The 72089-nt window shown below is 35.1% G+C and overlaps 3 protein-coding genes across 5 annotated transcripts in view; 1 reads left to right on the top strand and 2 right to left on the bottom strand.

The window, feature by feature from the left end:
- Positions 1–4301: 4301 nt before the first annotated feature.
- Positions 4302–29144, bottom strand: LOC120115347 (protein prenyltransferase alpha subunit repeat-containing protein 1-like). Its single transcript, XM_039136075.1, has 12 exons — positions 28867–29144; positions 28633–28756; positions 27829–28191; positions 27123–27324; positions 26766–26834; positions 26461–26538; positions 26274–26360; positions 26096–26146; positions 25734–25967; positions 25470–25596; positions 7877–7879; positions 4302–4312 (listed from the first exon to the last, which is right to left on the bottom strand). Exons 2-10 carry the CDS (start codon positions 28680–28682, stop codon positions 25474–25476), a joined length of 1257 nt encoding a protein of 418 aa, XP_038992006.1. The 5' UTR covers positions 28683–28756; positions 28867–29144; the 3' UTR covers positions 4302–4312; positions 7877–7879; positions 25470–25473.
- LOC120115346 (light-inducible protein CPRF2-like) lies at positions 13809–16622 on the top strand. 2 transcript variants are annotated; one of them, XM_039136074.1, is made up of 6 exons: positions 13809–14159; positions 15072–15168; positions 15274–15463; positions 15635–15710; positions 15787–15912; positions 16038–16622. In XM_039136074.1, the coding sequence occupies exons 1-6, from the start codon at positions 13824–13826 to the stop codon at positions 16428–16430; spliced, it is 1218 nt and encodes a 405-aa protein (XP_038992005.1). In that variant the 5' UTR covers positions 13809–13823; the 3' UTR covers positions 16431–16622. The 2 variants fall into 2 exon arrangements, with proteins under 2 accessions (XP_038992005.1, XP_038992004.1); XM_039136073.1 differs by having other exon boundaries at positions 15072–15463.
- A 39356-nt stretch (positions 29145–68500) lies between the features above and the next one.
- Positions 68501–72089, bottom strand: part of LOC120115348 (flowering locus K homology domain-like) — a 4850-nt gene continuing 1261 nt past the window's right edge. For both annotated transcript variants that reach the window (XM_039136077.1, XM_039136076.1), the window contains exons 3-7: positions 70176–70425; positions 69596–69744; positions 69237–69509; positions 68867–69061; positions 68501–68678 (exon numbers count right to left, since the gene is read on the bottom strand). In XM_039136077.1, the coding sequence (XP_038992008.1) occupies positions 68502–68678; positions 68867–69061; positions 69237–69509; positions 69596–69744; positions 70176–70425 (1044 nt within the window). In that variant the 3' untranslated portion in view covers position 68501. The remainder of the gene's footprint in view (positions 68679–68866; positions 69062–69236; positions 69510–69595; positions 69745–70175; positions 70426–72089) is intronic.

Consider the following 72089-nt stretch of genomic DNA (forward strand, 5'->3'; position numbering starts at 1 on the left):
ATGGCATGCTATAAAAGCTGTTATTATTATCACATGAATTTGTTATCATGTGAGATGGGAGGATACGAGTCTCGTTGATAGGATTAATTACTGATACAAATGATCATTGATATGTTTGACCATATAATAAGAATGATAGTATTAATTCTTAATCAGTCATGATATCTGGTGTGAACGTATTCATTGTAAATTGATAAACTGAACATAGGTATGAGTTCAGAATTGCGGAAAATTGATAACCCCAACGTCATAAAGTAGTACGAGTATGTGCACGTTATGACTGTCATGAGCATGTTACCAATTAATGACATGATGAAGTAGTACGAGTTCCTATCCATGTTAGGTTTCGAGTGCATCGTTTGTCATTGTATTTCATAGGTAAGTTGGAGATGGATTTGTGTTTGGATTCAGATTATGACTTTAGTGGGTTTGATCCTGGCCTAGTAGTTGATAATTAGGTTTCTTTGGATTTGGGTGCTAAGTTTAGTAATGGGCTTTGATTTAGATTTGGATTTGGGTATTAAGAAAAATATGGGTTTGGGCATGGAAAAATTTGGGTCTACATGTAATTTTTACTCTCCATATTTACTTTTCGTGTTTGCATGAAAGGTTGTCTTGTTTTCTTTGACAGGCTCATATATGGGTGTTTGCCTAAGGCACAGTGGCTCACCTTTGCATCATTTGTTTTTATGTTGATGATTGTCTTCTCTTCATTGACCTAGATTGAAGCAACTATGTCTATCAAACCGTCTTGGTGGACTGAGGGTGTGTGATCTTCTTCAACTCTTCTACAAAACATTCCCGTGTAAGAAAGGTTGGCTCCTTCTGCATGATTTATCCTCGTTCCCAACCGAGATGAAAGTAAATTCCCATCTGGATATTTTTTGCACCAACAATCTTTCTTACACAAGGATATGTTACGGGCTGATCATTGACTGCAGGTTGGCGATGGATCTACCGTCCGGACGGATGCGAGATATAAATTTATAATATTTTAAGAGGTAATAAACTTATAAAATTTTAGAGGAAACGAAAACAGATTTTGAACCGAAAATACAAAAAAAAAATCTAAAATATACATAAATTGAAAATTTTAGGGGAACAACTATCCATATGTACCCTTGAATCCATCCCTGCATCCCCTCATTGATGAACACCAAGTACCCTTTGGAGTTGTAGTACGCATGTTCGAGCATATCCCAAATCTGTGGACTAGACAGTTGATCTTTGCGAGTTTGGGTTCACCACCTGCATTGGTTGCACTTTCCTCTTACTGACTTTTCTGTCTATTTGCTTGTTGTTTGTGTTAGAAAAAATGTTTAATCCGAGATAAAAATAATAATAATAATAATATTATTATAATCGAACGAAGCAAAATAAATAAAGAATTAAAATAGAGAAACATGATTTGTTTACTCGTATGTAGACACTGAATAGGATGAGTAGAGTAACATAAACTGAAGAAGAATTTTGTTGAGGCCTGTATGAACAGTTTCCTTAAGACAGATTCGTCCTCTCCTCGGTGCTTTGAGTAACGTTGGACGTCGATCTCCCAGGATACAACAACAAACGATCACAACAGTAAGCACAATCGTAGTGGTCAGTCGAACACAATCTTGCCTTTCTCTATCACCGGAAAGAACGAATTTGAAATGAATTTTCTAAGTGATTTCCTAATTCAACTTTGTGAATTGTGTCTCAAAGTTGACTCTCAAAGTTATATCTAAGATTGTGCCTCAACTAACCTATATAGGGGAGGAAATTAATCAAAAGGTTATGACCTTTTGATGAAGAGATTTATTGAAAAACTAATAGGTATAATTGAATTGATGCAATTTTATACCAAATAATAAGTATGTTCACCAAGTGACATAACTTATTATTAAAAGACATCAATTTTATTCAATTTGTAACATCCCAAAATACGGGTTAGTGACTAAATTGTAAAACTTCAGAATTTGGTGACTAAAGCAGAATAATTGAATAGTATTGTAATTTGGTATAGGATTAATTTGCAAGGAAGAAAGAATAGAATGACAAAATGGTCATTTGCAAGGAAAATAATTATTTGGTTATATTTATGGAGGCCACGTGTATGTGAGGAAGCAAATATACAAGCTTCCAGACAACTCTTCTCCTCCTTTCTTCTTTGTGCGTTTGAGCCAAGGCAAAGGTAAGAATTCTTATTAGTTGTTTATTAGTTGAGATTTAAGTTTGGTTTTGCTCCTGAGATGCTAATTTAGCTTAAGGAAAGCTTAATTTGCTTTAAAACAACAAGATGAAGGATGTAGGAAGAATTAAAGAATAAGAGTTCTTGAATGAAATTTTGAAATAAAGCTCATAATGAGAATTGAGAGTTGAATTTGACTTGCCACCAACTTGATTAATAAATATGAAGTGTTAGAATCAGATTTAGAACATGATGGATTTGAGTGAGATTCTTGAATTTCATGTGGAGGAATGGATTTTTAAGTTTAAGAGGTATTAAATGGATATTAATTAGTTTAAATAGGTGTATAAGAGTTAAAAATATAAAAAGAGGGGAAATATAAAGTGTTGAGAAGATTATGAAGAGATTTTTGTGCTAAAATAACATTTCTGGGCTATATGCATCGATGCACATTCAATGTGTATCGATGCATCAAGGGTAAAACCCAGAAATTGTTCAATGTGCATCGATGCACATGAAGTGTATCGATGTACCCCCTAAAATACAAACATCGAATGAGATTTATGCACCGATGCATAGATAGTGCATCGATGCACCCGTCAAGGGATGCATCGATACATGGGGTAGTGCATCGATGAATGCCTTCATTAAAAGTTGAAAATAGCTTTCTTTTTAGCCTAAGGAGTGGTAGTTTAGAATATATTAATTAGTATACTGATTAGTATCAATGTATTACTATGTATATATAGAACATAATTTCGTTCCAGAACAAACAAAGGATTAGGATCAAGTCAAAACAAGCAAGGCCAAGGTGAGTGCACATACTAGATAGAATTGTATGGAGATAAGACTTGCGATAATTCTATCTCATGATTTCATATTCATGTACATGCATTCACATATATATATATATTGAATCCAAATATTTCATGTATAATTCATTTATGCTTTAATATGATATTATATGAAATAATGAAATTTTCAGAGAATCAATCCAGGTATGTAAAATAATGAAAGTGATCATATGTGCTTATGTGAAAAGTAATGAAAAAGATATGAAAATGAGAAATGTATTCATATTTAAGCCCATGTGAGTTACTATGAGAGCTATAGGTATAATTGGCATGCCAAGAGTCGAGGGATTATCAGTGGTCCTTCGGGACATAGTGGTTCTTCGGAACAATCGGTGGTCCTCCGGGACATAGTGGTCATTCGAGACAAATATTCAGTGCCCCTTGAGGGAATTATACGAGCTGTGGTGACAGTATAGTGCACAACCTCTATGTACTCGCATACCTTTGTTCTCAATAATGTACATGGGCAATCTAAAGATAAATTAAAGTGAAATTAGCATGAGAATGTATGTGTTATGTGTACATGATATCATCATATATATTATAGTGAAATAGAGGCATGCAAATAAAGTTGTCATGATCATATGGAAAGCATGCATATTTATGAACGCATTGTTATATTTATAAGTTTATTTATCGCCTCACTAAGTCTATGACTTAGCGTGTAAGTGATTTACACGTAGGTACCAAGAATTTGGAAGAACAGAAATAGGAGTGGCGAGAACAGCAACACTGCTAGAAGATCAGATCAGAAGTAACGAGTAAAGTATGTCTTTTGTCGTGTATAGTGTTGGCATGTAAGAAAAGTGTCAGTTATGAATGCTCTGATCAATTTTGGTTGTTTTGGTCATTTCATGTAAATAAACCGCTTCTATGTTAATGAAAGTTTTAAATTTTCCTTGAATTTGGTTAAGAGTCAAAGTTTGAAAAGTCAATGTGACACCTCAGACTCGTATTCGGGTCGGATACGGATTGGGGATGTTACACAATTATTTATTAATTTTTCTAATGATCCCCACATGAATGAAATTGATGATTTCAAACACTTACTCGATATGGTGATAGATTCTACGTTCGATATTTGCATAGGATAGGTAGATGTCCCCCTTTGAACCTTCCCTTGTGAAAATATGTTTACCTTACTGGCTGTCCAGTAGACGTGATGTCCTTGAACTGTCTTGCCGTTGGTGTAAGCGATGACATACCTCACACAAATATCTCACTGACAAGAATTTGATTCTCATGGTTATGTCCATATAACCGTGGACATCTCCTGGTTCTAAAAGAGCTTAGAGAACTATGCCCCAATAGTCTATTTGAAGCGGCTCCACTTCACTCTCACATAGGTGACTTATGTTGTTCGGCTCACCAAAACACATAGTGGTCATTAAAAGCATTGCTTAACCTTTTCCACATTTTAGTCACTGTTTTCATCATAGGAATTGACTTGGGGATAAGAACCCCCGCAGTGACCCCACAAGGTCTATGCAAGTAGGTTGTCCCATTGAACTTAGATCTTGGGATCTCCAGTCAACTAAGTTGGGTTTTCCTTCACATAGTGCCTTAAATATTAATGGGTTTTATACACATTCCTTTTGATGTTTATCAACTTGATCTCGATTCAACTCATTGTTTAGCGGATCCACAATGTTATCTTTTGATTTTACAAAATTAATATAGATAAGTCTAGTTGAGATCATTTGTTTAATGATATTATGTCGACGACGTATGTCTCGACTTATCATTATACTTATATAAGGCACCCCACACTTTGATGTAGTTGTAGGAAAATTTTCTACGTTTCCATAACTCATACGGTGTCTCACCTATTTTCTTGTAAGTTACCTTATTTAAAGGTAATTTGCTAATAAAATAGCTTTCTTCACATGTTCTGTGACAACTCAGAACATGGCCAAAAGTCATTCATAATTCTTTAGCGATTTTATGGATACTATACACTTCATATGGTGTATCTGACAATCCATTCAAGATGTAATTCCGACATAGAAACTTAGAATGCTTTCAAACTTTAATGACAATAATGTCCATCTCATCCTCTCTATGAATATGAGGATCATCTTATATTTGACCATATTCAACATGATTAAATATAACATCTTATGTTGCTATGTCTTGAAATTCTATCCATGAATTTCACATGCTTCTCGCTGTGGCTCACAACCACTGACATCATTGAATTTTATTCAAAGTCTGAATGTGAATTAATATTTCAAATCACGGGTTAGGTGAATCAGTGGGGTTACCATTGTTTCGTTTAAAACACATAACCAAAATTTGTAAATATTCCAACAATAAATTGAAAGTTAATTCAATTTATTTTACCATTTGTTTCTGTTAAACAACAAAATTTAATTAGAAATTAAAATTCTAAAATAAATTTTGAAACAATTTTATTACCTCCAAACGATTTCTGTTATCAACAGTAAATTAAATAAATTTTGTTGAACAATAGGATTAGAACCCTGAAACAGAATTATATGCCCGATTTTTGTTCATAGACATATCATAATTCCTCTCGGTACCTTATTTATCGCAATGAATTTTAGCCAAAACTAAAATTCAATAATTAAGTAATTTCTATTAAACGGCGAGAATTTAGTAAAATTAAAATCCTGAAACAGAAATTCACAATCAACAATATTTTTGTTGAATTCATTAAACGTCAAGATTTAGTAAAACTAAAATCCGAAACAAACCAACTTCTGTTGGACAATGAGATTAAAACCCGAAACATAATCAATTTTTGTTGAACGATGAGAATTTAATAAATTAATTCTCGAAACATACTAACTTCTGTTAAACTGTGGAAATTTAATAAAACCCGAAACAGTGATATAATTTTAATTTATAATTATTATAAAAGAAATATTAAATGGTTACACATTCTTTTTCGATTTCTTTGTCCAAATTCACCATTCGTTAAAAAAAATAAGAGTCTTATCAAGTTAATCCAAGGTTTGTCTTTAATTTTGAAACCTGCAAAATGTTTCATAGCGAATTTGAAAAGGTTTTGCAAAAGGTTTCATATGTACCTTATCTTCGATTCACCAAGTATTTAACCCTCAACAGGTGTAATGATTAAAAAACAAATTCTGCATGAGGTGCAAACTCCAAATTACTTTTGGAACTTGCTTTGGCACGGGTTTCTCATTTTGTTGGTTTTCCAATGACGCTTCAGTAGTATATAGTTAGGATTAAACTTAAACTCAAAGAATCGATTTCCTCTCGGATTAAAAAAAATTAAGAAATAATCTATCTTAAGATTATTAGAAAAATGTTTAATCTGAGATAATAATAATAATAATAATAATAATAAAATAAATATTATTATATAATCGAACGAAATAAAATAAATAAAGAATTAAAATAGAGAAACGTGATTTGTTTATTCGTATGTAGACACTGAATATGATGAGTAGAGTAACATAAATCGAAGAAGAATTTTGTTGAGGCATGTATGAACACTTTTCTTAAGACAGATTCGTCATCTCATCGGTGCTTTGAGTAACGTTGGATGTCGGTATACCAGGATACAACAACAAACGATCACAACACTACGTACAACCGTAGTGATCAGTCGAACACAATCTTGTCTTTCTCTATCACCGGAAAAAACGAATTTGAAATGAATTTTCTAAGTGATTTCCTAATTCAACTTTATGAATTGTGTCTCAAAGTTGACTCTCAAAGTTGTATCTAAGCCTCAACTAACCTATATATAGGGGAGATGAAATTAATCAAAAGGTTATGACATTTTGATGAAGAGATTTGTTGAAAAACTAATAGATATAATTGAATTGATGCAATTTTATACCAAATAATAAGTCTGTTCATCAAATAACATAATTAATTATTAAAATACATCAATTTTATTTAATTATTTATTAATTTTTCCAATAGTTTGGACTCGTCTTTATTGTGCTATTTTTTCCTGCCAGTGCAGAACTGATGTGCTTTATTCAAAAGAAGAGAAAAAATTAATCTCTGATTTAAGATCATATGAATTTTTATATCAAACAAATGAACATATGAGTTTTTATCTAAAAACATAAAAAAAATCATTTATTTTAAAAAATAATTAAATTTCCATTTATTTTTTTTAATATTTAAAGGTGTATGATTTTTTAAATAAATGTTGTGTACAGAGACATGTGAAGATGGTATAAAGTTATTAGAAATTTACACGGTGTGTAATTACAAATTTTTAGAATATGTGAAATTAGGTCATAAATAAAAAAATATACCTAAACTATATATAAATTTGAAACTTTTAAAAGGTACAATCACACCTCCAACCCTCTTCGATCTTTCCTAATTACTTAATTGAATTCATAATTCAAATTGAAGTGAATAATTACTTAATTTAATTCATAATTCAAACTAAAGATTCTCTTCATTTTAAGTAGAACTGTAAAGATCTATTTGATATATAAACACTAACCACAAGTTATGAATAAGGTGAGCATAATTATATGAATCAAAATTCTGGTCTTTGAAATATTATAAAAAAAATTAATTGCTGCTCTCTTATGATGTTGACTTCGAGATTAAATTATATATTTTTTATATTAATTCTAATCATATTTAGAAGGGAGTCATAAGAGTGAGCAAAACTTGATTCAATTCGAAAAATTGATTTTTTGACTCGATTCGACTCGAAATTTTTTTAAGTTTAAATTAAATTGTAAAATACAACTCGAAATAACTCACAAGTTTTATAATTAGTGGATTGATTTTCAAGTTTAAGTCGAGTCCCTCAACTCTGTATGATATATGTATATTAAGATAATAATATAGTTTGGTATAATTGCCATTATGATTTAACAAATACGTACTTATCTCTTTCAGTTAGGTTAGAAAAAAATCTCATATTAAGATGATAATACAGGTTTTTTTCTTTGTTCTTCTATATATTTTTTTGTTCTTCTTATTGTTTTATTCTTTCTTATTTTACAACACGTTATCAGCACGACTTGTTCAGAAGCAATAGTTTATTTACGTCGAAGATCAAATTTATCTTCCACGACTCTTCGTTCATGATTTTAGACAATATAGATCGAATTTTCAACCATACCAAAACACCACAATCTTAGATGAGTACATTTCATACTACTTTTGATATGTTAGTATATTTTATTTTTTTTAGATAGTGATAGTATATTTATTTTAATTTGATTATATTTTTATATTTGATTGAAAAATCTTATATTGATCTTTAATAATATTATAATAATAAATGATAGTATATTTTGTTATTTTATGTCAATGGAGTTGTGAAGAGCCGATTCTTAATGCCGTATCCATTTTCATGAATGTAAACTATAAAATAAGTATAGTTTTTTTTCATAATTTCCAAAGATGTGTTTTGTACCAGAAATTTCAAACGCTATATTCCATTTCGTTTGAAGTAGGAATAATAAAATTATGGTAGAAGGATAATTTTTGTTTTTGTAGTAGATTTAATTTATCATTTTTATTTTTATCGTATTTTTACATCAATTTAATTTTTAAAGTTGCTCAATTGCATCAATGTTTAAAATACTTAGGTCCCTAAAATACTATTATACTAAAGCCTAATTTTTGTCCCTTAAGTCGTACAAGTTTTTTTCCACCCAGACGAAAAACGGTGACAATCAGGGGCACTTTGAACTTTGTTAAAGGGATGGTCAAAACTAAACTTAGTAACAAGACTATGAACATAGTGGATGATGTAAATAAAAGATTTTGTGATAGGTGAGAAATTCTGGTATGGGGGCTGCCTTTGTTTTTGTTGGTTGCTTGTTAACTATCATTTGTAGTAGGTTTCTGCTTTTGGATAATAAACACACAATTTATCCAAAAATAAATAAATAAATCAACTTCCAAAACAAGGATAAGTAGTTCAAACACCTAAAGGTGTAATGTATAAATGATTAGTCATAAGATATAAAATACAATTTGAATCACTAAGTTTTTTACTTTGTAGTGGATGTAATTACTTTATTAGTCTGACAAATATGGAAAACTCTATGATGCGTCTAATGATTTGTGGATTCCTATATAGTGATATTTATATGACCAAAATCATTTGAAAATTATTTGAAACTTTGTACGAATTTATTTCATTAAATATTTAAACATAATGAATCAGTCTAGGTATATATGTAAGAGCATACTTGCACATGTGTCTTTATAAAAACATTAATATCAAATTATGATAATTATTGTATACTTTGAATTGGAACTCTTTGACTATTTAAAGACTATATTTGAAATATAAATCTTGAAATCAAGTTTTTTTCTTGATTTGTAGATTGAGCACTTAAATATTCTACTGATCCATTCAATTGGTAATTTGAATATAGGTTCACTGGTGTATTATTTACTTGAACATTTAAAGATTGTATTCAAGATTGAATTATAATACTCAAAGATCTTATATTGTCATTAGGGAGAGTAAATACACAATGCACTCTTTTTCCCTTAACCAAGGTTTTGTCCCGCTGTATTTTCATGGTAAGGTTTTTAATGAGGCAACATGTTATGCGTATTAAAAATATGTGTACTATTTTTCCTTCAATAAGATATTTTTCCCACAGGGTGTTTATCTTAGTAAGGTTTTAACAAAACACATTATCATCATAGACATCCTAGGGGAAGTGTTATGAATATTTATTTATGTGAATGTCTATCTTTATATATAAGATAAGATTTTTGATATGCACTATTATTAGATCCTTTAGATCCATTAGTACTAGAGTTTTTTTTTATATTACATCAACTACTTATAGCTATAAATATAGAGGTTAGCGAAAGCATTGTACACAACTCATATTGAGATAATGATATAGTTCTCAATCATTATTCTTATATTTCTTATTGTTCGTATTCATCTTAATGCTTCGTTCTTTCTTATTTTACAACAAAATGAAAGTTTTATATTTTTTTAACAATGACAATTGGATTTCATTAATAAAAGTAAATGAATGAATTAGAATTACAACATACTCAAGCATTGAAAGAAAGATGGGGACAATAATTACACAAAAAACTCATGCAAAAACAAAATATTAAACCAAAAGATACGAAAAAATGTGAAACATTCCTTGAAAATGATGATAAATATTAAAAGAATTCAATAACCTTTATAAAAACTCATTGTCTCTATTGAACGAAACGCTTTATGAAGTGATAAATGAGTAGTGAACGAACCAAACTATCTAGCAGGCTGCTTCACTACACAATTTTGATTATATAGACAAATAATATTTTACCAAAAAGAGGAGTTGACTTTACTCGACCACTGACAAACCAATCTAAAAACAAATATTGTTTAAGTCTTTGTGAGAGTCCCACAACAATCACAAATATGTGTGAAAAACGTACCAAAAGTCATAAGGATCGGGCCACAAGAGTAGAGAAAACACGTGTGACAAGAACAGAGAAAACACGTGACATAAGAGTAGAGAAAGCGTGTCCTAAGGACATATATTCTTATTTAAAATTGAAAGAAAAAACTCAAGGTAATATAATATATATATATATTATAAAAAAAGTGAACTAATAATCACTGACGATCGAACCAACATTAAAATTGGTATCACCGGAGACTCATTAAAAATCAAAGAAAAAGAGAAATACGACACAATAATGTTAAAAAAAATTCAAGATGACTTCTTGAAAGTTTTATAAATTATACTTATATTAATTGAAACATATATATTATGTTTAATATATGTTTTTATTAGAATATAATATAATTTTTATTTTAATTCGATAATGATCAAAATAATTTTACAAATAAATATTTTTTCTTATTATTTTTAATATATTATACTCTTTCAAAGTAACTTTTATTTTTTCAATTTGTATTTTATGATAACCTATTATAGAATCATGATATTCTAATCGGTGCATTTTCTTGTCCGAGACATTGTATATCCACTCATCAACTTCTTTTACTATCATTTTGCCTACACGGTAGAAGAAACAATTTTATATTTATTGGAACATGTGAATTCTTTTTACAAATATATTATTGTTTAGTATTAATATATTTAATATTTGACCCGTAACTGATCCAGATCCACTGAAAGATTTATGCTGTTTTAGATTGTTGTGTGGATTACTTTCGTCCTTCCGATTTTGATAGGTACATTCATTGTCTATCTCTTTTTATTTTTATCATTTTAGATTTTAATTTCATTTAGTTTAATTTTGTTTAACGGATTTATTATCTTTTAGTTGTAGCAAACACATTTGACCGGTAATTAAACTGTTATTCTTTGATCTCTTACATTTTTTTTAGATTTTTGTTGGGGTGTTCACGATCGGTTTTAATCGATCGAGTTAAATTAGTTCGGTTAATTCGATCGGTCACCGAATTAGTTCAGTCGGAGAATGGTTAATTTTTTTTCAATATTCAATTAACGGTTAATTCGGTTCTAAATCGAATAATTAATCGAATTAACAAAAATTAAATATATTATGTATTAAATCTATATTTTAAACTCAAACCCATTGAGAATTAAAATCCAATATTTTTAACCACACTAAATTCATTAAATTATCAATATTTAATTAAATTTTAACCCAAATAAAGAATATCTCAATTACAATCAAATTAATCTAAGTAAAAATTATAATTTTTTTGGTTAATTCGGTTAACCGACCGAAATAACCAAACTTTGTTCGATTCAGTTAATATTTAAAAAAAAATCAGTTCGATTAACGGTTAAAGAAAAAAGCTCGATTAATTCTGTTAATGATAATTCAATTTGCTCAGTGACCGAATTATCCGTTTGAACACTCCTAGATTTTGAGTTCTAAACCCACTAGGAAGTAGAAACATTCATCTTCTTTCTCATAGTCTCCCATTCTTTTCCACTCTAAATAGAATTTCGATTAGATTTAGAATTTATATAAAAAGAATTATCATTTAGCGGTTGTAAGTCATGTTTCTTACTATTTGTCCTAACATGTTAATTAATTAATTAATTTAACCATTCTTAGTATTTTTACCTATTTATTTATTTTATGCATCATAGTTGATTGCTATTATTTTTTTTTCTATTTTACATTTTAAAAAAATGTTTCACATTTTCAAAGTTTTAAATTATGGATGTTGTAGAGGTGCACTAACCTTTTCACGCACAATCGACCTATGTACCTGATTTTTATGTTAATATTAGACACAAATTAAATTTAAAATTGTTCAACTAAAACAATCGATGATAACTTTATCTCTTCTTGAAGACTTAAAAATATTTCCAAAACACCAAAAAATAGTTTTCACATTATTTATTATCATTTCATTTTTTTTATTATACCAAACACCCACATTTTACATCATCGTGCTCAACCATTTGTCCGATGAGGTTCGCGAGCTCCTCCTCCTGAATCGGAGTAGTTTTAACGACGGCTAGTTTAACTCCTCTATAAATAACGCTTTAATCAAACACAAGATCTATTGCCTCTCTCTTAACGTGAAAAAGAATATTATATTAAATTATAGATATTACAATGAAAAAGGCATGTTTTGAGAGTGGCTTGGGCTTTGGGTGGATAAAATTGGGCCTACCAACTTGTGGGCCCTTCAATATTCACCCATAGAAATAAACGCCGCATCTGACGGACAAAGGACCTCTCCCTTCTGTTTCTGTTCCTTCCAATCCAATTGTAGTAAGGGTAAACTACACATTCAGCAGCTCAACTATCACTTTTGTTCCGTTTTAATCACTTAACTATTCTTTTTTTTTCAAAATCATGCCTAATATTTAATTTTTAATTCATTTTGGTCAGCCATCGATAAAAAACTAACGGTGATATTGATACGTCACTGTAAGATAATGCCACGTTATCATTGAAAAAGAAAAATATCAAATCAACAATTATGTTAATTATAATAGTTAATACACTAAATATATAATTTACCCTAGTAATAAATATCAAATCTATATTTGAATAATAAATACCAAATCATATTCAATACAATCTTTTTTTCACTTGCCTTATAGCTTAATTTTTCCTAAAATTAAATTAATAATATTAAATATTTGATACTTAACTGTTTTCCGTAAACAACTTCAGTTATCATTATTTAATCTTTAAATAAATAATTAGCAACACATAAAAATATCTTAAAACTATTTATACAAAATCCACTACTAATATATCACAAAAATATTCAGTTTAATAATTTAAAACTTATAATTTTACTTACAAGTTACATATTGTTTAGATATATAAAAACTATTTATTTAATAAAATATTTTTTTATAAATTCAGAAAAATAAATTATAAAATTATAACCAGAATAAATAAGATTATGATCCGCATACATATTGTAATTTTTTAATTTTATGAGTGAAAATAGACAACTGAAATTATCTCTTTATTTTATCTAATAAATATTTTTTTTATTTTTTACTATTAATCTCAACGGTCTATTTACATTCATCCAAAGATTTTAATTATGTATAAACCTAAAGATTTCTTGAATTTATTTATAAAAAAACTTTACATTGTGTAGTTAAATTCTATCCCTAATAAATATACTATTACTATTTTTCAAATAAAAATTGGAGATACAATATTCTTATTCTACAAACGGGAGCAACGAATTGTGTAAACCTTATCCATATAAGAAAAATTGAAAGGGCCCACACGACATTCAATGGCAGTAAATAATAAAATAAGTAATCAGAAAAAATATTGTAAATCAAGTCTTTTATGACTCGAATCTGAATCAGCACATCATATAACTAAAAACCCAACTATATCAACTCACACACAACACAATGGATAGAGCTTTCTCCTTCGAAGATCCCTTCTGGTCATCTTCCTCCTCCTCCTCCGCCGCCGCAGAGGACGATGAGACAACCGGTCCTACAATGAACCGTAGTGCTCCCGAGTGGGCTTTTCAGAGGTTTATTACAGAAGAAGTTGATAAGAAACGTGAAGATAAAGAAGAAGGCCAGACTAAGGGAGATCTGGAGAAGAATGGGGCGACGTCTTTTCTCAATGTCTGTTTGGAGATTAACAAGAATAGCAATGTTCCCGTGGATTTAGATGAATACCAAGCTGTTCTTAAGAACAAGCTTAACTTGGCTTGCGCTGCTGTTGCCATGTCAAGGGTAAGTCTTTTTTCTCTTGTTAAATATTGTTATTATTTTGGTCTGTGTGTTTAGATTATGAGAAACGGCGGGGCGAATAATAGGGTAAGGGCGGGAAAGTTTGGATCTCTAATGTTTTTCCTTCTTTTTTAAAATACATTATTTTTTTTCTGGGTTGTGTTTGGTTGTTGAGAAAATTTAAAGTACTTTTTTTGGGGGGGGGGAACTGTGTAGGTTATCCAAAATATTTTTTTAACATAAATATTTATAGACAGGGTTAGTGTAAATAAAATTTTAGAGTGGACAATCAAAAAAATAAATATATACTAAGAGAAAATTTGGATTTTAGGTGGATATAATCGAAAAAATAAATAACTATTAGTAGAATGGTTCGGATGTGCACAAACGTGGCTCCGCCACTGGTTGATTACACTCTTGGTATACCTGTCCATACATATTCGGATATGAATACACCTATAATTTTCTAAAAATACTAAATAAATTGAGCATATTCATGTTCATATGGGAGAGACGCACGTCCAAATCATTGTAACATAAACTAGTTTAAGGAAATCATAAAAAAGCTTATTGGTACTATTAATATCAGTTTTTTTTATCATTATTTGTTTTGGTTTGGTTGGTTGATGTTCATTATTCAGATTCTTTCTCCCTTGAATTTGGAAATAAACTTGGTTTGGATGCTTTCTAATGAGTTGTTATTGTATAAGGAAATATCTTTTTCCCTTAAAAAGAGTAACAATTATTATATCTATGTTACTCAAACTCGTGTGCGAGTTTTGGATTCGAGTACATGCCTATAATATTGATATGTTCAACTTTTTCTTCAAAAAGATTTTCATGTATTTGAAGTCTTTTGAGTACCATATTCCATATCTGTATTCGGGCTTATTATGTTATATACATATCAAATAGGCATCTTTTGTGAAACCCCAAGACTCTGCTGCTAGAGCTGATAGTGGATCACAGGCTTCCAATACTCTGCAAACCGGATCCAAAGCTACTTCTAAAGGTTTAAAATCATCAGTTCGTAACCAAAATTTCTTACATGAAGCTGTTCTTCGTACTGTTTTCTTTGTTGCAGTGTTCATTATATTCGTTTTCACTGTATATATAGGGACTAGTGATAAGGACCTTAATGCTCCGGTGGGATTTCCTTCCTCGCTCAAGGGACAAAAGAAGTCTGGAGTTCAGGTGAGGTCAAGCACGATTGGATCGTCAAGTGAACTGTCGGATGAAGATGAACTCGAAGGAGAGAATGAAACGATGGAGAATATGGATCCTGCTGATGCAAAACGTGTAAGGAGGTAAACGTTGCTTACCCTTTTTCTAGATTGCAGATAGCTTCACATCGAATAATGCTTGTTCATAATCATGCTTTTTATGATGCATATGACATTCAAAAATCTTCCAAGCTTCTTGAAAATTTGTACTCTGTTGAGTTCTATTCTAAGCAATCAATCCATATGGTGGTTTAGGATGCTTTCGAATCGAGAATTGACTAGGCGCTCTAGAAGAAGGAAGCATGCTCACTTGACCGAACTTGAGACCCAGGTGCCTTTGTTAGTTTCCTCTTTGTCTTTCTGCACCACCTTTGAGATATAGAATCCTAATCCGTTATTTAATGTAGGTTGCTCAACTAAGAGTTGAAAATGCCGCCTTATTGAAGCGTCTCTCCGACATTAGCCAAAAGTACAATAATGCAGCTGTCGACAACAGAGTTCTGAAAGCTGATGTTGAAACGTTGAAAGCTAAGGTAAATGACTTATTCGGTACTTTGGTCTTAAAATTGAGTTTCTTGCTGCATAGAGACTAGAGAGCCTGTTTGAATTCTGCAATGCTCAACACTAAGAACATTGATGAACTTTTTTCTTTCTCTAGGTGAAAATGGCTGAAGGATCGGTCAAAAGATTCACCGGTTTGAGCTACGCCTCAGCCGAAATATCAACAATGAGGATGTCATCGTTTGACGGAAGTCCCACCGATACATCAGCGGATGCTGCTGTTCCTGTACAAGATGGCTCAAAGCATCCCATATATCAGGCTGCTGCAAACAAGGCTATATCTACACATGACCTGAGAACCAACAATGCACTCTCGGACATTTCTTCGGTTGAAAACATACAACCTAGTTTGGGAGGATCCGCCGTACCGGAAAAGAAAATCAGACAAACAAATTCTTTGCAGCGAGTGGCTAGCTTGGAGCATCTACAAAAGCGTATCTGCGGGCGTGTGAGCCCCTGTAGGCTCCAGTTTAATGGTGAGAAAAAGTAGCAAGCACACAAAAGCATACCGTGAAACGAGATAAACTGAAGAATGTGTTGTCTTAGAATGATCAAATAGTACTGTAATTTCTGGTTTTAACTGTTGGAAGCAATGTTATTCTTTAGGTTAATTATGCAGTAATGGGCTAATGTCAAGTGCTGAAAAAGATTGATTAATCAATACACTAGTCGATTTTATGCAGTTATGACATTCGGTAGGTATGGAATTGAACGTACATCTAGACATTTGTACCTTTGAAATGTATTTTTTTCTGTTTTGTAGAAAGTGAATCACAGTACACATTGGTGTAACATGGAGACGGATAGCCTCTAAAGAGTTGACGGAGTTCAACTCAATCGGTTCATGTCAGAAAGCAATTTACAGAATTGCATTTAATAACAAAATTATTAATATTATTATGAACAAAAACAAACAAACCCAACCCCAGGTAAAGGGATTTGATGGAACAAATCTGATTTTCCAAAGGACGTGTTAATTAGGTAAGAAACGGTCCAAATGCATATGATTTGTTTTTTTATATCTTCTAAGGAGAAAATACAGAATTCTTAGAAAAACTCGCTGCTTACGTAATTATATCAACACTAATCAAATTTACAGTGAAATCCTAATCAAATCAGCAGAGACAGTTAAAACTTATTCTTGAAATTGCCAAAAAAGTTGGTTTGGATTTTTATCCATCTTTGAGACATCATCATTTGCTCAATCCTTGAAGGCACTAACGAGAGCTCTTTGTACATTGTCTAGCACAGTTCTTAACCCTCCCTGAGTTGCATCCGCTGGTGAAGAACCGCTGACCTCAATCGTCCGAGCCATCCTCTGCTTGCAATTCTCACACTTGTCAAGCCGCCACCAGTACGCCCTTCCTCCATGGCTTCCTTCCATGCCAAGAAACGACACGTTAGGGTTTTCCCCAAAGGAATATTTTAATCTCACCGAGACACAGTAGGGCAGCCATGCAGCACCCCCAGCAGTATTTATATGAGGTATATGGGCAGGATCAAGTACAACCGTCAGAGAAAAATCGACAGAGACATGACGTCGATCGTAGTGGATATTGCTTTTAGTTGCAGATGAACTTTCGGAAGCATCACCGATGTTCACCCTAGTATGATTTTCAAGACATAACTCGATTCGCGGTTTCTGAGCAGGAGCTTCATCTCCACTCTTTGTTAGTGCTAATTCTTCCAAGCTTTTAATTTCAGGAATTCTCGTAAAACTGAAATGGGTAATGTGAGAAGTGTAATGAATGATGCAACACGTGAGGCGTCATAAGGTTCGGATACAACACATCGGCTAAAGTAGTCGCATATCTCACTTATTTCGGACTGAGTTAATTCCTCTTGAGCATCTGCTGATGATGGAAGCGCTTCACGCTAAGAACCTGAACAAGAAGTTGAACTCTGTGGACGCTTACGGCAAACACATAGCCTCTGCAGAAACACATGTGATCAGATAATTATCCAAATCCGAACTACATATAAAATACACAAAATCGGCCTAAGGAGAGGATCATTCAACAGAATTAAACTGATCAGATAATTGAAGCAACCAAATTAATAGCGTACTTTGAAAATAAAATCAGCGAGTTCGTCGAAGACAAAAGGTTTCTTGCATGAAGAGAAGAGAAACATACTGTAACTGTAAATTAATCTAACCCCACAAAGAAACGCAAGGCAGGCTGTTCTTGGTCCAAGTTCAAAAGTGCACCTTCATTTTCCTTCAAGATTGATCCCAGGATCTCCTTCAAAAGTCCAGGTAACTGGCCAAATAACCACTGAACTCCGAGGTATTTAAGAATACCCCTCAAAACCTTCTTAAGAGCAACAAAGTGAACCCATCCACCACCATATCCTCCATCGTCACCAAACCCAATAATGGCAGTATTTAGTTCTGTTGAAAAATGCAAGGCTTCTAGATGGCAGCATTGTTGACAATTGCATAGGCTTCTAGATGGCTTTTGGTGGCTAGATGATTTCAAAGGTGGGCGGCTAAACAAGTGGGGTGGCTAAATGAGTGCTGCTAAATTTTTTATTGAAATAGAAATAGAAATATGGTTAATTATAAGATTAGTCTCTAAGCTTCAACTATAAATACTCTAGCCCATTTAGTTTCAAAATCATCCCAAAATTCTAAATGATTTCTTTCTCCCAATACTAAAGAGTTTTCTTGTGAGTAGTGAGTGTTTTGTAAACACCTGTAAATTTTCTCTTAGTAAAAGATCTGCAGCAGTCCGGAGACGTAGACACAATTGGCTGAACTTCGTTATCAATTTTTCGGGTATTATTTTTCCTCTTTTATTTCGCATTCTCACTAATCTGGTTATAGGAAAATTATTCGTTCTCGGTTTATTTCCCAACAACTGGTATCAGAGCTTTTGGTTGTGAATTTTGTCAATTCTTTGCGAGATAACTATTCATTACTATTCACATGAATAGTGAATTTCGTGAATAGTAAAAATTTTATCGACGATACGAATTTGTCGACGATACGAATTTGTCGACGAAGGTGTTCTTATACACGGCGGTTCGAGGAAATTGTCAAAAGCGATCCAAAGAAGCCAGATTCGAGTGGGAGCGATGGCTGCAGACGAAGAGAATGTGAAAATTGAAAAGTTCGATGGTGCGGACTTTGGCTTTTGGAAGATGCAGATTGAAGATTTTCTGTACCATAAAAATCTATATCAACCTCTCTCAGGAAAACAACCAGAGGGCATGAAAAATGAAGACTGGGCTCTTCTCGACAGACAAACCCTCGGAGTTATCCGACTGACGTTATCTCGCAATGTTGCTTTTAACATAGCAAAAGAAAAGACCACGGCGAGTCTTATGGCGGCTCTCTCCAGTATGTATGAGAAGCCATCGGCCTCAAACAAAGTTCATTTGATGAGACGATTGTTCAATTTACGGATGGCGGAAGGGGCATCAGTGGCTCAACACTTGAATGAACTCAACACAATCACAACCCAGTTGAGTTCCGTGGAAATTGAATTCGATGATGAAGTTCGAGCTTTAATTCTCTTATAATCTCTACCAGACAGTTGGAATGCTACTGTTACAGCAGTCAGCAGCTCGTCAAGAAATAGCAAATTAAAATTCGACGATGTTCGGGATCTAGTATTGAGTGAAGAAATTCGACGAAGAGAATCGGGTGAAGCATCAACCTCCTCAGCCTTGCACATGGAGTCTAGAGGGAGAACATCAGAAAGAAATTTAAATCGTGGCAGATCGAAACCCAGACGGGGAAAATCCAGAACGGGAAAGAAAGATTTTACCTGTTATAATTGCGGCAAGAAGAGTCACTTTAAAAGAGATTGTCGAGCACCGAAGAAAAATATCGGCGCACAGGAATCTGCCAACGTGACAGAGGAGACAGGTGATGCCATGATTCTAAGCGTTAACAGTTCGATTGAATCATGGATCTTGGATTCAGGGGCATCTTTCCACTCCACCCATGCCGAAAAATCATGGAGAACTATGTCAGTGGTGATTTTAAGAAGGTTCATCTAGCTGATGATGAAACCTTGAAGATCGTCGAAAAATGAGACATCTGATTAAAGCTGCCAAACCAGACCACCTGGAAGCTGAAAGGAGTGAGACATATTTTCGGCCTCAAAATAAATTTGATTTCTGTTGGACAGCTTGATGGAGAAGGTTATAGTACAACTTTTTCAGGCTGTGAATGGAAGATTACCAAAGGAGCACTCGTCATTGCTCATGGTAAGAAGACTGATACTCTCTATGTAACCTCAAACTGAGAGAATATCATTGCTGCAAGATGCTGATGAAAAATCAAACTTATGGCACCAAAGGCTTGGCCATATGAGCGAGAAAGGGATGAAGACACTTTTATCAAAAGGGAAGCTGCCGGATCTAAAGAATGTAGATGTCGGACTATGCGAGGATTGCATCTTTGGCAAACAAAAGAAAGTCATTTTTGCAAAGATTGGCAAGACACCCAAGGCAGAAAAGTTAGAGTTGGTTCATACTGATGTATGGGGACCATCTCCAATTCCATCTCTTGCAGGCTCACTATATTATATCACCTTCATCGATGATTCTACAAGGAAGGTGTGAGTTTATTTTCTGAAGAAGAAATCAGAAGTCTTTGATACCTTCAGAAAATGGAGGTCATGGTAGAAAATGAGACTGGTTTGAAAGTCAAGAGGTTGAGGTTTGACAATGGAGGAGAGTACAAAAACAGAAGATTCAGAGATTTCTGCGCAAACAATGGGATCAATATGGAGACAACAGTTCTCATGACACCGCAGCAGAATGACGTAGCAGAGCGCATGAACAGAACTCTGAATGAACGTTCCAGAAGCATGAGGATACATGCTGGATTGCCCAAATTTCTATGGGCTGAAGCTATCAACACTGCAGCTTACCTGATCAACCGTGGGCTCTCAGTTCCTTTGTATGGCAGAATACCAGAGGAAGTTTGGAGCAAGAAAGAAATAAACCTTTCACACTTAAGAGTGTTTGGCTGTATTTCTTATGTACACATAGACTCTGCTGAAAGAAGTAAACTTGATGCTAAGTCCAACAAATGTGCCTTTGTTGGTTATGGCGGTGATGAGTTCGGTTACCGGTTTTGGGACTATGAAAATCGGAAGATCATCAGAAGCAGAGATGTCATTTTCAATGAGAATGTGATGTACAAAGACAGGGGAACTATAGAATCAAGTAGCTCCAATACCAAAGCTGAAACAAATGAATTTGCTGAGTTTGAGGAGATTTTTGGAAATGATGTTCAGATCAATCCTGAAGCAGTTCAAGAAGAACCATGCACACCAGAACTGAGACGCTCCTCCAGAATTCCTAAACCAACCCAGCGTTATTCGCCTTCTTTGCACTACTTGTTGCTGACTGACAATGATGAACCAGAGTGCTATGATGAAGCAATTCAGGTGGAGGATTCAGTAAAGTGGGAGTCTTCCATGAAAGATGAGATGTACTCGCTTATGTCAAATCAGACGTGGGAATTAGCTGAATTATCACAAGGCAAGAAAGCGCTCCATAACAAATGGATCTACAGGATCAAAGAAGAACACGATGGGAGCAAACGCTATAAAGCAAGATTGGTTGTCAAAGGTTTTCAGCAAAAGGAATGTATTGACTACAATGAAATTTTCTCTCTAGTTGTAAAACTGTCTACAATCAGACTGGTGTTGAAAATTGTAGTTGCAGAAAATCTACATCTTGAGCAGTTAGATGTTAAGACAACTTTCCTTCATGGTGATTATATGAGGCAGCCAGAAGGCTTCATAGAGGCATGCAAGAAAAACTTGGTATACAGGTTGAAGAAAAACTTGTATGGTTTAAAACAAGCTCCTAGACAGTGGTACAAGAAGTTCGATATTTTCATGGATAGTAGTGGTTTTACCAAATGCCAAGGAGATCATTGTTGCTACTTCAAGAAGTTCGATAACAACTTCATTATTTTATTGTTGTATGTTGATGACATGCTTGTTTCAGGTTCAGACATGCAAGAGATTATAAAATTGAAGCAAAAATTGTCGAAGCAGTTTGCAATGAAAGATCTGGGCGCTGCAAAGCAGATTCTAGGGATGAGGATCAAAAGAGACACAAAGTCGGGGACTTTGATGTTATCACAGGCTGAGTACATCAACAAAGTACTCTCCAGGTTCAATATGCAAGATGCTAAACCAGTAATTACACCTTTAGGTGTTCATTTTAGACTCTCCAAAGAACAGTCATCAAATACGGAGGAAGAACGTGCACACATGGTGAAGGTGTTGTATGCCTCAGCAATTGGAAGTCTAATGTATGTCATGGTTTGCACTAGACCAGATATTGCTCATGCAGTGGGAGCTGTTAGCAGATATATGAATAATCCAGGCAAGGTAGGGAAGCTGTCAAATGGATCCTCAGATATCTACGGGATACTACAAACAAAACACTTTTTTTCAAAGGTGGAGATACGATACTGACAGGCTATGTAGATGCCGACTTAGCCGGAAACGTCGACATTAGAAGAAGCACTACAGGGTATGTATATACTCTAGGAGGAACTGCAGTGAGTTGAGTTTCTCAACTACAGAAGATAGTTGCTCTCTCCACAACTGAAGCAGAATATGTCGCTGTTACGGAAGCCAGCAAGGAGATGGTCTGGCTCCAAAGTTTCTTGGAAGAGTTAGGCAAGAAACAAGAGATCAATGTTTTGCATTGCGACAATCAAAGTACTATCTATCTAGTGAAGAATCCGTCTTTTCATTCCAGAACGAAACACATACAATTGTGATATCATTTTATCCAGTCTCTTCTGGAAGATGGGATTTTGAAACTTGAAAAGATTAGTAGAGCTCAAAATCCGGCAGATATGTTAACAAAGACGGTGACTACGGACAAACTGAAGTTGTGTTCAGCTTGGCATGCTAGAATAACAAGACCATAAATGATGTTGTATTGATCGAGGTGTGAAGACAGATTAAAATCAGTCTTCAAGTGGGAGATTGTTGAAAAATGCATGGCTTCTAGATGGCAGCATTGCTGACAATTGCATGTGCTTCTAGATGGCTTTTGGTGGCTAGATGATTTCAAAGGTGGGCGGCTAAACAAGTGGGGTGGCTAATTGGGGGCTGCTAAATTTTTTATTGAAATAGAAATAGGGTTAATTACAAGATTAGTCCCTAAGCTTCAACTATAAATACCCTAACCCATTTCACTTCAAAATCATCCCAAAATTCCAAATCATTTCTTTATCCCAATACTAAAGAATTTTCTTGTAAGTAGTGAGTGTTTTGTAAACACCTGTAAATTTTCTCTCTTAGTAAATGATCTGCAGCAGTCCGGAGACGTAGACACAATTGGCTGAACTCCGTTATCAAATTTTCGGGTATTATTTTTCCGCTTTTATTTCGCATTCTCACTAATCTGGTTGTAGGGAAATTACTCGTTTTCGGTTTATTTCCCAACAAGTTCCCCCCTAACATGCGCGGGAACACCACTACGAGGCAGTCGACGTATCGGCAATCTCGTGCTCTCAACAGCCAAATTCGATGATCCTGGAAGAGCATTTCCCACACGGTTTAAAGCAGCTAATTGGTTTGCTGCCCTAGACATTGCTGCAGAGGTAGGAAGGCCAACTCTATTTCCATTTGCCGAAAGCTATGGACCTGTACTCAAGTTCATACTGTTTGAATCTGCTGGTCCAACTGTTTGTAGGCCACTCGTGAAACCAGAATCTAATCCGTTTAGTTCTTGGGCAACATGCTCCATAATAAAAGGCCTGAACTGTGGACATGGTAAGGACCCTCCAATAGAATATCCCCCTCCAGGTGATGTTTCAGGTGGTGGTCGCTGGTTGCAGCCAAACCTGATCACCAGCAAAGCATCTCATGTCCACTGCAAAGCGCTTGCGATATATTATTCGTATCCAATATGGACCACGTAACACCTCTCCCGACAACCGCTAACATTGCAGCCCCATGGAGGCTATGGTTCCCCATAGATCTTGCAGAAGCAGATGCAGCAATATTTCCTGCTGGAACAACAATAGCCTGATTAACGTTTGTGGTTGAACTGCTTGGCAGAAGTCCCTTCAATGGAGTGTATCTTGAATGTTTTGGCACAGAAGATATAGCTCCAAATCCCCCAGAGACTCCAGGAGCAGGAGTAGCTCGAGCAGGCCGAGTTGCAGTAGCAAGCGCATGCAAAGGACCCGCAGGGAGCCGAATGCAGTCTAACAGAGATGCAACTTCTGCTCCATCTATGAAATCTTCCAAAAACTGTACAAAGTAATCATAGCAATTAGTATTGATGCGTAGTGGGAACTTATACCGATATCAGATTTGAGCCAAAGATAAGTTCCTCTATTATCCAGAATAATCCACATTATATCCAAAAGTTGAAAAGTGTCGTGTGTATTTAAGATGAACACATTCATGATTTAATGTATGCTTTAAGGGAACTCTTATGCGAGTTTGGGAAATAAACGACGAAGTTTTAATATATTTAAACCTAAATATCAAAACAACATTGTTTTGAATTTCGATTTTTCGATTATCCGAGTTTACAAAATCTGAACTCGAATCGAACTCAAAAACGAAAAAAAAATTTGAGTTGACTCGAATAATTCGAATAACTCGAAACTAAAACAAATTCGATTTTTCGAATCGAATCGAGTTTTACTCACCTCTATATATGGGGCAAAACTCAATTCAATCCAAAAACATTATTGTTTTTTCATTTTGGAATTAAAATATTGAGAACTTTCAATTTTAATTATATTTGAGAATCGTTTAATTTAAAAAGATTAAATGAACCATTGCTCCCATAAATTTTGCACATTGTCCCGAATTTTCTTTGAAGTATTTCTCAAGATATTTTATATCATGAAGTTTAAATCGTTATCTCATTTATTTTAAATAAAATATCGTAACAATCAAAATACGTCATATCAACACTTAATTTTAATTTTCTTTTAAAAGATAAACTAAATAATGTTTTAATTATTAAAAAAACATTTAAACCGGGAAATATTTATACGTGGTAAAAATGCTGTTCCACAATCGATCATTTGCTAATGCATTGGTACAGGAATTAGTTCCTTTTTTTAATCTATGGCCATTAAAAGAGTTGGAAAAATTATATCTTGATAAAATTTCTCATGAATCTGGGATTTGAACCATCACATCCATCTGTCACAGTCATCTTCTTCAATGAATGAACATTTAACTATGTAATAAGACGCTAATACATATCTGTAAGTTCACAAACCAAGTAATTATCTAAAAGTCTAAATATCTTAATCGTATATTGCACTGACTCTTATTCAAGACCCAACATCATATATCTCATCAAACACTAGAAGAAAAAAAATGAGATCACAAATTTTGTTTCACATCTAACTAGAGGATGTAAGTTGATACCAAATAAATAGTCATACGGATATTACTGTTACACTGACTCTTCTTTGTCGATTAGGCTTAATCATGTTCAACACTTGTGTCTAATATGTACAACAACGGACGCAGAATTTTGCAGAATTTTATGTTAGGGGGCGAACATAATTACCTCTCTTCCAAAATATCCAGAAGGAAAGATCTTTCCGAACATGTCTTATGCAGTATGTTCTTCAAGTTTCCTACTTTTAGCTTCTCGTGCATTTCAATCTTCCTAAATTGAGGAATTTTCTGACACATACGGTATGAACACAATTAGTTGCTCCTTCCCCTTCCCTCCCCCCCCCCCCCCTCCACCAAAAAAAAAAGAAAAGAAAAGAGAGAGAAAACCAGTTCAACTATGATTTAAGCAAAAAAAAATGTGTTACCTTTATCAGCCACACAAAGTAAACTGCCGAATACATCGCTTGTGCTTTGAAATCCTCAAATTCTGTATCTTGTATCAACGAGCAGGAATCCAGGAGACAAAATTCTTTATCCAAAAATATATTGATTTCATTATCCACGCTGGTTTTCTGCTCAGAATGGCATGAAATACCACACATGGTTGTCAAGTGTCGTATCCAACATAGGGACAGGAAACGACGATGAAGCCAGAGAGCCTGTGTAAGATAAAAGTGGATTGAAAAAAAATGGGATGTAGGCCATAGCGTCATCTGCCACAAATAGGCTGTATTTGCAATTACAAAGAACACAAAACCCACTTCACAAATAGACTAGAGCTTCATACCTCTCGCCCAATGTACCGCTTTATTAAAACTTCATTCAACTCAAGTTCCTCCTGCCCGGTACAAATTTTCAAAAGGATCAAATAAGCAAGTAGTAGATAAATTGTTCCATAAGGCATCAAGAATCACTAGACACATATCCATTAGTGCGGACTTGGATGAGTCTGCCATAGAAATTACCTTCAAGACTTGATATTTTTCCACATCATAAGAAAAGTTGCCATCTTGTTTATTCGGTTTACTCTCTATAATCCTGAGTATTAGCAGCTGCAAATTGAGGTACACAAAGTTGCTTGCAAAAATGTATCACTCGAATTTATGAAATTAAACTAATGATGATTTCAGATTTCCTCCAGTTAACACTTACTCTACGATAGTGAAAACATGAATTATCGGCAACATGTAATCCAGCCCAATCTCTGGATCTCTTTAACTCGTGAAGCATCTGAAATTATATATTTACATTGGTAAGAATAGTGAGCACTTAAACACCAAAAATCAAACATGATTCAGAATTCAGACACATTCTGTACCTCCTCTGAAAAGTCGGTGTTAATTACAGCCATTGATTATTCACTTCTCTGGACACATAATTGAAAGTGCAATAGACCTAGAAATAGTGGTACGAGACTACAGAACATATCAATAATCCGTATAATCCAAGTATCTAACCTGTTCTCTTGTCATGTAGGAAACTAACCAGCAGCGATGATTCCAGGCTCGATAGTTCATTTTTGATCTCTGCATTTTGAAGAATATGAACTGCATCAAGTCTGGCTCTACCCACAAGCATTATACAACCATTGACGGTCAATGAATAAAGACTCCAATATCCTAATAATAAAGAACGGGTTTACATGAAAGAGGGAAAAGAGTATGACAAAGTAATAGGAACATTGATAAGCTATCAACCTTAGACCCATATAAGAAAACAAACAGCTTAATGCAGTCAAACTTTAAGGTTAACCACTTCTTGAGATAGAAGAAAATAAAGAAATCAAGGATCTACTTCGAGAAAGCTAATTAGACCTCAGCTATTTTTTTGACGAGCTCGGATTCTTTTGCTACAATCTGTTGAAGATTTAAACAGTTCCCAGCAATCATCTTGATCACCCATCGCCTATGACTCCATGCTTGTTCGCTTTTAGGTGAATAAGAGAGAACAAGAGTGGACAAAAAAAGTTCATCTGTAAACACTGACAGCTGCGGCTTCTTCAACACAAGTAGCTTCCTAATGGCATAATATGAAAACTAAAATCGTGATCAAATAAAACCACATATCAAAGATAAAACTAAAATATTATACCATAACAGTCGGCATAAGGAATGTCAAAACTTTCAGCATGTGCTCATGCAAATACAATCTTAAGGCTCAATTTGTCATTCCCAAAGTTTATGCCTGAATCTTGGTAAGATCAAGCTTAAACCGAGACTTGAAGAACCAATAAACTAGCCCATGAACAAAGAATTGAAATTCAGTAGCAGGATAGACAGGAACTATGTGGCATGCCCTAAGTGACAAAGCACTGTTTCTGAGACATATCAATCATTTATCCACAGTGAAACTACAAGCACATACTGGTTAAAAAGATCATATACGAAACAATTCACAATGCCATACAAGAAACAAAAAATGAATAACAATTTCCAACATATTCCCAGTAATCTATTTTTGCATCCAAATTACAAGTTAATGGAAGAAGTAAAGACAGGTATAAATCAGAATCAGGGAAACCTGGCATTCCATGCAGTGCCAAAATCACAACTTAACAATAAAAGTGCCCTGCTGTGCTTCATGACTTCGTGTTCGAAAGATTGGCAAGACAATAAAGAGTCAATAACGATGTTCTCATCCTCATGCTTATCATCCGATAAGTTGCTATGCATCTTATATTGTTTCATCGCATCCATGAATGCACTTTTTGCAGCTTTACACAAAGGAAGAAGAACCTCAGTGGAAATGCCCAACTTATGATCTCTATTCCAAAATTTTGTATCTGTTGGTCCAAAAGCATCATCCACAGACGAATTACCGGATTCACCACACTCGTTGCTGAGTGTGACAAACTGAGATGGGTGAATAAGCCCTACTTCATCACTGAATTCAAGATCAGACAATCTTAACATAAAAGTAACATGTTTCAACATATACATTATGTATTTCTTTCCATTAAAGTCAAAGTTTTGAAGTTTCACTCTCTGTCTCTGTCTCTCTCTCTCTCTCTCTCTCTTTTAAAGATTTCGAAACTTCTCAAACAAAAAGAAATGATGCAAAAGCCTCAACAAATGAAAATCCTAAAAAATGTATAAATGATTCTTCTAACTAAATCAAATGCAAACAAAAACTTATTTCTCAATTTCGACTTTATTCCTAAGTTTTCCATTTCGATGAGTATAGTTATTCGACTTTAGCTTCAGTGGAAGTTTCTTCATTTTCTCAACAACCGAATAATAAAAAAAGTGTGATATAATCCGGAAATTAACATTACTAAATTTATATACGTTCATTAGAGAAAGATCACAAAATATAGTAACTCACATGAGAGGATCAGATTCCAAAATAGTTTCCAACTGATTCAACAGATCCATTGCTCTTTCTTTGTCACACGAGTTTCCTCACCCAAAAAAAACCAGAAAAAGAAATCTTTAACTTGAAAAAGGGACTGAAAAGAATAAAAAGGAAAGTAATCTTCAGCGACTGTCTCTGGCGAGGATGAAAGACAAAATTTTCGTTTTCAATTTTTTCGGGCAAAAATAAAGGGACAAAAATTACCGGAAGAGGAGAATCGGTAGCCTTAAACTTGCCCTGCCTTCGCTTTGCATCAACCACTTGTATCAAAATCTGATATTCCTTCACTTATGGAACGCCCACTTTCTCATCAAACTTCAAAACATCGACACCGTCGTATTACCCATATACCCAAGCCTTCATTTCGCCGGGAAATCGAGCGAAAGAAATCGATGACGTGCCCTTTGGCCTTTGGGATAAAGGTGGTGTTCAGTGATTTCCTTCTGGTTTTGGGTAAAGCTTACAAAGTGGCGGAGGACAAGGCAAGAATATGTCACACTATTTGAAAGTTAGATTTCTTTTTTTTAATTTTGTAAAACTTAAAATCAAATTAATAAAATATGTAAGTAACATGGACCAATTATATAATGATATCATATTTTAATTGTCAGGTCACACCGGTAGTTAGATGTTAAAGATTAATGTCTTGATTTTAAGATTTATTTAATTAAATGATTTGATTGATAAAATTTTAAATTGATGGTCAAAATAAAAAAATAATAATAATTAAGTGATCATACAAATAGTTTATCCAAAAATTAAAAAAACAAATAATTAAATTCACAATCAGATTAGTATTTTATTCACTATCTCATTGAATCAAATTACAACACATATTATAAATTTTAAAATTAAATTAACTTATGATAATATGTTATAAAAGTATAAGTCATATGTGCATTGCATATGTAAATTTTATCTTATAAATGTAAAATAAAATCAAATGTATCTAATTATTATTCAAATGAAATTTAATAGAAACCCAAAACTATTTCTCAGAAATCAAATTGATTTTATTTTATTGTACGATTGCAGTTCTGAGGTTATCTTCCTATATGGTGAAGCTTAAGAGTCCGATGACGTACCTTACCAATATGCCATTCAAGCACTCTTTCAAGTTCTCTTCCTTTGGACCTTCCGCAATCATTGAGGCTGCCTTCCAAAACAACATTTACAGAGGTTCTTCTCAAACCTCACTCCACCTTTTTAATTTATTTTAAAGAATTTGACTTCGACGTATATCCAATCATAGGACACTCCATTTAAGATATGTTATACCTTCGGAAATCTCATCCGAAAACGATCAATCCTCCACCCACCAAGATCACTAGATAATCCATTCACTCACTAGAACATCCAAGGAACCTATATTCTCAGGGCTAAGGATCATGGCATCCTTTGAATCAACTACAATTCATAAGATAAGATTTATGAGAGACACATGATCTATCAGAGTGAAATCCAATATCTGGTAATCGAATTTATTTAACCTGTTAGTCTACGAGTAGTTATAATAACCTTATGTATGGCTCTATCAACAAGAGTCATTATAAATATTTCAACTACGACTGAGGAGAAGGATCTCCATCAACTTCTTCCTCCTTCAATCTTTTATATATATATATCACCATCATGCTTTTATCTTTAAAATATAGAAACACTGTCCAATGATGGCTCCCTCACCGACCGCGACTCTCCATCCAAACTAGAAGGGGTGAAGTGACAACGATCGATGAGACAAATTTATTCCCACTAACATTTGGTAAAGTGAACGTGAGAAAATCTCACGGCCAAGAGAATCAGTTGAGATCATCTCTAAAAAATCAATATAACCCTCATCATCCAAAAAAAATCAAAATAGTCATCCTCACCTACTCCAAAACTCAACACAATTGTCCTCACAACCTTCAACAAGCGGAGGAAATACCCACACGCTCTTTGACAATCCATATCACTCTTCCCATGAGCATAGGATTAGGAAGGTGACATTGATCAAAGCCTTGCTTCATAAAGCCTGCTCTCTTCACCTGCTCCACTTTCGGGCCCAATGCAACTCAGAAGAAGCAACAATTCGAACTTATGGATGAAAAAGCTAGTCATCACTTCATCAAGAACTGATGCATTTGAGAAACAAGGTGTCGAGAGAATGACCTTTGAATTATAAGGAGTAACACCTTGGATGAGGGCGTTTGCAAGGGCAACATCAGAAAACATGAAAAATATTCTACAACGACTCTTTTCTTTACCTCATGGGCATCGATGAGAATCACCTTACAAGCAGATAACAATAGTTACTAACTAACTATTTTGGTAGGAATGCTCCGCGAGAAACAACCAATGTGCTCCTAGTTTATTTACTTATAAAAACCCACTCTCTATGGTAGTATATAATATTTGAACAACCAATACATGTATATGTTGATATTTTTATACCTCTTCTTTAACTTTGAGTTCCCAAGTATGTTCCCCTTATCCTCCATTATGTTACTATCGAGACTTTTCTCTGCCCTGGCGATGGAGAGTGCAAATAGTACACCCTAAATGGTGTAACTAGTCTCAAAAAAGTGAGTGTTTATTCTCCATGAATCAGATAAAACACCAAATTGTAGAGTCGCCACCAATCTTTTAATCCGGTAAGATTGGTCACCAAAATTCATATTATTTTAATAAAAAATCCTAAGAATAATATTAAAATAATACAACTCGGGTTCGCTTTACCAGAAAAATGAGTTCAAAAGTCGGTTACGTATGAGAAAGAATTAACATTCCCACAATGCCCAAAATTGGTACCGGTATTTATTAATTAAATGTATTTGCAGTAAATGATAGATTTGTATTTAATTTAATTTACAAATAATTTAATATAGATAGCTACTAAATGATATTAAACATAAATATTAATTATTTTATTATAATATTCAATATTAAAATTAAAAAGTATAAATTATGTACAATTGTAATCCTAAAGTATTAATAATAATTAATATAATAATAATCAATATTTAAGGGACTAAACATGATATTTAACCTAAATATGTATATATACGTAATAATGACTAAAATAAAAATTAATGAAACTTGAAAACCAAATTAAAATAGGTTGAAACATGCTTTTCAGTGACTAAATCGAATACTTACAAAAGTTACAATGACTGCGCTTGTAATTAAACCCTGCGCGAATTTACCTAGAAGCCCCTCCCCAAAATGACGCCATTCGGGGAGGGGTATAAATAAATCCTAACCGGCCTAAAGAGAGACATTTCTCTCATTTCCTCGTTTTGCTTCTCTCTTAGAGAGAAAAGCTCTTTACCCTCTCTAGGATTCCCTCACCAGAGGGAATCCGACCACCGTTGGCCACCATACGCCGGCACCGACACCCACCACCGACCACCACTTATGATGATTGAAAATTACCAAAATACATCAAATGACCCCCTTCCCGTCCTAAAGCCAATTTCGGCAACCGTTTCTTCTAAAAAGCTTTAAACCGACGTAGATCTAAGAGTTATACCTTCGAAACTTGGCTTTTCCGGTGGCGCTTGAGATCTACGACGATTGTAAGGCGTCTCTCTGTTTCTCTATTTTATGATTGTGTGTTTATGTTACTGCCTTGGTTTGCTTGCTTGCTCGTTGTTCATTCTCTTGCTCTCGTTGTTTGGTTCTCTTGCATGTTCACCCTATTTATAGGGTTCTTTGGTGCATCATTTTGTCCAGTTAAACGAACGAACCCCGGTGAGTCACTGGAGCTATGGTGGTGACTCACCCTAGGGGCAGTGATCTGTACGGTAGAGAGACTGGGTGCATTAAATGCACCCAGATCTTGTAGATCCGAAGAGGACGTGGCTACTGATGGTTGGAGCGTTCGGCGGTGGAGGCATCATTATCTCTACAGCGGCGCCGGAATAGCCCTAGGGTTATAATGAGTACTTTAGGGTTTGGCTGGTTCACTTCTGGCCATTGATTTGCTTCTGGATCGGACGACCGTGGAAGCTTGCGGCGCTGGAACATGTGTGAAACCCTAGCAGAATTAGGGCTTGCTTCTGGCGTGGGCTTGCTGGGCTGTTCGGTTCAAGTCTGGGCCTGGATCGAGCCTGTTGGGGCTACTTGGGTCGAATTTGGTTGTAACATTTGTTTAAGGTTGTAATCGGGCCTCCGGGCTTAATGCATTTGGGTCATGTAAAATTTATACTTGTTAGTTATAATATAATAATAACGTAATTATAATATAATGATATAATTATATTAAAACCAAATTCAGACGAAAACGACTGTCGACATCTACCCCTCTTTGCTTATTGTTGTGAAAACAAGAATAAGAAAAGACAAGAAGTTTTCGTCTAATTCACTTCATATAAAAATTCATTCCACTACTCTTCCGTGGAGATCAAACTTTTAATCTGATCTTGCTTCACTACTCTTTTTGTGAAGGATGAATTTGCATTGCTTTACTACTCTTTTGTGAAGGCTTGATTTGAACTGCTTCACTACTCTTTTGTGAAGGCTTGATTGACTTGAGAAGAATCTGTTTCACTACTCTTCCGTGAAGATCAGATTCGAAGTTGATTTGATTCCACTATTCTTCCATGGAGATCGGATTGACTTGGAAAGAAATCATTCCCACTATTCTTCCGTGGGTGTTATACTCGTGCAATCTTAGGATATCCCTCTTTTAGGGATTTTTAGTTGACTATTCCAATCTCGAGATTTGGACTTTCGACTTCTTTTTGGAAAACCTGCAAATGTGACATTGTGTTTGCTATCATGTATTTATGAATGTCATGACCTTATTTATGACTAAAATGTGTGCAATAACAAAATTTCGGGGTATATTTTTTCTTCGAACAATGGCCCCTTTTTGCTATCCATTCTTGACTTAGTCTCATCAAAGATGCAACAATCATAATCATTTTATCTCGACCAACCATCTCGATCTTTTTCTTTTGAACCTAAACTTGTCTTTGTTCTTCTTGAATTCTAAATAACAAATCATTCCATTAATGACAAATATTTCAGATCATCATCAAGTATCTGAAACCTCCTTATGTACTTCAATGTTTCATGTATCATGCCATCATATGTTAAAACATTGTTAGCCTCAAAATATCAGTAGTTTTCAAAGACTTTTTTGTACAATAATACACCATGATTTTATGTACTTCAAATTAAACTACATGTTTTGAATATTCAAATCAAGATGTTTTGCAAAAAGAAAAATATTTTTATTTATGCAAAGAATTTACATGGAAAACTTTTATTTGTAAAAGACAAAGTAGGTGTCCTCAATCACCAATAGCATAAATGCTTTTGAATTGGCACACCACAAATTGACTTGAGTGTAGCTTCTGTCAAAAGGATCTCGAAATTATGATGAAGGTATGGAGTTCCTCAAATCCTTTTTCTCTTCATGCAAAAATATCTTTTAACTGCATCTGAATTTACTGGGTAAGGTAATTTAGGTCCATCCATTTTAGTAAGGACTAAAGCTCCTCCAGAAAAAACCTTTTTTACAACATAAGGTCCTTCCCAATTTGGCATCCACTTTCCTCGGTGTTCCTTTTGAAAAGGTAAAATCTTTCTGAGCAAAAAATCTCCTTCATAAAATTCTCGGAGACGAACTTTCTTATCATGTGCTCGTATCATCCTCTTTTGGTACATATGACCATGTCAAATTTCTTTCATTCTCTTTTCTTCGATCAAATTTAATTGATCATATCTGGTTTGTACCCAGTCTACCTCGTATAGCTTTATTTCTGATAGAACCCGTAATAGAGGAATTTCTACCTCAATTGGTAAGACTACTTCAATCCCATAAGTTAATGAAAATGGAGTTGCCCTAGTCGATGTTCGTACTAAAGTTCGATAGGCTAACAGAGCAAATGATAGTTTCTCATGCCAATCTTTATAAGTTTCAAGCATCTTCTCTTTAAGCCTCTTGATATTCTTATTAGCTGCCTCAACCGCTCCATTCATATTTGGACGATAAGTGGTGGAATTATGATGCTTTACTTGGAATTGTTCACAGACTGATTTCATCATTTTGTTGTTCAGATTCAAAGCATTTTCAGTAATAATTCTTTTTGACAGACCATATCGACAAATGATCTATTTTTTCAAGAATTTACAGACTGTGGCCTGGATATTGTTCACATGAGAACCTGCTTCTACCCATTTGGTAAAATAGTCTATTGCCTCCAAAATGAAGCGATGACCATTTGAAGCTTTGGGAAAAATTTGTCCAATAACATATATGCCCCACATAGAGAATGTCCAAGGAGTTGTCATTACATGCAAGGGATGAGGAGGAGTATGCTTCCTGTCTCCATAAATTTGACACTTGTTTGCTGTTTGTGAGTACTAAATATGGGTGCGGATATATGTGCAAGTATACACAATCGAATAAGTAATACAGTGATAAGTGAGTATCGTCTCCACAGGGATTGGAGGAAATTGATAAGTTCGGTCAAAGCGCTTTACTATGTCACCTAAGTAAAGTTAGTGATGTTATTTGCAAATGAAAATGTTGTGGCAAAATGAATGGATGTTGTGGAAATTGCTTGATGGTAATATGGTAGCAGATTGAGATGTTATGGCAAATTGAATTGTGTTGAGTTCAAACAAATAAAAATGTAAAGACAAAATAAACTGTAAATACTGGATTTGCTTATAAGGACTTTAGACTCCTCACACGACTAGCTACTATGGGAATGAGGGATAGGAGTTACTTACGAAATTTAATTCTACTTCTCAGAATGGTTTTACTTCTATGCCTTATATGCCCGACAGAGTTTACTAAGGGTTCCCTATGTTATCTCTAGTTAAGGGACTCGACAGATTAAAGATGCCTTGGCAAAACCGATTGGCGTTAGCTACTGCAAGGATCATATTAGTCCAGATAACATGATATGTCTTGGCAATACTTTTTTGCAGCATCATTAACATCTAACCTATCACTCATGCACAACTCCTTTTAGTCGAATGAAATTCTAGCCTTATCTCTAAGGTGGATTATGCCTAGTTACTATCTAGAACCCCTTGCTTATGTGGTTCCTCCCTAATTTCTCTCGAATACTAAGGATATGCTACTTAAACATTCTCTCGAACACTAAGTAATCTCCTAAGGAACGACTACTCTTGTAGCTCCTACAACCTTAAGGCATTAAGCTTCATAAACAAAACATAATATAACATAGAAAAATAATCATTCATTAAAGCAAAACTTAAATATCCAAAATAAACTCCCACCAAATAGGATTACTTCATGGTGGGGTTCGAAATAAGCAAGCACAAAGCAAGTTAATCCGTTCCTTACAACCCAAAAGATAAAATATGAAAGCAAAGAGCAAAGGGAATGAAGAAAGCCTTCGACGTGCACTGCCGGAGCTTCCCTCGGCCACCACGAACTGTCCCAGCGATCTAGCTCCTCTCGGACGCCTAGTTCGCCACTCCCTCTAGCTTGTTAACGGAGGAATGCCACGATAAAAATGACTGACGAAAAAAAGAGAGATCTTTCTCTGAATTTTTAGCTCGTGGCGACTGTGTAAAAGTCTCCAAGTGTCATCTTCATTGTGGCATCATCTTCTATTTATAAGGAGATAATGAACCTAGGGTTTTGTGATAAAATTACCCTAGTACCCTAAAGTTCATTCATTTTATTTAAAAGATGGTGCATAGATGGTAATGAGCCCCTCCTTTATGGCTGATTGCAGAAATCACGCATGGTCAATGACAATTGGCTCTTACTAAAAATATATTCTTTGACTTTTTATGCCCAAAAATGTCGTTCGAGTTGTTGCGACAATCACATTTTGCTCAGTAGCCTCATCATGTCATGGCAATTCCCTTTTGCTTATCCTTTCTCCCAAATCATGCACATCATCAAACAAAACTCCTTCCCCATAAAGCATCACTGAATACAAAATAAAATGCCTCGGTAAAAAGAATTCCACCACATGCAACTATATGCTACTAAACGCATCTATATGATCCTATATGAGCTCTTAGACAATCAATAACTTAAGTGAAAAGGTCCCAAATATGACCTTTTTACGGAGTTATAACACCCCCAAACTTAAGCTATTGCTTGTCCTCAAGCAATGGATAATATTAAGCAAAATAAAAATACCATGGCAAGTTCAGAAGCAGAATAGTTATATGGGATAGAATTTCAGCCCTCAGAACATTTGGCTTCAACATGCTAGACTAGTTTGAGAAATCAAGTACTGTCCCCTAGGGCAAGATTATTTATGTGGGTGTGTGCGTGTTTGTATCCAGTCCATGCTTAACAAACCTAAAAATTTTCTAAGCAAGTTTTCTTGTTTTGCCATGACATTTACAATTTTTACTCCCGCATTGTTTTCTTTTACTTTTTGCTTTTTTTTTTCTTTCTTTTTTTAATACTGCTATGAGGGGAGTCAGTCCATCACACCTACCATCTCACACTCTAAGTGAAAGGGAGCATACCTTCCACCCCCGAGCTAGTCAAGTAGAGTCATCCCGTGACTACTTTCATTCACTCATATCCCATAGCTGCCATTTATTTAAATATAGTTTCCAGGCAATGCCATGGCATAGCGGAGTGTCCCTCTACAGATATGCCGAAGCATTTATTCACAACTTCATTTTTTTTACAAAGTGGGGTTTTCATCGTTTATGCCAAGACATGCAAGAGTTCTCTTATAAAATATTTATAAGTTCCTTAAACATGGAAAACATACAATCGTGTATTCAAAGGTTTCAAAGAAGCAAGTCCTAGAGTTGGTTCTATCATCCTCAACAGTCATGTACATTTAATCCTAGTCATAAAGAGTTTATCATCATCGAGCATCTTTAATTTATTCCAGAAAACTAATTCTACACTTACTAATGTCATGGCATATTCATTTTACTAATACTATCATGCAATGATTTAGGAACCCTACCTCCCCCAAACTTGAGAGAAGCATTGCCCTCAATGCTTACTAAAAACTAAGGTAAAACTAGACTACATGCTATGAAATGCAATGCAATGCAAGATACCTTGGCTTTACGCTTGTGGTGGTGTAACGGTCGTGCGACGTGTGCACTTTTGTTATTGTGTAGGGCTGGAATGTTCAGAATATGATGCTGGTACGGTTGAAATCTGGATGGACCCTAACCTTGCAAAGAAAAATAAAATAGTAAAATAAATGGGAACTAAATAAAAACAGTAACAAAATAAACATTTATTTATGTACATGAGTAAATCCAAAATGTAACGGCATCTTCAAGATGCTTGGCCAGTTTCGAAATCATGCAAAAGGAATGCAGATTTGTCACGCATGGGTGGGATTCCTTGATAAGCCTTCAGATGTTGGCCATTAACTTTAAAGATGGTCTCTTCGTCCATGTTCTTGATATCCACAATGCTATACGGGTAAACATGGTGGACTTCGAATGGTCCCGACCATCGCGACTTCAGTTTGCCAGAGAAGCGTTTGAGCCTAGATTTAAACAAGAGCACTTTCTGGCCCACATGAAAATGCCGTGGCAAAAGCATTTTTTCATGCCACTTCTTGGTTTATTCTTTGTAGAGCTTGGCATTTTCATATGCTTGTGCTTGAAACTCTTCCATTTCGTTCATATTGAGCAACCGTTTTTCCCCAGCTAGTTGCGCATCAAAGTTCAACTTATTGATTGCCCAGTATGCCTTATGTTCTAGCTCAACTGGTAGGTGGCAGGCTTTTCCATATACCATCTTGAAGGACGATATTCCCAGAGGTGTTTTGAATGCCGTCCGGTAAGTCCAGAGCTCTTCGTCCAGTTTTGGGGACCAGTCTTTCCTTCGAGGGTTCACCACATTCTTGAGGATTTGCTTGATTTCTCGGTTGGACACTTCTGCTTGCCCATTTATTTGTGGGTAATATCCGTGGCAATTTTATGTCGCACTCCATATTTTTATAATGCCTTGGCAATTAGCTTGTTATCAAAGTGAGTTCCCTCGTCACTGATGATGGCTCTTGGTACTCTAAATCGAGTAAAGATGTTCTTGTGAAGGAACTTGAGCACCGTCTTAGAGTCATTCCTCGGTGTGGCAATTGCTTCAATCCACATAGATACATAGTCCACTACAAGCAAAATGTACAAGTCTCCAAAAGAAGATGGGAATGACCCATTAAAATCAATGCCCCAAACATCAAAGAGCTTTATCTCCAAAATATTTTGCAGCGACATTTCGTGTCGTTTGGAAATGTTCCCAGTTCGGTGGCATCTATTGCATGCTTTGCAGAACTCGTGGGCATCCTTAAACAGTGATGGCTGGTAGAAACTTGATTGGAGGACCTTTGCAACAGTCCTCGCACCTCCAAAATGCCCTCCATAGGGTGATGTGTGGCAATGGTGTAAGATGTCTTGTTGTTCCTCTTCGGGGACACACCGTCGAATCATTTGATCGACACATTGTTTAAACAAGTATGACTCGTCCCAAAAATTGAACTTGGCATTATACAGAAACTTCTTCTTGCTCTGGCTGTTCAATTCATAAGGAAAAATTCCACTAACAATAAAATTAATAAGGTCAGCATACCACAAAATTGCCGTGGCATATAAATTTTCTCATCAGGGAATTCTTCTTTAATATAAAAAATGTCATGGCATTCTGAAATGTTTTCTAGCCTAGATAAATGATCTACAACCTGGTTCTCAGTACCTTTCCTATCAATTACCTCTAAGTCAAATTTCTACAACAGTAATATCCACATAATAAGTCTAGTCTTGGCATCTTTCTTGTTCACTAATTATTTTATAGCTGAGTGATCGGTGTGAACTATGACATTGGTTCCTATCAAGTATGTCCTAAACTTGTCAAATACAAATATCACGAGAAGTAATTCTTTCTCAGTGGTAGCATAGTTCAATTGGGCCTCATTTAAAGTACGACTAGCATAATATATAACATGGAAAATTTTACCTCTACGTTGCCCAAGCACAACCCCCACGGTAAAAGTACTTGCATCACACATTAACTCGAACGGTGACGCCCAATCTGGGGGAACCACGATCGGTATAGAGATAAGTCTTTGCTTCAGCTCTTTAAATGCGTCATGGCATTTTTGATCAAACACGAACGACTGGTTTTGTTGAAGCAGGGTACGTAAGGGCTTGGATATAGTGGAGAAGTCCTTGATGAATCATCTATAAAATCTAGCATGTCCAAGGAAACTCTGAATGCCCTTGACAGAAGTTGGTGGGGGTAGCTTCTCGATCACCTTGATCTTGGCTTTGTCCACCTCAATGCCCTTTGCAGAAATTTTATGGCCTAGAACAATGCCTTCGGTCACCATGAAGTGGCATTTTTCCCAGTTGAGCACGAGATCAGCTTCCTCGCATCGCTTCAGTACCTTTCCCAAATTGCCAAGGCATTTTTGAAAGTTGTCGCCGGAAACAGAAAAATCATCCATAAAAATTTCCAGAAAATCCTCAACCATGTCTGAAAATATGGCTTGCATGCATATCTGAAAAGTTGTCGGGGCATTATATAGTCCAAAAGGCATTCTTCGAAAAGCATAAGTGCCATAGGGACACGTGACTGTTGTATTCTCTTGGTCCTCTGGTGCGATGACAATTTGATTATACTCGAGTATCCGTCTAAGAAACAATAAAATGCCTTGCCAGTAAGTCGATCCAGTATTTGATCGATGAACGACAAAGGAAAATGATCCTTCTTGGTGGCATTGTTGAGCTTGCGGTAGTCCATATAGATTCGCCACCCGGTGACTGTGCGTATAGGTAGCAACTCGTTATCTCCACTTGTCACCACGATCGTGCCTCCCTTCTTAGGCACACATTGGACGAGACTTACCCAAGAGCTATCCGAAATAGGGTAAATCACTCCAGCATCAAGCCATTTGAGAATCTCTTTTATCACAACTTGCTTCATGATTGGGTTTAATCTTCTCCATGGCTCTATGGATTTGCCATGGCATTCTTCGAGCAGGATTTTGTGCATGCAGATAGTTGGACTTATTCCCTTCAGATCTATCATCGTTCATCCTAACGCTCTCTTATGCTGTGACAAAACACTTAACAAACTACATTCTTGGTTAGGAGTAAAGGCAGAGGAAATAATCACATGCAAAGTTTCATTACTACCCAGATAAGCATATTTAAGATATTGTGACAAATTCTTAAGTTCTAGGGTAGGAGCATGCTGTAACGAGGGCTTGGGAGGAGCAAACTCATCAAAATTAAGAGGTTCAAAACTCATACTTGGGCTAGCTTTGAGGAAGCTAGCCTACTGCTCCTCGGAAGAAAAATCATTAGGCTCTTCAGCCTTTAAGTTATCGAATAACCTCTCATCAGGTCCTAGTTGAATGAAGTTGTCATGAAAAAATTGATTTGATTCTCTTGCGATTACTGTATCCACTTTTAAAATGCTCTGGAATTCTTCAAAATCATCCATGTATTTGAGAGATCGAAAGACATTCACCGTGACACATTTATCGGTCACTCTCATGGTCAACTCACCCTTCTTGCAGTCGATAAGAATACGACCAGTAGCTAGGAAGGGTCTCCCCAGAATTATGGGTGTTGTGGCATCGACCTCACAGTTCATAATCAGAAAATCAACAGGAAAAACGAACATGTCAACTCGTATGATGACATCTTCAATTCGCCCTTCAGGACGCACATGTGAACGATCGGCTAATTACAAGATGACAGAAGTTGGTCTCACATTTTCTATCCCAAGCTTTACGAAGATTGACTTAGGCATCAAGTTCACACTTGAGCCAAGGTCACATAATGATTTCCCAAAAAAATTTCTCCTATCGAACATGGGATGATAAAACTGCCTGGATTATGTCTCTTTGGTGGCAGCTTGCTTAATGAAGAGAAAAATTCTTTTGCCATGATAATTGTCTCGTACTACTCCACTTTTCACTTATTGGTAACAATTTCCTTGAGGAATTTATCATACGTAGGCATTTGTTCCATAACCTCCAGAAAAGGAACATTGATTTGAAGTTGACTCAGAATGTCAACAAACTTTCTGAATTGAATATCCTCATTATGCTTTTTCAGTCTTTGCGAAAAAGGAGGTGGGGGTCTAACTTCCTGTACTGACGGGGTGGGAACAGAATTTACCTTGGCATTTTTGTTTGCCCCCTCAGTCGATTTACTCGATGAATCCTCATCCTTATCCTCTTCCTCTGGTGCTCCTTCTAACACTTCTTGATCAGCTTGTACAGTCTCAGGGGGTGAATTATCCTTCGATCTTCCCCCAAACTTGTCTTCGACATTGATTTATGTACCACTCCGTAGAGTTAGCACACTACAATGCTCTTTTCCATGAGGTTTTGTGACTTCAGTGTCACTGGCAGATGTCATGCTCGTCGTTCTTGTAATGCTGCGACAATTTGACCAACCTGACTCTCTAATGCCCTCAACGACGAACTATGGCTCTGAAGCAGAGCCTCTTGGTTTTTTATGGAGGTTGCATTGTCTTGTAGCATTGTCTTCATTGTTGCTATGAACTCTTGCATTGTAGCCTCCAAAGAACTGGTGTTAGATGAAGATGGCCCTCCCTTATTGGAATTATTCCATGGCATATTCGATTGAAAACCCTGGGAGTCATTGAAATTCTGATGCCGAACTGGTTGATGAGCATTGCTGGTTCCTTGATTTCCCCAAGAAAAGTTTGGATGTTGATGCCATCCATGATTATATGTGTTAGAATAGGGGTTGTTGTTCCATCGATTATAGTTGCCTCGATTGTAGTTACCCACATAGTTTATGGATTCTTGATTGGTCGGGCAGTCATTATCATGATGATTGTCGTGGCATAATAAACATGCTAAATTGGTTACCTTTACTTCTCTCGCATCACTTGGTCTCTGAAAATTCTTCAACATATTGGTGATAGCAGCAAGTTGGGCGGACACCGTATCCTTAGAATCTAGCTCGAAAGCACCATGTGATTTTCGCCCAAGTCCAAGCCTTGTGGATGAAAATTGATAATCGTTGTTGGTAATCCTATCCATTATGTCAAATGCCTTTACTGGTGATTTTTCAAGCAGCATACCATTTGCCAAGGTATCTAACATCATCCTCGTGGACGCATTAACTCCATTATAGAACATTATCACTTGTGTCTAGTCTTGAAAACCATGATTCAAACATTTACAAAGCAATCCTTTGTATCGATCCCATCATTCATACATTGATTCATCATCAGCTTGACGAAAAGAAGCTATGTCGTTCCTTAGTTGAGTGTTCATGTTCGGAGGATTATACCGCAACAATTTTTTTTTGCACATATCAATCCACGACTCCATTGAACCCGCTGGAACGCCACTCAACCAAGCTCTTGCTCAGTCATGCAGAGAATATGGAAATAGCTTTAATTTCAAGACATCTTCGTGCACTCCTTGTTGGTGAAAGGAATCGTACACCTCCAAGAAGTTAGGAATATGCTGACTGGCATCTTCATTTGGCATGCCCCAAATTGCCCTATGAAGTTCAGCATATTGAACATGACAGGTTTGAGCTCGAAATGGGATGCCTGAATTTTTAGTGCCACAATTTCAGGATTTAAGTCATCCATGATAGGGTTTAAGTGATCACGAATGGCACGAGGTCTGGCTGTATTCCCAACATTTGGAATTACCTCGGTATTCTGATCATCCTCATGACCAATGCCTTGATTTCCGATTTGATACATATTTACACGTTGAGCACGTCTTCATTGCCTAAAAGCCTCTTGATCTCAGGTGTAACCGGTTCTAATGGCTCGTTCGAATGTCTTTTGGTCACACACCGCGAAAAACCTGAATTAGATAAAGAAAATAAAAAGTAAAGCTATCTAAAAAAAGAAAAATAAACAAGTAAAATAAAATGCTTTGACAAAACAAATTAATTCCAGTTGTCAATCCCCGGCAATGGCGCCAAAAACTTTTCCACTATTTGTGAGTACTAAATATGGGTGCGGATATATGTGCAAGTATACACAAGCGAACAATTAATATAGTGATAAGTGACTATCGTCTCCATAGGGATTGGAGGAAATTTATAAGTTCAGTTAAAGTGCTTTACTATGTCACCTAAGTAAAGTTAGTGATATTATTTGCAAATGAAAATGTTGTGGAAAAATGAATGGATGTTGTGGAAATTGTCTGATGGTAATATGGTAGCAGATTGAGATGTTATGGAAAATTGAATTGTGTTGAGTGCAAAGAAATAAAAATTTAAAGGTAAAATAAACTGTAAATATTGGATTTGAGTGATAGGAGTTACTTAGGAAATTTAAGTCTACTTCTCAGAATGGTTTTACTTCTATACCTTATCTGCCCGACAAAGTTTACTAAGGGTGCCCTATGCTATCTCTAGTTAAGGGACTCGACATATTGAAGATGCCTTGGCAAAACCGATTGGCATTAGCTACGGCAGGGATCCTATTAGTCCAGATAACAGGATATGTCTCGTCAATATTTTTTTGCGGTAACAATAACATCTAACCTATCACTCATGCACAACTCATTTTAGTCGAATGAAATCCTAGCCTTATCTCTAAGGTAGATTAGGCCTAGTTACTATCTAAAACCCCTTGTTTATGTGGTTTCTCCCTAATTTCTCTCGAATACTAAGGATGTGGTACTTAAACATTCTCTCGAACACTAAGTAATCTCGTAAGGAACGACTACTCTCATAGCTCCTATAACCTTAAGGCACTAAGCTTCATAAACAAAACAGAATATAACATAGAAAAATAACCATTCATTAAAACAAAACTTAAATATCCAAAATAAACTCCCACAAAATAGGATTAGTTCATGGTGGAGTTCGAAATAAGCAAGCACAAAGCAAGTTAATCCGTTCCTTACAACCCAAAAGATAAAATATGAAAGGAAAGAGCAAAGGGAAGGAGGAAAAGCTTTCGACGTGCACTGCCGTAGCTTCTCTCAGCCACCACGAACTGTCCCAGCAATCTAGCTCTTCTCGGACGCCTAATTCGCCACTCCCTCTAGCTTGTCAATGGAGGAATGCCACGTCAAAAATGATTGACGGAAAAAAGAGAGATATTTTTCTCCAAATTTTTAGCTCTTGGCAGCTGTGTAAAAGTCTCCAAGTCTCATCTTCATTGTGGCCTCATATTTTATTTATATGGAGAGAATGAACCTAGGGTTTTATGATAAAGTTACACTAGTACCCTAAAGTTCATTCCTTTTATGTAAAAGATGATGCATAGATGGTAATAAGCCCATCCTTTATGGCTGATTGCAGAAATCACGCATGGTCAATGACAGCTGTCTCTTACTAAAAATATATTCTTTGACTTTTTATGCCTAGAAATGCCGTCCGAGTTGTCGCGACAATCGCATTTTGCTCAATAGTCTCATAATGTCATGGCAATACCCTTTTGCTTATCCTTTCTCCTAAATCCTGCATATCATCAAACAAAACACCTTCCCCATAAAGCAACACTGATTACAAAATAAAATGCCTCGGCAAAAAGAATTTCAACACATGCAACTATATGCTACTAAATGCATCTATATGATCCTATATGAGCTATTAGACAGTCAATAACTTAAGTGAAAAGGTCCCAAATATGACCTTTTTACGAAGTTATCAACACTTGTGACACTTTCGGGCATAATTAACACAGTCTGTTTCCATAGTTGATCAGTAGTATCCAAATCTCATAATTTGTCTAACTATTGTATGCCCATTAGCATGAGTACCACAAATTCCTTCATGTACTTCTTCAAGAATTGTTTTAGCTTCTTTAGTATCCACACATCTCAACAGGACTTGTTCTACGCTCTTTTTGTACAAGACTTCCCCATCGAGTACATACCCGGATAACATTCTTCGGATAGTTCTCTTATCATTTTCAGTTACTTGTTCAGGATAACTTTGATATCTGATATATTGCAGAATATCATAATACCAAAGTTTCTCTTCTTATTCTTCTTCAATGTTAAGAAAATGAGCTGGATATTCATAAGCCTGCATTTCAATAGGCATCATATTTGCATGTCCATTTACCTTAAATGCGACTGCCAAAGTTGCCAAGGCATCTGCCATTTGATTTTCTTCTCTGGGGATGTAATCAAAAGTCACTTCTTTAAATTCTTTGATGAGTTTTAGAACCAGTTTCTTATATTTTACCAGCTTATAATCTTTCGTCTCCTATTCTCCTTTGATTTGGTAAATTACTAGAGCTGAATCCCCATAAACCCTAAGCATTTTTACTTTACGTTCAATGGAAGCTCTAAAACCCAAAATACATACCTCATACTCAACCATATTGTTTGTATAGTCAAAATTAAGTCGGCTAGTAAATAGAAAATGCTCTCCATCTGGCAAAACTAATATTGCCTCAATTCCATGTCCCAAAGCATTTGAAGAACCATTAAAAGTCAACTTCCAATGTTCATCAGTGGACACACTTGCTTCTCCTATTGAAATTTCCATAAATCATCATTAGGAAAATCAAAATTTATTGGTTCATATTCTTGATAAGTTCTACTCGTAATAAATTCAGTTATTGCACTTCTTTTTACTGCTTTTCGACTGACATATTGGATGTCAAATTTTGACAACAATATTTTCCAACGAGCTAATCTTCCAGATAATACAGGAACATTCATTAAATATTTCAAAGGATCAAATTTATATATGAGCCATGTAGTGTGATACAACATGTACTACCTAAGCCTTCGAGTAGTTCATACCAATGCGCACATCCCATTGAATTATCCCAAACTGATAAATAAAGAATTAAAGGTTTATCTGGGATATGTGGTACCGATATTGGAGTACTCGATAGATATTTATTAACTATCTCAAAGGCTTCTTGACATTCTTCATTCTATGTGCCAGAATCATTCTTTCTAAGGAGGCGAAAAATATGATCACATTTCTCAGTTAGTTACGAAATAAATCGAGCTATATAATTAAGCCTTCCCAAAAATCCTCGAACCTCTTTTTGTGTTTGTGGGGGTGAAAAATCTTGATTATATTTGACTTTTTCTGGATCTATTTCAATTCCTTTTTGCATACCACAAATCCCAAAAGTTTACCAGAGGTTACCCTAAATATACATTTATTTGGGTTGAGCTTTAACTGACATTCCCTTAATCTCTGGAAAAGCTTCCTCAAATTCCCAACATGTTTTTCTTCGGATTTGGCTTTGACAATCATATCATCGACATAAACTTCTATTTCTTTGTGCATCATATCGTGAAATAAGGTTACCATAGCCCTTTGATAAATTACCCCTGCATTCTTAAGTCCAAATGGCATCACTTTATAACAAAACGTTCCCCATAAGGTGATGAAAGTTGTTTTCTCCATATCCTCAGGGTACATTCTGATTTGATTATAGCCAGAGAAACTATCCATAAATGAGAATAAAGAATTCATAGCAGTATTGTCCACTAATGTGTCTATGTGTGGCAAAGGAAAATTATCCTTTGGACTGGCTCTATTAAGATCTCGGTAATCAACACACATACTGACTTTACCATCCTTTTTTTGTTACAGGGAAAATATTTGCTACCCATTCAGGGTATTTGGCTACCTTAAGAAATCCAGCATCAAATTGCTTTTTTACCTCTTCCTTGATCTTGAGCAGAATTTTAGGTTTCATTCTTCTCAAATTTTGTTGCACAAGTTTACATTCTGATCTTATTTGTAACTTGTGTACTACCAATTCTGTATCTAACCATGGCATGTCTTCGTATGACCAAGCAAATACATCCTTGTACTCTTGCAGTAATTCAATCAAATCCTGTCACCCTTTATCAGATAAAGTGGTACCAATTTCCACCTCATTCTTTTCCATATTGGATCCTAAATGTAAAATCTCAATAGGTTCCTTATGAGGTAGAATTTGTTTATCCTCTTTTTCCATCATTTTTAACAGTTCAGAGGGTAAATCACATCCTTCACCATAACCTTCAACTTCCTCAGGACACATAGGCTGCTCAAAATCAATTTCTAGGCCAGCATCATTAGCATCTATATCATGGATATTTGAGTTCCTGAAAATAAACAAGAGTATATACATATAATCATGAAAATGCATTTAAAAATGATTGCCATTTAGAACTAATGCATCTTTTATTAAAAAAGAAAAACATATAGTTTTAACCCTTTACACAAAATCCAACTATTGTCCCAGGGTATAGGCAATAATGAAAGTTTTGGTGTATTACTCTGAAAAATATTTAAAAACTACAGGTAATTCTTCTGCATTCCAATTATTTAACTCAAAGTCTGATGATGCGGGGGTAAATGCCCACAACTTCTTTTTCTGCAAATTCTTCATCTGATATGACATTGATACTCATTTCTTTCAAAGCATCTTCAATAACCAGCTTTTTGCTTTGCTGATCTTCATGGAAAACGCTTCCTCCCGATACAAAAGTATTTTTTAATGGTGAAAAGTCATTAGTTCCCCATGTGAGATCTTCTCCAGCTAACTTCATCTTTTTTAATTATTGATTCCTTCTAATTCCCCTCTGTCTCTCTTTTAGTGTTGGCTGATATCCAAACCAAATCGATATTTTTTGGAAATAGGAAAGATTGGATTCATTGGTTCTTGCAAATGGTTTCCTAATCCTTTTCCAATTTTTCCCTAGGGTCAACCTGAGTCCCATTTTCGTGCAATTAGAAATTTTGGGTTTAGGCATCCTTTTCCCCTCAGCCACAAATGTTGCGTTGACAAACTCCAAGGATATAAAAGAGCATTCAATAGCTTCTTCATCCAATTCAACACATGGAGCAGTGGTAGAGACTGAAGCGATGATGTCTTCTTCAGCATTAAGACATATCAGTCTACCATCTATTACAAACTTTATCTTTTGTTGTAATGTATATGGAACTGTCCCTGCTTGATGAATCCAGGGTCTTCCCAACAAACAATTGTAAGTAGGTATAATATCCATTATAAGGAACTCTATCTCATATGTAGCTGTACCAATAGTTAAGGAAAGATCAATTTTTCCTAATACCTCATTCTTGGTTCCATCAAAAGCTCGGACAATACTCTGGCTACTTCTCCTAAGTGTGCTATCAATTGGTAATTTCTTCAGAGTCACTAATGGCATTACATTCAAAGCTGAGCCATTATCTACTAACACTCGAGATAAAATATGTCATTTGCACTTAACTATAATATGCAGAGCTTTAGGGCTACCGTTCATTTCAGAAGGAATTTCATATTCGGGAAAAGAAGGGAAATTATCAGCCAGTATATTTGCAATCAGCCTATCTAATTTGTTTACAGGCAATTCCTTTGGTACAAAAGTTTGATTCAACACTTTTAGTAAAGCATTACGACGTGCTTCAGAGTTTAATAGAAATGCTAAAACTGATATATGAGCTGCCAATTTGTGCAACTGTTCAACTATGTTGTATTCACTGTGCTTGAGAAACTTCAAAAATTCTATAGCTTCGCTTTCAGTTACAGGTTCATTGATGGCAGTTTCATCCTCTTTTAATTGTAGCTCTATCTTTTTCCCTTTATCATCTGGATCTTGTTTCTCTGATTCCTTAGAATAACATCTCCCACTGCGGGTAAAATGTTTAACTTCTTCTACCTCTTTATTTCCTTCCATTGTTTCCTTCATTTTTCATTCGTAATTCCATGGAACCTGCTTGTCATCTTTATAAGAAAACGAAGATGGTGAAGTAATAACCACCTTTGGAGATTTCTTATCTAGTACATGAGTTCGTGGTGTGATAATTAGAGGATTACTAGAGTTATAAAACTCTTTATATGATCCATTGGATGCACAAATATCCATTTCTTCTTCTGATATTTCTTTAAAAAATTCTATCTCCTTTCCATCCATAATTTTTTGTACCAAAGCCCGAAAATTTTAGCATTGTTGTATAACATATCCTTCATAACCATGATAATGACATATATTTCCACATCTTAATTATTCTGCTGACAGATCAGATTTTAACAAACCAACTTTGATAATTTGAGTCCATACCCATAACATAGGTGATTTCACTTCACTGACTTGTTATATCACTTTCTTTCCTTTTTCCTCTATAACTGTATTGATCCCTACTCCTGTATGATTTGGCAATGGATTTTTAGCCACATTTGGTTGCTCTTTATCACCAAAATTTATGATTTCTTTGTTATCAAGCTTTGAATAATTCTTTTGAATGTGATGTAGTTTTCGATGGAATGCCCACGAGCCCCTGCATGATATTCGCACTGCAAGTTATCATTGTACAACTTAGGATACGGAGGTTGTATGGGTGATACATGATAGGATGATATTATGTGTTTGTCATATAATATCTGGTATAACTCTTTGTAGGTTATCGGAATTGGGTCAAACTAAAATTTCTCTTTTCCACCCTTGGTTCCCTTGTTTCTTGCTTGGCGAGGTTTGGTGTAGAAGATCCAATATCCTGAGGTCGAGATACTGTGATATTATTGGACTCATATTTCCTTGCATCATTTATCTCACTTTCTTTCTTTTTCATAAATGGCTTCTTTCTAGATTCACCACTTTCAAGTTTCACACTTTTAATCGTAATTTCAATCATCTCACCTGCTATAACTATGTCAGCAAAGCTTTTGAAAGAATTCCCTATGAGGTGAGTAAAGAAAGGAGCTTTCAAAGTGTTTACAAAGAGCACATTTGTTTCTTCTTATTCCATGGGTGGATGTACCTGTATAGCTATGTCCCGCCATCTCAGGGCATATTGCCTGAAACTTTCATTGAATTTCTTTTCCATGTTCTGCAGTACCATTCAATTAGGCCTTATATCCTTCACATGCTTATATTGTTCCAAAAAGGATTTAGCCAAATCTTTCCAATATTTAATATGAGCTCTACTTAATTGGTTATACCATTGGATGACCAAACCAGTTAAGCTTTCTTGGAAACAATGGATCAGTAGTTGATCATTCCCTATATAACCCGTCATTTTTCTGCAAACCATTGTGATATGGGTAGAACGACATTTCATACCATAAAATTTTTCAAAATCTGGGATTTTAAACTTGGGTGGTAATACCAAATCAAGTACCAAACTCAATTCCTTGGCTTCGATTCCATACACATTAGAGCATTCCTTTATTTCCCTAACTTCTTCCATTAGTTGTTCCAGTTATTTGTTTGACTCTTTCTTTACTTCTTGATCAAAATTTGGAACATTCTCAACTTTTTGTTGGTTTATAGAAGCACTAGGTAAATTTATGTTTACCCTCTCTTTCTGAGTAAATGCTCCGGACTGGGCTTTATCGTGAGGGGTTGTATGATCTGGAGGGTATAAAGGTTCCTCAGTTACTTTAGTTTTTAGATGATATGCTCTTGGTGTAAAGCATGGAGGATATAAAGGATCTTTAGTGAAAGTACCAACAGCTGGGGCATTTGTTTGATCCATGTTTCTTCTTTGTAACATACTTGCAAATTTTTCCATCATCTCATTCTGGGATTTCATTAACTGTTCATGCATTTCTTCCTGAATTTTCTTGAAATTCTCTTGCATCTCAAGTTAATTCCTTTCAATTTGAGCAACTTTATCGTCCATTGCCCTTTTTTTGGTATTATATAGATGTTTAGGGGGGGTCCAAAATTCTTTGAAAAAGAAGAAAAAACCTTTTTAATGATCATGGATGAAAAATATAATGTCAAAATGTTTATTCTCAATATGTAAATGCAAGGTGTTGATATCAAGATGATTTCTTTGGAACAACTTTTATATTAAAACAGTCTTATTACAAAGCTTTTAGAACATAGTACAGATGCAACATCACATATACATCTGGGCAGCTTCTCCTAACTACTGTATGTGTTCAAGTAACTCACAGACCTTATGAGCTTCTTCAGTTCCTGGTTCTAATTCTTCATTCAAAGTGTTAGCTTCGTATGCCAAGTCCACTAAATATTGTGCCATTCCCTGAGCTTGCTCCAGATACTTTGCAATAAGGTCGTCTCTTTGTTTGACTTTCCATTGAGCACGCTCCCAATGATATCACCATTGCAAAATTTCTTCGTACGAGACAATAGGGAGTTGATTTTCCCTTTTCTGAAGATCTTGGACTTTGGTTTCTAGCTCATTCACTTGCTTCCTTAGATTCTTAGTTTCCGAGTTACTTTCTTGATTTCGCAGTGTAATTTCCAACCCTTCAATCTTGCTTTTTAGTTTCTGGTTTTGAGCTTGATTTTCCAATAGTCTTTGCTCTAATGACTCCTTTTCTTTAGCAAGCATCTTGTTATGGTGTTTACTTTGTTTGAGCTCATCTTTACCTTCTTCAACTTTTCTTTTCAGGCCTGTCAACTCTTGTTTGCTTGATCCTTCGGTAATCTGAGTCTTTACTACCCGTTGATAGGTTGACTGGAGATCATTGAAGTCCATTTTGAGTTTTTTTCAACCTTGCTAACTTGATATGCTTTCCCTTTATGGATATCTATCTCACTTTCTTTGTGATAGACTTTTTCTTCTAGCTTTTGCAAAGTCTTTCTCCATTACTTTCTTTCGATCTCGAAATCTTATTTTGCCAGCTCCAATGGAGATGGTATAATTCTCAAATGTTCTTTGATGGGTTGAACATTCTCGGAATAAACCACTGGAATGTTATCGTTGACGTGGTTGATTCTCCATTGTTCATATTCGGGTGAGAGATTTTGACTGAAAGTAAATAAATTTACTCGATGAATTCATTTCCAAGCCTCAACAACTTTTCTGATCTTTTCCTTATACTGATCACTCCTGAATGAAAATTCTGATTCGGATAAACCAAATGTCGCAGGAATAAACTGTCTTGATTCTCAAAGGTATATATCCTATAGAACCCCATATGCCAGGTAAGGGAACCCAATCGTGCTCTCCATACTTATACATTATGCTTGAAGAAGTATTCCATGAGGCTCGCCATAATACGTCATTATCTTCAATATTTCGAAAGATGTTCATCCATTTTTCTTCATCATAATCTCCAGGCCATTTACGAGAAAGGAAATCTTGTAGAGGTGAGAAACCTTCTAGAAATACTCTCCCAAGAGATCTTTTTTCATGTTTAAAATGATTCAGAATCCATACCAATAATAGGGTTGCACAACCTATAAAACATTCCTCTCTCTCGCGTCTACAGGAATTCAAGGAACGAAAGGTTTCAGCTAATATGACATGAACTGGATCTGCATTCTTGTTCAATCTCTCAAACAAGTCTACAGTTAATATATCCACAAGCCCCAGAATCTTCGAAAAAATGATTAATCCATAAATTCCTAAAGCCAGCATATCAATTTGCTTCATTTTGTCTGGATGGCGGTAGATTACTTCTTTCAAGGCAGTCCAAGTAATGCATTCACTATCACCCTTTTTCTTGATATGCCTTGTAGCCCATTCTTCACTCATCTCAGTCAATAAGAGCACTTTCTTCTTGAAAAGAGCAGTATTAGGTGACTTGATATATACCCTATCTTCATAGATTCTTGGACATCAGATAAGAGCTCGATATTCTTCTATAGTGGGTGTCAAATCTACCTTGCCAAAGGTGAAGTATCTGTAAGAAGGGTTCCAAAACTTTGATAGGGCTTTGAACAGATGTCGGTCAATAGGAATGTCCAAAAGATAAGCAATGTCTCCATATAACTGATGAAATAGCTGCTTGTCTGATGCTTCCCACTTTTCCCATATTTCTTTTAACTCACCCATATTATTTTGGCGAACGTTGATATGTGTATATTTGACCAAATCTGACACGTACCCAGGTTATAGATATTTCCCTTGATAAGTTGAGACTGCTCATACCATCTTAAAACGACCGCATTGTCTTCTACTTCATATTGGACTCTTTGTTCAATATTTCCAGCTCTCTATATGAAATCAGTCATGAATCAGCACCATGATATGAAAATGTAAAATGCAGAAATGAAAATAAAGCATCAAAATAATTAAACCCTAATTCCATGCAATCTAGTTTTATACTTTATTTAAAACAACAAACCTAACCGCATGATTTCTAGTTCGCATGCATTTATTCAGAAAATAAATAAAAATAAAAGACTCAACATACTTTTCCTTGTGTGCTAACTTTACAAAACTTATTTGGGTTAGGTTTCGCTTGAACTTAAGTTCTAAGTTTTACTATATGCTGGGTTTTGGTTTTAGAGTAAGAAGGGTCAACGAATTGTTCTTTGTTGGTGTCCTCTTGGACTGCCAGGCCCTCAATCCTAGTCCATTACAGACTTTCAGATTAAGTTCAATTCAAAGGAACACACTTCCTTAAGTCCAACGGAGGTGAAACCACACGAGGAACATAAGGTGTGAGCTCAAAGAATGGTCCTCTATCCCATACGGAGGTGAAAACCACACGAGGGAGTAGTTTCTCATTCACTTAAATAGGATAAGAGAGGGGTTTTAGCTCATGTCATGAATGCAGTGCACAGTGGGTGAGGAAAAGCATAAAATAAAATAAAGTAATATATACATCATATTATTCTATTCTAATGACCCAAAATTAAATCTGTACACAAATAAAAACAAAAAGTTAGTAAAATAATAAAAATAATTAAAAACAAATTTATTATTTACTGCAAAGATAGATAATTAATAAATTGGTGGTTGGACTCTCATTTTTTTAAAAGAAAAACTTCACAGTGAAGTCGCCAAGCTGTCGAGACGTTTCTCTACCCTGGCAACGGAGAGTGCAAATAGTACACCCCAAACGGTGTAACTAGTCTCAAAAAAGTGAGTGTTTATCCTCCATGAATCAAATAAAACACCAAATTGTAGAGTCGCCACCAATATTTTAATTCGGCGAAATTGGCCACCAAAATTCATATTATTTTAATACAAATTCCTAAGAATAATATTAAAATAATACAACTCGGGTCTGTTTTACCAGAAAAATGAGTTCGGGAGTCGGTTACGTATGAGAAAGAATTAACATTCTCACAACGCCCAAAATTGGTGTCGATATTTATTAATTAAATGTCTTTGCAGTAAATGACAGATTTGTATTTAATTTAATTTAAAAATAATTTAATATAGATAGCTACTAAATAATATTAAACATAAATATTAATTATTTTTATTATAATATTTAATATTAAAATTAAAAAGTATAAATTATGTACAATAGTAATCCTAAATTATTAATAATAATAAATATTAAAACATAAAAAAATAATTAGCTTAATTAGAAATAATACTATTATTATGTATTAAGTATGTAGTGTACCCTAATTTACTTATACAGGATTAAAACACAAACTATTAATGTTTAAGGGACTAAAATGCTATTTAACCTAAATATGTATATATACGTAATAATGACTAAAATAAAAATTAATGAAACTTGAAAACCAAATTAAAATAGGCTGAAACATGCTTTTCAGTGACTAAATCGAATACTTACAAAAGTTACAAGGACTGCGCGTGTAATTAAACCCTGAGCGAATTTACCCAGATGCCCCTCCTCAAAACGACGATGTTCGGGGAGGGTATAAATAAACCTTAACCGGCCTAAAGAGAGATATTTCTCTCATTTCCTCGTTTTGCTTCTCTCTCTTAGAGAAAGAAGCTCTCAACCCTTTCTAGGATTCCCTCACTAGAGGGAATCCGACCACCGTCAGCCACCGTACACCGGCACCGATACCCACCATCGGCCATCACTTATGGTGGTCGAAAATTACCCAAATACATCAAAATGGCCCTCTACCCATCCTAAAGCCGATTTCGACGACCGTTTGTTTTAAAAAGCTTTAAACTGATGTAGATCTAAGAGTTATACCTTCGAAACTTGGCTTTTTCGGAGGCGCTTGAGATCTCCGACGACTGTAAGGCTTTCCTCTATTTCTCTATTTTATGATTTTATGGTTTATGTTGCTGCCTTGGTTTGCTTGGTTGCTCGTTGTTCGTTCTCTTGCTCTCGTTTTGTTGAAAACATTTTGTTGTTTCGATATAACAAATTAAATTAAAAGAATTTTAATTTTGAAAATGATTTTTCTAAGCATATTCGATATATTAAATCGAATATCAAAATATTACTCAAAGTATTTCAAAGTTCATTTTAAATCCTTACTCAAGTGTAAAATTAAGTTTTAATCTTAAAATAATTTCAAAACGATTTTACAAAATATTTTGAACCATTTCAAAGCCAAAAATTCCAGATTGCTCAGAGGGAACCGATTCCCCCCCAAGGGGGTACCGATTCCCCCTGAATGGTTTGGCTCCGAGAATTCCAGTATGCTCAAAGGGAACCGATTCCCCCCAGGGGGTATCGATTCCCCTATACTGTTCAACGGTCGAAATATTTGAATTTTACACTTAGGGAATCGATTCCCCATGAGGGGTACCGATTCCCCTCACGCTCCAAGTTGTTGTATTAATTGTTTTCACACTTAAACGGCTCCAATAACTTCATTAATGATCCCCAACATTCAGAAGTGATTCAAGGTGTATTTAAGCAAGCTTAGAAGCCATTGATTAATAATAAGAAACATCAAGCAACTAGAATCAAGAGAGAATCAAAGAGAAAGCATCAAACCTCAAGTTTGAGCATTTCAAGCTTATTTTTCATTCAATATTCATTTTGCTTTTAAGAACACTTATTGTGCCCAATTGTATTTATTCTTGAGTGTTCTTTCTTTGTTCTAGAATTGTGCAAACATATTTGCCTTGTGAGGTTTTTCTTGTAAGTTTGCAAATTTGTAATATTCTCTTTGAGAAAAGAGTGTTCTCAAGAATTGGGGTATATTCTTGAGGGAGTTGTAAGGTTATCTCTTTGGCCTCAAAAGAAAGAACAAATTAGCGAATTTGTTAGAAAATCCTTAGTGTGGATAGCTAAGGTATTGGACGTAAACTTTGGTTGATAAAGTCGAACCACTCTAAATCGATGTGCAATTACTTTCAATTTTCTGTAAAAGCTTCGACAAAATTTTTAATTGCCAATTCACCCCCCCTCTTGGCCGATTTCGTCAATCGATTAACTCAACAATTGGCATTAGAGCCAAAATATTTTTGGGCGGAAGCCACAAATACCGCTTGTTATGTTATTAATCGAGTAATGATTAGGCCTATTTTTTAAGAAAACTCCATATGAAATTTTCAAAAATAAAAAGCCTAACATTAGCTATTTTCATCATTTTGGATGTAAATGTTTTGTTTTAAACAACGGTAAAGAAAACATTGGCAAATTTGATGCTAAAAGTGATGAAGGAATTTTTCTGGGTTATTCCTTAAATTCTAAAGCTTATCGAGTATTTAATAAGAGAACTTTAGTTGTAGAAGAGTTTATACATGTTGTTTTCGATGATAATCTCATTCCGAGGAAGGATTCTTGTTTGAATGATGATATATGTATTATAAATACAAATGAAGTTAGACATGACGTTGGAGAATCATCATCAAAGGAAGAAACGAAAGATGAGGAAACTCATGATCCTCTCGAGAATCCAATCATTGAAGAAAGGGAAGTATCTTATCCAAGAGAGTACAACTATGTCAAGGATGGTGAGATAATAGGTGATCCATCCAAAGGGGTAACAACTCGATCTTCTCTTAGAAATATTTGTAATTATATTGTATTTATCTCATGCATATAGCCTAAGAATATTAAAGAAGCATTAAATGATGAACATTGGATTATGGCTATGCAAGAAGAGTTAAATCAATTTGAGAGAAGTAAAGTGTGGACATTAGTTGAAAGGCCTAGTAATAAATCTACTGTAGGTACTAGATGGGTATTTAGGAATAAGCTTGATGAGAGTGGTAATATAGTGAGAAACAAGGCTAGACTTGTTACTCAAGGGTATACTCAAGAAGAGGGCATAGACTATGATGAAACATACGCTCCCGTAGCTAGGATGAAAGCAATTAGAATGTTATTAGCATTTGCATGTTTTCATGAATTTAAACTATATCAAATGGATGTTAAAAGTGCATTTTTAAATGGTTTTATAAAAGAAGAAGTGTATGTGGAACAACCTCCAGGTTTTGAAGATTCAAAATTTTCGGATCAAGTTCTTAAATTGACAAAAGCACTTTATGGTTTAAAACAAGCTCCTAGAGCTTGGTATGAAAGATTGTCAAACCTTTTAATTGAAAAAGGTTTTTCAAAAGGGAAGGTTGACACTACATTGTTTTTAAAGTATAAAGGTAAATATTTATTAGTAGTTCAAATTTATGTTGATGATATAATATTTGGTTCTACTAATGATGTTCTTTGCCAAGAATTTTCTAAGCTAATACAAAGTGAATTCGAGATGAGCATGATGGGTGAGCTCTCATTTTTCTTGGGACTCCAAATCAAGCAAAGAAAAGATGGCATCTTCATCAATCAAGCTAAGTACGTCAAAGATATACTCAAGAAGTTTGGACTGGAAAATGGCAAACCTCATGACACTCCAATGAGCTATTCAACAAAGCTTGACTTAGATGAAGGAGGTAAATGTGTAGATGTTAAATTATATAGGTCAATGATTGGATCTTTACTTTATCTAACTGCAAGTAGACCGGACATTATGTTTAGTGTCTGCTTATGTGCTAGATTTCAATCATGACCTAAGGAATCACATTTACTAGCTGTTAAGAGAATCTTTAGATACTTTAAGGACACTCCTAGTTTAGGACTTTGGTATCCTAGAGACTCTAGCTTTAGCTTGCATGCCTTTTCTGATGCGGATTATGGTGGATGCAAATTATATAGGAAAAGCACCTCCGGTACTTACCAATTCCTTGGAAATATGCTGATTTCTTGATTTTCAAAGAAACAAAATTGTGTTGCATTATCTACCACTGAAGCCGAATACATTTCAGCCGATAGTTGTTGTGCACAAGTTTTATGGATGAAACAACAACTTTTTGATTATTTAATTGAAGTAGGTACCATTCCTATCAAGTGTGACAATACTAGTTCTATTTGTCTCACTAAAAATCCCATCCAACACTCTAGAACTAAGTACATTGTAATAAGACATCACTTCATTAGAGACCATGTCACTAAGGAAGATGTAGTTCTAGAATTTGTTGATACTTTGCATCAATTAGCGGATATCTTTAGAAAACCTTTAGACAAGAACGCTTTTGGACACTTAGGAGAGAATTAGGTTTAACTGACATATCTTCACTTAGTGTTTAAAATAATTTTAGCACTTTTAAGACTAAATGAAAAAGGCTTATAATAGTAATTTATGATTACATTCATTGCTATTAGTTAGGGGGAGTTTATGATTCTTGATAAAAAAATTAACTTTATGTTCAAATGTAGTTTAAGGTTAATTTGATTGATTGAACATAATTAATTTTTGATATATGAGTTGCCAATACCACTAGAGAATATTAATTTAGCATTTTGAGTGTTTAAAATACAGATTTTTGAATTATAGGGCAGAGGGAATCGATACCCCCTTGAAGGGGAACCGATTCCCCCTTTGAATGGGAACTGATTCCCTCTAGGGGAATCGATACCCCCCTAGGGTTCTGGTTTTAACACGGGCAGAACCCAATATTTGCTCAAACCATCTCTTTTTTCTTAAACGTCGTTCACTCTCTCTTTCTCTCTAGATCTCCATTTTTGCCAAAATCATCAAATGCAAGTCGAAATTAGATCGTTCTTCAACTTCTAATCCTTGCAAACAACATCACATTCTCATAAAATCCAAATTTTAAAGGTAATATTTCAAAATCCTCTATTTCATTGATTTTTGAACTTAGGACTAGTTTTTATTAGTTCTAAGATGAACATTACATCGAACATTGGTTATATGATGATTTTACAACCAATTTCATCAAAAACACTCAATTTTTCAAAACTATCTTTAAATTTCGAAATAAAAAAATTGAAAATTGTTGTTTTAATTGATGTTTTTGATTCAATTATGCTTTCATAAAAACTATACGTATTATGATTTTCAAACATTATTTTCCAAATAGTTTTTTCAAAACATTGCCCTTTAGGATTCTGGTTAGAGAACCTTGAAATATTGAGGACTTATTTGAGTTTTGGGTTTGATTATATTTACAGGTTACATATTCTATTCTGATTCTTAAACCATGTCAAATCCTAAACAACCTAGGACATTGTCTAGTAGCTCAAGTCAAAATTGACCTCTTATTCCTCCACCCAATCCAAATAACTCAAATATGACCATTATGAACTCTTGTTTCAACTTACCTGGTTGTGGACAAGATCTATACCATATGTACCATACTTGTTTTGAGTCATACAAAATCTAGGAAGAGCGTATCCCTTAGATCCAACCTATAGAAGATATGGGCTTTCAATATCTTCCTACTCTTAAATCCTAGAAGTTTGATAAACTCTTTAAACTCAAACCTTTGGTTTATCATCAATTAGTATGCATTTTTCTATTCCAATGTGTATGTGTCCAAAACGAGCGCCAATCTAAAACTATAGGAATTCGATCCTATCTTTTAGGACAATTCATTTTTATTGACTCCGGCACAATCGCTACCCTTTTTGGACTAGATAACTCAGGTTTAATGAAAAAGAGACTGTGGGTTCACCCTATAAGTCTACAGATAGTGAGAGTACCCTAAGAACTTATCGTGATAGATTCCTTCATTATATGATCTCTTGGTGGTTTCGACCATCCGAAGGTCGTTACTCTACTCTTCGTGCTTTAGATCTTTGGTGGTTACATTGTTTCCAAAACAATCTTAAAATAAATCTTCCAGAGATAATTTTTGCTGAAATTGTTGAAACCGTAAACCAAGTTCCAAATAAGAAACTATGTTCATCTCTAGTTTACGGTTGCATTCTGAGTAATCTATTTTCTAAAGCCAGGCTTAGAGTAGGTCTAGATGCTGTCTTTCCTCTCAAGAAACAAATTAATCTTCTTTCCTTAACGAGAGCGGGATGGATAAAGAATAAGGACACCGGTGAATGGGTTCGATCTTCTGAAAACACTCTGGGAGCTAGCTCTTCTCAAGCTCCACCAGAAGCTGACGACGATCCCGAGCTTAAACAATTAATGCAAGATATTTACGAAGCCGACGATGAGCCGGAACAACACGAGGAACAAGCTCAGCAAGAAGATCATGTGCCTCCATATTTTCAATCATTTATGGAGACATTTGATTTTCGTTATACATCCTTGGATTCTCGCTTCACTTCTATAGAATCTCACTTCTCGACTATGGAAGCTCAATAATTGGAAATTCTCCGGGAGATGCGTGCAAACAATGAAGCAACCAATGCTCATATTAATAAACTCACTCATGAAATGGCAGCTATGCGAGCTCATTTCCCACCTCCCGATCCTCCTACGGATGCTTGAACTTTGATCTTTGCTTTGCTTATTTGGATTGAACTTATTGTTAAAACATTTTGAATACTTTTGGATTGTTTATTTTTGATTGTTCAAACTTATGTTTAATACATTTGATTTGGATTTCGTTTTTATTTTGCATCTTTAGACATATATGACCAATTATCCATTACATGTTTATGAATATTGAATTATGAAACTAATGGCTAACCTCTCTTTTGATTGTGTTCTTAGCAGCTTATGTTTATATATATATAATCAATTGGCTAAATGATTTCAAAACCTTGTTTAAAATCTTTTACGAGTCTTTTTGATTTAACAAAAAGGGGGAGATGTTAAAAGCGTTTTTGAAGAGGAGTAGTGTTAAAGTAAGGGGGAATAGTATTTTTCAAAATCAAAATTCATTTTGAAATTAGAAAATCTTAAAATGTTTTGTTATATCAAAAAGGGGGAGATTGTTGAAAACATTTTGTTGTTTCGATATAACAAATTAAATTAAAAGAATTTTAATTTTGAAAATGATTTTTCTAAGCATATTCGATATATTAAATCGAATATCAAAATATTACTCAAAGTATTTCAAAGTTCATTTTAAATCCTTACTCAAGTGTAAAATTAAGTTTTAATCTTAAAATAATTTCAAAACGATTTTACAAAATATTTCGAACCATTTCAAAGCCAAAAATTCCAGATTGCTCAGAGGGAACCGATTCCCCCCCAAGGGGGTACCGATTCCCCCTGAATGGTTTGGCTCCGAGAATTCCAGTATGCTCGGAGGGAACCGATTCCCCCCAAGGGGTATCGATTCCCCTATACTGTTCAACGGTCAAAATATTTGAATTTTACACTTAGGGAACCGATTCCCCATGAGGGGTACCGATTCCCCCCACGCTCTAAGCTGTTGTATTAATTGTTTTCACACTTAAACGGCTCCAATAACTTCATTAATGATCCCTAACATTCAGAAGTGATTCAAGGTGTATTTAAGCAAGCTTAGAAGCCATTGATTAATAATAAGAAACATCAAGCTACTAGAATCAAGAGAGAATCAAAGAGAAAGCATCAAACCTCAAGTTTGAGCATTTCAAGCCTATTTTTCATTCAATATTCATTTTGCTTTTAAGAACACTTATTGTGCCCAATTGTATTTATTCTTGAGTGTTCTTTCTTTGTTCTAGAATTGTGCAAACATATTTGCCTTGTGAGGTTTTTCTTGTAAGTTTGCAAATTTGTAATATTCTCTTTGAGAAAAGAGTGTTATCAAGAATTGGGGTATATTCTTGAGGGAGTTGTAAGGTTATCTCTTTGGCCTCAAAAGAAAGAACAAATTAGTGAATTTGTTGGAAAATCTTTAGTGTGGATAGCTAAAGTATTGGACGTAGACTTTGGTTAATAAAGTAGAACCACTCTAAATCGTTGTGCAATTACTTTCAATTTTCTGCAAAAGCTTCCACAAAATTTTTAATTGCCAATTCACCCCTCCTCTTGGCCGATTCCGGCAATCGATTAACTCAACACGTTGTTTGGTTCTCTTGCAGGTTTGCCCTATTTATAGGGTTCTTTGGTGCATCATTTTTCCGGTTAAACGAACGAACCCCGGTGAGTCACCAGAGCTAATGTGGTGACTCACCCTAGGGGCAGTGATCTGTACGATGAAGAGACTGGGTACATTAAATGCACCCAAATCTTGTAGATCCAGCGAGGACGTGGCTACTATTGGTTGGAGTGTTCAGCGATGGAGGCATCATTATCTCTATGGCGGCGCCGGAATAGCCGTAGGGTTACAATGAGTACCCTAGGGTTTGGTTGGTTCACTTTTGGCCGTTGATTTGATTATGGATCTGACGGTTGTGGAAGCTTGCAGCGCTGGAACATGTGTGAAACCCTAGTAGCATTAGGGCTTGCTTCTGGCATGGGCTTGCTGGGCTGTTCGGTTCAAGTCTGGGTCTGGACCGAGCCTGCTGGGGCTACTTGGGTTGAATCTGGTTGTAACATGGGTTTAAGGTTGTAATCGGGCCTCTGGGCTTAATGCATTCGGGTCTTGTAAAATTTATACTTATTAGGTATAATATAATAATAACGTAATTATAATATAATGATATAATTATATTAAAACCAAATTCGGACGAAAATGACTGTCGACAGTTACCACAATAGAGATGTCTCTATTGTACTGCCATAGTGGAGATGCCTCTTATTTTGGTTAAGAGCATAGAGTTGCCTCTCCTTTAAGTGTTAAGATTCCTCCGAACATAGATAATCTTACGTCGACCAATTGTAAAGTCATTGCAATGCCTATGCTCCTATAGAATTGTGAGTTTCTTCAAAGGGCATCAAGTTGCTTTTACCCTGACCTACGACTATGGATTTACTCAAGGGGTAGAGTTTCCTTTACATCAACTTTGAGATGTCTTTGCCCTAAATTTACTATGACACAAATGCCTTAGTTCTACATGTTATGTATCGTACGCGTTGAGGTACATTTACATCCATCGCAGTGTGTTGCCATAAATTGGGTATCCTCCTCTACCTGGCCGAAAGTGTTGTGATGCCTCACACTGTGGGATCACATCTTAAAACTAACCTAAAGAGTTGAGAGCCTTCACTCTAATAGAGTGTCGAGATGCCCTCATCCCAAAATTATTAAGATTCCTATAGAAGCTGGATAGATGTAGGGATGTCTTTTACTCTTGTTGATATAACCCGAAGTTGTCTCCAAAGTATATTGAGATGTCTCCACTATGGTGTCAATATGCTTTTCCTTGAAAAGAGGAGAGTCTCATTTTCCTCATAGTTTTCACCATGATAAAGATACCTCCATCCGATAACCAAATCTATCTGAGGGTGGTAAGACGTCTCTTCTCTGACCGAAGGCATAGAGAAATTTATGTCCAATATTTTGCTATAATAATTTTGCCACTACTTCAAGCAATCGACAAAAAAAAGCCTTTGTTGACCCTCCGCAAGATTCTTCACATGATTGATACCTTAGCATAAAACATTAAGAACTTTGTGCGAAGAGGTATCATGCCTATGAAAAGTACCCCCACACTAAGCGTCGAGAACTTGACACGAAGAAGCCTTTACCATATGGCAAATATCTTTGTATAAAATATCGAGAACTTTGCATGAAGATGACTTCACCCATTGAAAAATACCTCCACTTAAAGCATTAAGAACTTTGTGTTGAAGGCCTTCACCCTGTGACAAATACCTCCATATAAAGGTCGATAACTTTGCGCAAAGAAGACTTTCACCTATGAAAAATAACTTAGTATAAGGAGTCAAGTACTTTGCGCAAATACACCTTCATGTTATGAAATATATCTCCACAAAAATCATCAAGGACTTTGTATAAAGAAGTCTTCAACAGAAAGACCTCCATTATATAATAACGATCGAGGTCCTCCACTAACACAACATGGATACACCTCCAATTAAACTTATATCGGAGTAGTAAAATGCTTCCATTTACATATCTAACCTATCCATCGAGATTCTTTACCTTGAGGTCCTCTATTCTTCAACAAGGCACTTTAAATCTAAAGTTGAAAACTTTTACGTAGAGATGTCTTTACATCATAATCCTTCCTTTAAGGATATGAAGTATTTTTATCCTTATTTAAGAATTCAAGCAATATCAATCATTTCATTACACAACTAAAAGCATTGAGAACCCTCCACATTGTGTATATGAGGGTATAGAGGTAATCTTAAATGTATTTAATCTTGATCTTATCTTTTAATAAAAAGACTTGCTCGCTGCTAGTAATGTCTAGCCAAAGGTGTTAAGTTGCATGTGTTTCCTTCCATGTAAGATATTTTTCTGTATAACATGTTATGCCCTGTGGGAGACATCACTCTATATAAGAACATCAATTCTCTGAGCAAGCTCATCTCTTTATAGACATCCTTCAGAGATATCTACTAAAGGAAGCATAGCTCCCTTGCAAAATAAGAACTATCATTCTCCGCTCCTGCAAGCGTTAAATAATTTTATCATCTTTTATTGGTATTAGAGAACATTGGGGTATTGCTAATATATTTTTCACCAAAGTTAAGGAACCTTTTAGAGACATTTCTGAACCCATGTCTCATCTCAAGTCACTTTAGGGCATTTTCCTCTACCGAAAGGGGAGAACATTGAGGGATGCCTTATCAATATGATTGACATTTTTGAACCCATGTCTCGTTTCAAGCCACTTTTGGGCATTTTCCTCTTCTAAAGCGGATAACTTGTTATACCTCATGGGAGAACCCAAAAAAAACGGTCAATCCTCATACGTAAGAGAGATGTCCATATGATTTATTAAAGTGGAATCCAAAAACTGACAATCAAATGCAAGTATGTTGGCATACGAGTAACTTTAATGACCTTATGGTTAGCTCCATTACTTAAAGTCACTATAAATACCTCTCATACTGAGGAAAAGGTTGTCTCTCGGATTCTTCCTACTTCACTCCTATATCCCTTTATCTCTACCACCAAAAAGAAAGGGGCAATGGTTGCTCCTTCACCACCCACTACTCTTTGCTTAAATAAGAAGTGAATTGTCAACCACCGAAGAGATAAACTTGTTCCATCAACAAGATATAATCATATGCTAAAAATATCTTGATCAAATATTTATAATGTGTTGAACTTTCTTCTTGATCCAGATTTCGCAAAACTCTAATTGGAAAAATGCCAATGGGAACTCTTCGAAGCTGATGAGTTCGGATGGACGCCACTGTACTGATTCGTCAATCGCTCATAAAAGAGATGAGCAAGGCATGACCATCACTCACATTGCTGCAAGAGAAGGCGAAGCTGCCATCTTAGAATTGCTGGCATATAAGTTCCCAGAAATCTGGGATTTACAAGATTATAAAGGCCAAACAGCATTTCTCCTGGCGGTGGAAAGAGGGAAGCTCGCTTGTGTGAAGTTTATTCTTGGCACTGATCTGTCGCATGACGGGCTTATAAACCAGCAGGATAACGAAGGCAACCCTGCTTTGCATCTTGCAACAATTCATGGAAATAACCAGAAAATCTTTGATCTGCTGATAAAAGATGGTAGGGTAGACAAGACAACCAGAAATACGGAGGGTCTCACTGTTATAGACATTATTTTGTTGGAGTATGGTTACTATGAAAAGGTACAGAATTCATCCATGAATGTCATTTTACTTTGTATTTTATTACTTTCAAATCTGAGTATTTGAAGTACGTGCAGATTTGGGTACAATGAGTCTTGCAAGCAATGGAGGTCTAGAAAATTTGGAGCGTGCAATCAACAAGAACGGGAGAAAAACAAGATCGAGTTATTCGACAACAAATCAACAACCCCAGACAGTATCCGATGTTGCCGCCATTGAAGCCCAACTTATTCCAAACAGAAAACCTGAACCCGCCGCATTCAGAAAACCCAGCCTCGAGCAACTCCAAAACATCGCCAGTATAAACTTATTGGTGACCACACTGATCGCCACCGTCTCATTCGCTGCAAGTTTCACCATGCCCGGAGGGTACAAAAGCGATGGCGCCGACGAGGGTATGGCGCTTTTGAGCAGGAAATCGGCTTTTAGAGTGTTTGTGGTAGCCAATGCTTTGGCCTTTTGCTTCTCGACCACATCGATGTTCCTCCATTACTGCAAACCATTTGTGGAAAAGGTAGATGTTCATGCATTCTATACGTATCTCACTACCATGTTAACGAGTTATGGGATTACTGCAATGGTGATAGCTTTTGTTTCATGCACTTATGCAGCATTGGCTGATACTCCTGGCATTAGACATGTAAACTTTCTAGGAGACTGCCTGGGGTTTGTTGAAATGTCCAAGTGAATATTCTGAAAGTTCTGGTTTAATTTTTTTTATCAAGAATATAAGAAAAATGATGAGATCAAAAAGAAGGAATGAAGTTGTATTCTCACAGACTTGTTCGTTGAATGAAGAAGATAACATTGAAAGCCAAAATGAATTGATAGATAACAGTTATTTTGACAATTTTATTATCGCCATGGCTGTTTCTAAAAGAGAGCAAAAATTTGCTCAACAAATACAAAACTGTTATCAATTTTCTTTCATCTTTTTTATTGAAGCAGCTTTAGAGGATTTTTAGTTTCGAATAAAAATAATCTTTTATCCAATAAATAAAACTAAAACAAACGGCAATTGAGTAATATACAATAAACAAAAAAGTTAACTGACTCAATGATCAAAATAGATTGAAAAAAAAAACTACATTCATGTATTTTTAATGTACTAAATATTTTTTTCTTAAAATTAAAATCATTTTTTATAATGCATACAAATCAAAGACTAAAATTTAATTATATTGATTTTATTTTCATTAATCTTTAGGGGTAAAGAACGCAAATGATCCCTCGACTATAGAGTACTGCTTTATTAAGTTCACTAACTATTAAAAGTTACAAAATGATCCTTTAACTATAGAGTATTGATTTGTTAAGTCTCTCAACTATTAAAAGTTATAAAATGACCACTCGACTATTCATTATGTTCCAAACTCGTCTTTTTCCATTAAAAAATAGACGGTATTCTAAATTAAACGTTAACTTTGACTGTGATATGATAAAATTTTCTCCCAAATTTTTAACCGACTATCATATCCAAATCATCATATTAACATTCAACTTAAACAATTGTTAATTTTTTAACGAAAAAAGATGAGCCTGAAGATAATGATTTGTAAGATGACTCTTTTATAACTTTTAATAGTCAAAGTCTTAACAAAGCAACAATCCATAGTCAAAGGATAATTTTTTAACTTTTAATAGTCAATAAACTTGATAAAATAATACCCTATTATCGGGATCATTTAGATTCTTTACCCTAATTTTTAACAAAAGTAAATTTAATATATTATTTTTAAATCAAATAATCATTTTATAATTTTTAAATCATCAAAGGACAATTTCAAAATCGTGAGTTTTATGCGTATTTCATGTTATAATTTAACATTTAAAACAAAATCGGAACCATGCATTTAAATTCGATACAAATATATACATTCTAAGTTGGATCGTTAAAATGGATCGTTAAAATGGATCATGTTCAATCTCTCTAAAATGCTGACAATAACAAATTGTACAAACAATGAAATATATTAATACACTACACGAAGATAATACAGGAAAATTATATTAAGTACAGATAAAAAGTAATATTGATAAACAGTGAATAAATATATAAAAATAGAATTACTAATGTATAAATACATGGAAAATATAAAAAAGCGAGTAATATTTTTAATTACACAAAAATCTTAAAATCCTCTTATTAAATTAATTTACCACAATTACCTTGACATAATTTTAAAAACATCATACATGTTAAATCTGGGTAAACGAGATAATATTGCACGAGTCGAGAGTGTAGATGATGTAAATACTTACAAATAAGCAAAAACTAGAGAGAACATAAAATGAATATAAAATCTTAACATGTTTTTAATTTGTTCTAATTAATGACATTAAGCAGATAGTACAGTTTCTACAGCAGTCCATATAGTCCATTCACAACAATCAGTTTAACTTACCACCAGTCTTCTGTCATTTTATGATCTCTAAGATTACATCCAAATTGAAACAATCCCCCACTTAGTACCCATAGTTTGAACCATAAACAGAGCCATACCCTCCTGCATGTCCGGAATTGGTTGGCGGCGATGCATATACGGAACCATGACCCGCATAAGGATTATAACCTTGGTCCGGAACCCCACCTGCTTGTGCATGAGCCGGAGCCGCAGCTGCAGCAGCTTCAGCCATGAAATTCTGCAATATGATTAATTAAAATCAGTATTATAACCCGAGACCATCAATTTTCAATACAAGACTGCGATATGTTTCTCACAAAGCTGTCATGATTAACAAACTCAATTGCATAACTATTCCGCTTAGCAAGCTATAAGGAAATTCGGTTACATAATCATCATTAAGGATATCAGGTCAAAGAACATTGCCTGTATCAGTTGCTGAGCGGTTTGAACTTGTGAAGCAGTTCCACTTATTTCGACTGTCATTTCACTAGGGACACCCCGAGTTTCTTGAATGGTGACAGTAGCCCCACTAGCACGCCGAATATAGCTAATACTTGCACCAGCTGTCCCGATAACAGCATCAGCATAAGAAAGCGGAATTTGCATTTGCTGAGTGACCTATAAAGAGAAATCACAGAAGACTTCACTATCTGGTCTTGTTCAAGAATTAAAACCGTTCACATAATAAAAAACTTGGCAGGAATGGAAACGAGTTACTTTTAGAACAAAGAACCATAATGGTAGCCGAGTATGGAGAATAGACTCCACAACATAAGTTGCAGTATGGAATTACCTGAGTGATCATTGATGGTGCGTTCTGTGGATTTGAAGATCCATGACCCATCGGTGCTTCTCTTCCATAGGCAGAAATACCCTGATGAGGCTGTTTTTCCAAATGAGGTGGCATATCAGCAGGAGGATAGTAATTGTCATGTTGCCGAGGAGGCGGCATGTACTGAGTATGTCCATAACCAGCACCTCCACTAGCATTTGGAGGGACACCCTGAGGTGGACCCCAAGATTGATGAGGTGGCATGTGGTCCATCTGATGATTAGACCTTTGCATCTGGTATAAACACAAAACAGATTATTAAACAAATTTTATACGATGAGGCACAATTAACCATCGGTTGACAAAAATTGAAGCCTCACATGCATTTCAAATAACGGAATTATACTGCGGTCCACTAAGAACTTCCGGAGATGAGTTGCAATTAGCTCCACCACTTTGTGCACACCTGCTGGGTCTCCAACAACTTCGACAACCCTATCATCTTGAAGAGAAAAGACGGGAAGGTCTTCTGCAGCATTTCATTTTATTCAACATTGAGAAAGAGAAGAAATGTCAAATTATCATGCAAAGCACAAAAAAAGTACAAACAAAACCCTTTGAAGAAAATGATAATCTGAGATTATCAAACAACAGATACCAAAAACTAAACAACTTCAAATTATCAGACATTGGAACTAAATAAACAATATTCCTGAATTTAGATAGAAATAAAAAAAACATTCGTATTCTCAATATTATAATTTGATTTGGGGATGTATTACCCTTACCCGCAACTTGAAACACATGCATGCACGTACATGGAGCATTATGAAATGAAATTAAGTATAGGATTTCGAAATGGTTTATGCAGATTGATCATTAAAAGCTTTTTTCTTTCAGCAACACTAAGTAAAAAGGAATTGGTAACAGGTGTGAGAAACAGAATCTTAAGAAGAAAACCTGCTCCAAGAACTCTGACAATACAATTAGAAGATTCTTGAATGGATTTGACAGTTGCTCCTTGTTTTCCAATCAAACTTCCAGCTTGTGAGGCAGGGACTAGCAGCCTTGTTGAAACCTTGGTTCCCACAGCCGGTGCATGAGATGGATCACCCTCCAAACCATCAACAATGCGCTTATGGACCCTCAAAAGCCCATCCATAGCAGGTGGAAGAGAGGAATCAGGCTCGTCCTTAGCAGATACCATTACCTATTCACAAGACAAAGCAGCAGCAGCAACGGCACAAACTAAGTGTTACAATTAACAGCCCATATGAAAAAATAAAATACTGGAATAGAAATTAACTGTTGCAAACCCCAATTCTTACATGACATCAGCAAATATGAAGCCTATGTATCAAATAGGTGAAACAAATGCTATATTTGACTAGATCTGATATAACATAATGTTGAACTCCTTTTGTTTAAAACAAATTACTTGAGTTTTGTTCAACAATGTTACAAACTTTTATTAGAATTATTTGATTTCAGAAGGGTTAAAACTTTTTTCTTAGTTGAGTTACTTTTCTTCAATATAATGCCCAAGAATCTATGCAAACTACTACTAGCCTTGTCTGCAGTAAGGTAACACTTACTAATCAAGTTGTTTTTACCTGATAAGTTTTGCAAGTTATTTGGATTAAAGATTTTGAATTTTATTAGGAACTATATCACTTATGCATTAAAATATTTATTATGACAACTTTTATATGGATTTGTATATATTTAGACCATAATTATTGTGTGCATATTTATGATGACTCCAAATAAGATTTTAATCTTAGCTTCATTTCTACGGATCAAAAAGTTGTTTGCACAGGTTCCTTTTAGTGTTTCTTTATTATCTGTGGCAAGGCACCAATCATCCAGGTTCTGAAGTTACCAGAGAGAATGCAGAGCTTCTTGTTCGGACAAGATTTGTCTGTTAATTCAGATCAAACCTTCAGAAATTTGAAACACTCAATGCTGATCCCTGCAATCTGAGACTTTGGTTCCTCAAAACAAGAGTCTGATTGATGTCAACTCCTTTCCTTAAAATTTGCGAACGGAACCTGCACAGACTCTTTGTTATTGCAAAAAGGGGCACTGTAGTTATATCTTATCGATTGCTTCTAATTATCTTCCTTACAGTTTTCTTCATTTTACTGTAAGTCTTTATGTTAAGTTATTTCTATATTGGCAATTCAGTTCTTCCTTTTTCTTAATTGTTTTCTTATATGCCTTTATAAAGTGATCCCTCTCATATATGTCAGTATATTGTGGGATATATGTGAGGCCGTAGTTATGTACTTATCAACTTATGGTGGATTGACATAAGTTTCCAATTACAACAGGGGTGCACCAAGGGATATTGCTTTTAATCTTACATCCATTAATTTAGCATTTGCATTCTTCATATTTCTTTATTGCTTTCTTGTATAACTAAATGTTTTCTCTTGGTTCTTGTAGGCATCCCCAAATATATCTAAGGATTAAGGCATGTTCTTTTACTTTGGTTTATATAATTGTTTTAGATTAGGAAGGAATATTTTAAAGCTTAACTTTGACCTGGTGATGGTATTTGATACCATTTTTTATTCTTTTCTTGTTTAGGGTTTATATTAAGCCAATATATCATGCATGTAAGCAATTCCTAAAACTAGGACAATATGGCTAAAATCAAAGAGCAGCCTTTATAATTTAATATAGAGAAACTCATTTCCACACAATTGTACATCTACATTGGTTCACTAGATGCATGAAATAGCAAATAAATGATAAAATGACAAACAAACAAAAGAGAGAAACAGCAGAGTTTCCAGCAAGAATCATAAGATATGCAAGAAACATAAAAGGGAAAAGAAAGGTCCTACAATGAATGCCTGCTTAAGTTTT

This window comes from Hibiscus syriacus, unplaced genomic scaffold (assembly GCF_006381635.1).
Source record: "Hibiscus syriacus cultivar Baekdansim isolate YM2019G1 unplaced genomic scaffold, ASM638163v2 tig00110263_pilon, whole genome shotgun sequence".
NCBI lineage: Eukaryota > Viridiplantae > Streptophyta > Magnoliopsida > Malvales > Malvaceae > Hibiscus > Hibiscus syriacus.

Coding starts and splice junctions, on each gene's coding strand:
- LOC120115346 (XM_039136073.1), top strand. CDS start 13,824: ATGGATAGAGCTTTCTCCTTCGAAGATCCCTTCTGGTCATCTTCCTCC. Junction 14,160..15,071: donor CTGCTGTTGCCATGTCAAGG/GTAAGTCTTTTT, acceptor CATATCAAATAG/GCATCTTTTGTGAAACCCCA. Junction 15,711..15,786: donor TGACCGAACTTGAGACCCAG/GTGCCTTTGTTA, acceptor TATTTAATGTAG/GTTGCTCAACTAAGAGTTGA.
- LOC120115347 (XM_039136075.1), bottom strand. CDS start 28,682: ATGGATCTGTTGAATCAGTTGGAAACTATTTTGGAATCTGATCCTCTC. Junction 28,192..28,632: donor TTGGAATCTGATCCTCTCAT/GTGAGTTACTAT, acceptor TCTTGAATTCAG/TGATGAAGTAGGGCTTATTC. Junction 26,539..26,765: donor CCTACATGACAAGAGAACAG/GTTAGATACTTG, acceptor ATATAATTTCAG/ATGCTTCACGAGTTAAAGAG.